This window comes from Zea mays, chromosome 3 (genome assembly GCF_902167145.1).
Source record: "Zea mays cultivar B73 chromosome 3, Zm-B73-REFERENCE-NAM-5.0, whole genome shotgun sequence".
Taxonomy (NCBI): domain Eukaryota; kingdom Viridiplantae; phylum Streptophyta; class Magnoliopsida; order Poales; family Poaceae; genus Zea; species Zea mays.
In genome coordinates this window covers 170,709,274-170,781,075 of record NC_050098.1, presented here as the reverse complement: position 1 = coordinate 170,781,075, position 71,802 = coordinate 170,709,274, and the positions used below count along the sequence as shown (strand labels likewise).

Here is a 71,802-nt window from a genome sequence, read left to right as displayed (position 1 = left end):
TGGAATGCTGCAGCGTGCGGGATGACGGGTCCGCGCTGAGGAATGAACAGGTCTCCGACTGGCACGCGCTGTTGGAGGGGCGGGTCGTGCTGTAGATCATGTTGGCCTTTGCGCTGCATGAGCGCAATCTCTTGCTCGAGTTCCTGAGCCCTCTGCTCCTCGTCTCGTATCATCTGGTGCACCTTGGCCTGCACGGAGACACGTTGGCGCTTGGCCTCGAGGATCTCCTTCTGCTTCTGGAGGTTACGGTTCTTGATGCGCAAGGCCCGCAGCTGTAGTTGTTCTTCTGCTGAAACGCCGATGACTTCGCCATCCTCTATGGCGCCCTCGCCCTCTAGTGGAGCAAAGCCTGGGGGTGCTTGTGGTTGTCCTCCAGAGCTGTAGGTGCAGAGGGTGCCTTCGGGAGTTGGTTGATCATTGCGCTGTCTCTTGCTGAGTGTGTCGTCTTCGCAGGCTTCTTGGTGGGTGGTGTCCGCAGGGGCCTTGCCCTTTTTCTCGGCCAGTAGCGCTGCCTTCGCTGCTTCGTCAACGGATGGGGCTGCCTTCGAGCTAGCTCTCTTGGGTGCCATCGCGGGTGGTTTGTTCGTAGCACGAACGGTGGGCGCCAAATGTTGGAACTTGCTCTCCTGGGCAAGATGATCCAACGGGGGAGTGAGAGGAATGCAAACGCGGTTCTGACTCAGGAATGGCGATTGCTCTGTTAATCCAGCCTCTCGAGGGCACTGTACGGGGTTATTTATAGGTGCCTGAGTGCCCAACGTCTTGACGTAAGGACGCATGTGCCCTCAGGCACCTGGACTATCCCCGGAATATTCCCATAAGGGAGGGTTACAGACTGTCATTACAGAAAAGCCATTACAAATCGGGCCCGTAATACACTTCTCCATGCAGGGCCTGTTACAATGGGCTGAATCCTACGTGGGCGTCCAGGTTGGGTGAGGGCGTGGGACGGGGCGACCTCGTCATAGGCCTTCGTCTTGCAGTGTAGAGGCCGAAGGGTGGACTCCACCGGTCGTTCTACCTCCGTTGGTGCAGCGAGATCGACGAAGGCTTGGAGCGAAGGGTAGCGTCTTCGCCTTCGCCCCAACATGTGGCTTATGAAGTTTGTACTCAGTTTACAAGTGGTATAAATTATAACTAAACCATTGAAATTGTACTCGATAAGAAACTAGTAGTATTTTATTTCTATAACAACATGTCAAGTGTGTTAAAGATATATATTAGGGGTATACTCCAATCATCCAATAAAGAAGTCTATGTTAGATGGGTCCATGGGCATGACAAGTGGCCTATGGAATCACCCCACATGACAACAAGATGTCTTCAACAATATGGAAATGTCAACACAATAAAGATGGCAAGATCCTAACAAATTAGGATATAAAATCAATATCTTATAAATATGACAAATCCTATATCGATAAGGATAGGGTCCCTGGTGATTTGGGATAGGCTCGATCTAGGTTGGTTTATGTCTATATCTCATAACCAACCTGGATTCATATCATGTAACCGACTCAAACATGTAACTTCCTCTTCCTTGGACTATAAAAGGAGGGTCCAGGCGCCCCAAGAGGATAGATCATTAGATCATATTGCATAGGCAATAGCCAACACCACATATTACGTAGGGTAACATCTCATGTCGATAATTCAAACTTGTCTAAATCTCTATATCTCTTTGTACCTTTACTTTCCGTTCTTAATATCGTGGTGCACCCCATATATTTATTATAAAAAAAATCCTCAACGGTTTGCGTGTTAGGTAGAGGAAGGTTTCACTGTCCTTGGAGATCTGATTGTAACCATGAGTTTCACACTAGGAGATATGTCTGCCTTTAGCGCTCAGGGTTCTACTACTGACTTACCTAGAGACCCTCAATTAGTTCTGGATCCTCTAGCGCCTATGGCACCTTACGATTAAGGTTTGAAAATCCAATCTCTATTTTGATGAAACCAGACCAAACAGATTTGATGTCATTGGCTCTAAATCATACTGCATTTTGATCCTAGCTTGGACTTGACACTGAATACGACTCGGACCTAGACTTCAACACTAACCCAGGCTTGGATTTGAATTCTGACAACACGCCAAAAGCCCACTTCACCCCCACGATAGGTTTAAGATACAATAGGGCTAGCGTTGGGGTAGTGGTTCGGAATCCAAATGAGTTATGAGAAGATGGCAGAGTTGTCCTTAATTAGGCTAAAATTACCAACCCTCATGTATGACTAATTGAAATAACACCGGTGGTGGACAATGTGACAACGATAGAACTTAGCCAACACCAGGACCAAACCAAGTCCTCTGTAGTGCCAACTTGGGACTAGCTGTATGATCCATTGCTTGAGTTTGTAACCAAAATGGTAGGTTATCTTCACCCGAGCATGGATGTTGATTCAGACTCAGAGCATAATCGATTGATGTTTACGATCAACTCGGTTGATAAAGGTTAGGGCCAAGATTTCTCTGAAGAAGATGATATTAACAGAACATGGTGTTGTTGAAAGGAAAATAGGATATTTATCACTCTTGCTAGAACAATGATTGATGAATACAATACACTAGATATGTTTTGGGTCAAAGCAATTAACACATCAATCTATGCATCAAATTGGCTATTTCCTCATAGCTTGCTCGAGGAAAACCCCATGCGTTGCTCAATTGGAAGAAGTCAAATATCTCATTCGTTTAGGCGTTTAGGAGCAAAAGCTATATCTACAAGATGCATTAACACCAATGGAAGTTTCAAATAAGATGTGATATTGAATTATTACGTGGTTACTCATTGAAGTCTGAAGCATATAAAGTATTGAACCATGCCACTAGCTTGGTAGAAGAAACATATGAACTAGAATTCGATGAAACTATTGGCTACCAAAGAGAAAATGAGAATCTTGATGAAGTAGGTGATGTACCATTGAGGGAGGCAATGAAGAACGTGCAGGTTAGATCCATAAAGCCAAAATATTATGAAGATGATGTGCACATTGTAACACCTTAGGTGTTAGCAAGGAAGGTTAACCAAACCTATACCACTTGACCTATTATCACATGTGGATCACTTAGGGCAAAATTTACCATACTTAAGAAACAAGGCTCTAATTAGGTACTAACCATCCTACAGGGTTTAACCATTCCATGGTGATCAAAGGGAGGGAAGTAACCAAAACCCCTAAATTCACCCTCTTAAACCTAGAGCACCGAAAACAAAGCATCAAGATAAAACTAACCAAAACACCTATTCATAAGTGGACCCTTAACAAAATTTATAGCTAAGTAAGTGCCTAAGAAAACTTAGTAAGGGTTAAGCACCACAATAGCTATGTGGGAGAAGAGAGGAAAAATCAGAATTTCTATTAACCCAAAATCAGCCCTATAACAAAGACCCCACATGTTCACTAAGCTACAAACCCCAAACCCATGGACTCTAATTATCAAAGTTGTGCCTAATTACCTAATCTAACACATGTCAACGGGTGGCCTCGATCCCAGACGTTTTGACATGACTTGACACTAGTTTAGTCTCAAATTTGACACAACGGACAATCCCCACTTACCTCGCCCATATCTTCTGAATCATGAACCAAAATCTTTCGACCCCCATACAAAACCTCTAGCTTATGGTCTATGTAACAATATTTATACAAAGATCTTACGTGATCGGGTCTGATAAAGTGACAAAACGATAAGGTAAACGGGGAGACGCAAATAACCACGTGTTCGACACCCTCTGCGCGCTCACCGCGCACTGGCCGCACCACGCGCGCCCGCGCACCTAGTCGACCACCTTTGTGCCCATGTTGCGCCTATAAAAGCCAAGCCACGGCCTCGACTAAACGTTACCCAAGCGCCCACACTTGACCATCGTCACCCTCGCTGGGATTCTCACCAGAATTGGTCACGCCACCGCCCACAACTCTCCCCGACACACGGCCACCATGGCCCAAGGAAACCACACTACCACAGCCTCATACAGTCATGTTCCCTAAGCTCTAGTGAACGCCTTAGCAATCTTCCTAGCTTGCTACCACGCCAGAGCCATTGCCACCGCTCACCGGAGTTGGTCGCTCCGCCGATGAACGTGCGCCGACCTCCACATCCCACCTCCGTTTGATTCCTCTAAAAAATCGCACTGTCACCAGCCCACCATCCAATGAATATCCCCTACCAGTTGAATCGAGTTCTTCCACTGACGTTCAACCGGAGCACACGTCGTCGTTGAGCTCCGTCGCCTGCATGGTCTGAGTGACTCCGACCACCTCCGACCGTGACCCGACCATTAACATGACCCTCGTGACATCCCCGACCTCGCAAGCCACTCTCTAGGAACCTTACCTCTGCCAGTAAGCCACACAGCCCTAATCTCGCCGCCGACCACTGTTCCAAGGGGAAGAAAGATAGCGGGTTAGAATCAATGGGAGTCCAGGGGGTTATGCAGGAAGTAATAGATTCAAATGAATAGTGCCTCGAGGGTATATTTGAAATAGAAAAATGGATTTTTAGCCGGGGGCCTGAGCGCAAGATGGTTTTTCTTTTCCATTTAGATTAAATACTTTATTTTAAATCTATAGAGAACTTTGGGAATGCATAACTAAATAAATATGAGTCCAAAAATAGTGGAACCAATTTTGTAATACTCTAGAAAAATTTAACTATAGACAAAAAATATGAAACTAGGTAGTCCTTATACATTTTAGGTCTTTTGATTTAAGTTAGTAAAATGCAAATTGGAAAAAATAGAGGTAAAAGTAGGTATACTATTGAACTAGGATTGGGAAATTTGAGTAGAGGTAATGCATGACTTGCCACCAAATGAAATTTTATAGCACCCTGGCCTAAGTCATTAGTAGAGTTTAATCCAACAAAATCTAAATAAGGCCTTTGTTAAAAAAGTAAAATAAATTTTAAGTCATTAGTAGGTGCTTTTGTAGCCAAAAACGTCTCTAATATCTCACCTAGATACTAAAAAAATACCAAAAAAAGAGTAACCACTATTACCTGATGTAGTGTTAATTACCCTCTTTGCACTAAAATTTGTATTTTTGTCCGGAGAATACCTTAACTAGTTTTGGCCCCAAATTCATAGGAATACCTTTAATAACTAGTAGGAAGATACTGTAATTGTTATAAAATTATTAGAATGATCTAAATATTGGTTGTAGTTCAACTCACCCTCTAAGCCTTAATTAAAAAGAGACGGAGAGAGTAAGTGTCACCTAAAAGTTGAGTAAGTGAAAGAGAAATGTGCCCTTGGGCCATTTCTAGTATATTTTGGTGATTAAGTGTCCAACACATATTAAGTGGGTTATTATATGCCAAATGATGAATGAAGTACAAATCAACAAAGAAGGTATGTTTCTAGACTTAGTACATTTGTTTTGGATACTAATGAAGTTACCTAAGTGCTAGAAACAGGAAAAGAAAAGGATTGGAAGAGAGTGCCTGTGTGCAGCCAAGACTCAGCACAGTCTGGCACACCGGATTGTCCGGTGGTGCATCGAACAGTGTTCGGTGCGCCAGGCTGGTCTCCGGCGAACTGGCCACTCTCGGGAAAACTGTGGCGGCGTACGGCTATAATTCACCGGACTGTCCGGTGGTGCACCGGACTGTCCGGTGAGCCAACGGTCGCCAGTGCAACGGTCGGCCGCGCAATCCGCGGGCGACGCGTGGCCCGCGCCAACGGTTGGATGGGGGAACCGGACTATCCGGTGTGCACCGGACAATGTCCGGTGCGCCAACCAGCCCGAAGCTGCAATGGTCGGCTGCACTAGGAATGGAAGGAAATCGCGCACCAGACATGAACAGTGGCTGTCCGGTGGCACACCGGACTGTCCAGTGCGCCACCCGACAGAAGGCAAGATTAGCCTTCCAAGAATGCCTCCATCGGCTCCTAGCTGCCTTGGGGCTATAAAAGGGACCCCTAGGCACATGGAGGAGTCACCCAAGCATACTTTGAGCATTCTAAGTCTTCCACACTCCGTCTCCGCGCACTTGATTGACTTTGTTAGTGATTTGAGCTATGTTCTAGTAGTGAACTAGTTGTGCTTCATTCGAGCTCAAGTCTTGGCTTATTTGTGTGTGTATTGCTGCGGATTTGTGTGTGTTGCTTCACACCCTTACTCTTGTGCTTTCACTTTGATATTTGTTGTAAGAGCGAGAGACTCCAACTTGTGGAGATTCCTCGCAAACGGGAAAAGAGATAAGCAAAGAAGAACACTGTGAGGCACCGGACAGTCTGCGCAGAGAGGCCGTAGACAGGCGCTCTCTAGCTGTAGCACCGGACTGTCCGGTGTGCACCGGACTGTCCAGTGTGCCAACGGGCAGACGGCAACAGTCGGATCCAACGGTCGACTGCTACAGGCGCCAACGGTCGGCTGACGTGGCGTGCACCGGACATCTACTGTGCAGTGTCCGGTGGTGCACCGGACTGTCCGGTGCACCCGACGACAGAAAGCTGCTGCTTTCTGTCCAACGGCTAGTTGGGGGTGTGGAGGCTATAAATACCACCCCAACCGGCCATTCTCAAGTGTGAGAGCCCAAGCAACATACCAAGACACATAGTGCATATTTCCAAGAGCTCAAACACCCAAGTGCTTAATAGAATCACTCCGTGATTAGCGTAGGTGCTTTACGAAGTGCTTAGGTTAGTTAGACCGCTTTAGCGCTTGCTCTAGGTGAATCCTAGTTAGTTGAGTGAGTTTTGTAAAACCACACAACCCCTCGGCTCTTGCGTGAGTCGTTGTAATTGTACCGAGTGGGGCGAGAGTCTTGCGAGACCGTGACAACCGCGTTTGTGTCACGGCCGCCACCGTGTACCGGAGGGAACGAGGCCCGCGGCGTTTCGGCCGGAAGCTCGATAGTGGAGACGGCGGGGAGCGTCCGAGAGGAGCCGGAAGCGGAGCACCACTTGCGCGTGGAGAAGGCCCGCGGCTCTCTACGGAGTTACTCGACCGAGGTGCTTGGCCCTCGCGTGGGCTTCCCTTTGCGTAGGGCACCAACGAGGATTAGTCGGAACCTTGCGTGGTTCCGGATACCTCGGTAAAAATACCGGCGTCATCCACGAGAGTTTGCTTCTCTACTTAGCTCTTTACATTCCGCATTTACATTAAGCATTTAAGTTTCAATCTTGCAGTCATACTTATTTAGTGTAGATTGAAACTTAGTCTTTGCGGTAGAGATAGCAACACTTAGACAAAACCTAGTTTGCACAGTCTAGTTTGATTTCTTGCATAGGTTTTGCTCTAGGGATTTAATTGTGGCCTAGTTTAGTAAAAGTTTTAGAAGTCCTAATTCACCCCCCCCCTCTTAGGCGTCACCCGTTTCCTACAAGTGGTATCAGAGCCCGGTTTGGCTCATTTGAAACGCCTTAGCTTCACCGCTAAAAAGAGCCGACGCTTTTTAGAGGAAGGGATGGATACCCATAGGCCACCACACTTCGACGGCACTAACTTCCCATATTATAGTGCTAGAATGGCTTGTTACCTAGAGGCCGTTGATCTAGGTGTTTGGAGAGTCACTCGTGACGGGATGAAACCTCTCAAGAATCCCGAGAAACCCACCACGAGTGAGGAAAAAGAAATTCATTTAAATGCTAGAGCCAAAAATTGCTTGTATGAATCTCTTAGCATGGATATTTTTAATCAAGTATTTACCTTGAGAACTGCTAATGAGATTTGGCTAAAATTGCATGAGCTTCATGATGGCACATCCAATGTCCGTGAGCAAAAACATTGCCTAGTCTTAAATGAGTATAATTCTTTTGCTATGAAAGATGATGATCTTGTTAGAGACATGTATTCTCGTTTGAATCTAATTATCAATGAGCTCAATTCTATTGGCATTAATAAGCTAGGTGATGCGGACATTGTGAGGAAGATTATCTCCCTGCTACCACAACAAAGATATGGGAGCATCATCACCATCCTTCACAACATGGAGGATTTGAGCAACATGACCCCGACCATTGTGATTGGGAAAATCGCGGCCTTTGAGATGTCGCGAAAAATGAGTCGGGGAGAGGAGCCAACTTCCTCAAGGCCATATGCTTTTGCATGTGATGAAAGGAAGGGCAAAAAGAAGGCTCCCACTCCAAGTTCCTCAAGTGAAGAAGAGGAAGAAGAAGGAAGTGATGATGATGAAGATAATCAATCATGCACATCATCCTCCGAGGACGAAGAAACAATCCGACGCGTCGGAAAGGTAATGAGGATGATCCGCAAGATTAATCTAATGGGTGTGCCCCTGCAGGTCGAGGATCTTCTCTTTAACATTGACAGGAAAAAGCAAAGGAAGAGAGGATGCTTCGCATGCGGGGAGAAGGGCCACTTCAGGGACAACTGTCCAAATATGGCCAAGCCCAAAAAGGAGAGGAGCAAAGGCAAGGCGCTAACAAGTGTTAGAACTTGGGATGATTCTTCAAGTGAAGATGAACCTCCAAGGACGCGCAGCCACCGGTCCTCGTCACGATCATCACGGTCATCACACAAATGCCTTATGGCAAGAGGTAACAAAAGCATTCCATCCTCTAGTGATGAAAGTAGTAATGATGATGAAGGTGAGGGAAAGCCCTCTCTAGATGAGCTTGCGGAAGCCGTAGAATTTTTCCAGGATGTTTGCACTAAGCAAAAAGCTCAACTTAAAACTTTGAAAAATAAGTTGGTTAGCTCTCAAAATGATTACAAAGGTTTGCTAGAAAAATTTGAAACTTTTGCAAACTTAAATAGTGAGCTATCAACTAAAATTGAGCTATTAGAATCTAGTGCTCCATCCACTGCTACCGATGATAGCCTTATTAAAAAGAATGAAAAACTTAAGGCTAAGTTAGCTAGCTCCCAAGAAGCTATTGAAAATTTGCTAGAGAAAATGGAAATTCTTAGCATACACAACAATGAGCTAACTACTAAGCTAGAAAACATTGGTAGCACCCCAGCAGCATCTTTAGTTGAAATACCTGAAATAATTAAGAAAGATGCTTCTACTTCCTGCTTTGATTTAATTAATGATTCTAACCCCTGCAACCAAGTCGTTGTTGAGAATATTGTTGTAGAGACATGTACGGATGAGGTTGCAAAGGAAAATGAACAATTAAAGCAAGAAGTGGCTCGCCTTGGCAAGGCTTTGTATGACAAGAAAGGCAAAGCCAAACAAATCCAACCTCCATAGGATAACACCACTGCGGGAGTGAACAAGCCTATGGAGGGAGAAACTGTGATTTGTAGGCTATGCCACAAGGAAGGCCACAAGTCTTTCCAATGCAAGGCGATGACCGGGGATAAACAAAGACAAAAGCTCAAGCAAAAGCCATCAAGCGAAATCTCAAACACCTACATCAAAAAGGTGCACAAAAAGGATGCTACACCATATTTGATCAAGAAGAAAAAGAACGGAAAGGTGATAGCAATCAAGGCCAACAAGCAAGCCAACAAAGGAAAGGGGGCCAAACGCATCTGGGTGCCAAAGGAGATAATTTCAACCATGAAAAGCACCAAGAAGGTTTGGATCCCGAAAGGGAAGTGAGTGGACCGAAGGTCTTCGGGAAATTTGGAGACTTGGCAAAATTGGGATGTATATCATGGGATACATCATATTGGATCAAGTTTATTGCCAAGTGGATTAGTAAAAATTGTGGACCCAAATTTCCCACCCATGTCTAAGGTAACTAGCTTTATTGTATTCTTCGTTTTTAGATATGCGTATCTATTTATCTTTTATCTAGTTTACCTTCCTTGCCTAGTATTACATTTGTTATGTACTTTTGTTTAAAATCATGCATACTAGGTAAATCATATGGTAGGAGTGCTTGTTCTTAATTCATATACTTAAGCAAACCTACATGGCTTAAAATGTTTATTTAAGCACGGTACATAGCTTTTATATAACTCCATAGTAAATGATGCATCAATTGAAAATTTTGATCTCTACAAAGTGTATCATTTAACTTATATGTGCCAAAGTAAGGATTATGGATAATTTGCCCCTCTTGATATCAAATCAAAGTGCATGTCTCCTACAAGTATTCAAAACTTGTATGCACACCTTTAGGGGGAGGTTACTATATAATCTAATACTTTGAGACTAACACCTTTTCAAGTCTATTTCATGTGATAGTCTCATTGTAAGGAAAATAAGGTCCCCGGAGAAAGACAACAATCTTCCACTGCAAAATCTCCAAGAACTCTCATGTCTCTCAAGCTCACCATTGACTTTCAAATGGTATCTTTTGAGACTACATTCAGTATCATTTACATGTCTTCTCCAATATTTGATTAGACTATATTTCATATCATATGCTTCCATGTTGCTAAAAATGCATAAGTAGTTAACTCATATTCTGTTACCTATGCATAAGGGAAGTTAGTCTTTTCAAATCATGTCTTGCACCTCTAATTTTCACATGCTTTTTCTTAAGTAGAGGATCTCTGTCAAGGGGAGTATTTCTTCATCTCTAAAGGGGGAGAAAAACTCTTTCTAAAGGAGACAACTCATTTAGGGGGAGTAATCTTTTGAGGACTCCTTCAAATGGTATTCTTCACATAGTTTAATTTAATATCCTTCTAGTGATATCATTTGATACAATTCTTGATGAGGGCAAGCTTTTATTTACTTCCTACATGCTTTTAATGTCTTCCTTTTCGGTGGTTGATGCCAAAGGGGGAGAAGTTTAGGGTCCAAAGCAATGAAAACATATCAAACACCAAACACCACTAATTTAAAATTTTATATCTCCAAATGACTTTTTCAAGTGGTTTTGGTTATTTGGTCCAAAAATAGGAAGTAAGTAAATTATGGAGTTAGGGGGAGGCTTAAGTCCATAATATCACATTGTGGGGACAATCATGCATCTTAGCAAGTTGATTGCATATTTTCACTCAAATACTTGTATTATTTGCTTGCTTTGGTTGTGTTGTCATCAATCACCAAAAAGGGGGAGATTGTAAGGAAAATGGACCCCGGGCCTTTTGGCTAATTGAGTTTTGGTGTTTGATGAACAACACAATCCGTGAACTAATAAGTTTTCTAGTGTTTGTGTTTGTAGTTCACAGGATGCAAAGAGAATTGGACCAAGGCAATGAGGATGCAACACCTCAAAAGAAGACATAAAAAGATGCATAGGAGTCCAATACTCAAGAACAAAGAAGCCCGAAGAAATCAGCGAAGAAATCCCATATAAGGGCTGTCAGCCAGCGCCTGGTGGCGCACCGGACATTGGTGTCCGGTGTGCACCGGACTGTCTGCGCAGAGAGGCCGCAGACAGGCGCTCTCTAGCTGTAGCACCGGACTGTCCGGTGTGCACCGGACTGTCCGGTGTGCCAACGGGCAGACGGCAACGGTCGGATCCAACGGTCGACTGCTACAGGCGCCAACGGTCGGCTGACGTGGCGTGCACCGGACATCTACTGTGCAGTGTCCGGTGGTGCACCGGACTGTCCGGTGCACCCGACGACAGAAAGCTGCTGCTTTCTGTCCAACGGCTAGTTGGGGGTGTGGAGGCTATAAATACCACCCCAACCGGCCATTCTCAAGTGTGAGAGCCCAAGCAACATACCAAGACACATAGTGCATATTTCCAAGAGCTCAAACACCCAAGTGCTTAATAGAATCACTCCGTGACTAGCGTAGGTGCTTTGCGAAGTGCTTAGGTTAGTTAGACCGCTTTAGCGCTTGCTCTAGGTGAATCCTAGTTAGTTGAGTGAGTTTTGTAAAACCACACAACCCCTCGGCTCTTGCGTGAGTCGTTGTAATTGTACCGAGTGGGGCGAGAGTCTTGCGAGACCGTGACAACCGCGTTTGTGTCACGGCCGCCACCGTGTACCGGAGGGAACGAGGCCCGCGGCGTTTCGGCCGGAAGCTCGATAGTGGAGACGGCGGGGAGCGTCCGAGAGGAGCCGGAAGCGGAGCACCACTTGCGCGTGGAGAAGGCCCGCGGCTCTCTACGGAGTTACTCGACCGAGGTGCTTGGCCCTCGCGTGGGCTTCCCTTTGCGTAGGGGCACCAACGAGGATTAGTCGGAACCTTGCGTGGTTCCGGATACCTCGGTAAAAATACCGGCGTCATCCACGAGAGTTTGCTTCTCTACTTAGCTCTTTACATTCCGCATTTACATTAAGCATTTAAGTTTCAATCTTGCAGTCATACTTATTTAGTGTAGATTGAAACTTAGTCTTTGCGGTAGAGATAGCAACACTTAGACAAAACCTAGTTTGCACAGTCTAGTTTGATTTCTTGCATAGGTTTTGCTCTAGGGATTTAATTGTGGCCTAGTTTAGTAAAAGTTTTAGAAGTCCTAATTCACCCCCCCTCTTAGGCGTCACCCGTTTCCTACAAACCACATGACGGGGGAGAAGAAGATGTTCACCTCCTACGTCAAGAACAAGGACTCCCAAGACACGATTATCTTTGGAGATGGGAACCAAGGCAAGGTCAAAGGCTTGGGCAAGATTGCCATCACAAATGAGCACTCTATTTCTAATGTATTTTTAGTAGAGTCACTAGGCTATAATCTCCTGTCTGTTAGTCAATTGTGCCACATGGGCTACAATTGTTTGTTTACAAATGTTGATGTATCTGTCTTTAGAAGGAGTGATGGTTCATTAGCGTTTAAGGGTGTACTAGATGGCAAACTCTACTTAGTTGATTTTTTGAAAGAGGAGGCCGATCTAGATGCATGCTTAATCGCTAAGACTAGTATGGGCTGGCTGTGGCATCGCCGTCTAGCACATGTTGGGATGAAGAACCTCCATAAACTTCTAAAGGGAGAGCATGTGTTAGGACTAACAAATGTATGTTTCGAAAAAGATAGATCTTGTGCAGCTTGTCAAGCAGGTAAACAGGTGGGAAGTACTCATCACAGCAAGAATGTGATGACCACATCAAGACCTCTGGAGCTACTTCATATGGACCTCTTCGGACCCGTCGCCTACCTCAGCATCAGGGGAAGTAAGTATGGTCTTGTTATTGTTGATGAGTTTTCCCGCTTCACTTGGGTATTCTTTTTGCAGGATAAAACAGAAACCCAAGGGACCCTAAAGCGATTTCTAAGGAGAGCTCAAAAATGAATTTGAGCTCAAGGTGAAAAGATAAGAAGCGACAACGGGTCCGAGTTAAAGAACTTACAAGTGGAGGAGTACCTTGAGGAGGAAGGAATCAAGCACGAGTTCTCCGCTCCCTACACACCACAACAAAATGGTGTGGTAGAGAGGAAGAACAGGACGCTCATAGACATGGCGAGGATGATGCTTGGAGAATTCAAGACGCCCGAGCGGTTTTGGTCGGAAGCTGTGAACACAGCTTGTCACGCCATAAACCGGCTCTACCTTCATCGCCTCCTCAAGAAGACCTTGTATGAACTTCTGACTGGTAACAAACCCAGCGTCTCATACTTTCGTGTATTTGGGAGAAAATGTTACATTTTGGTGAAGAAAGGTAGAAATTCCAAATTTGCTCCCAAAGCTGTAGAAGGGTTTTTACTAGGTTATGACTCAAATACAAAGACGTATAGAGTCTTCAACAAATCATCGAGTTTGGTTGAAGTCTCTAGCGACGTTGTATTTGATGAGACTAATGGCTTTCCAAGAGAGCAAGTTGATCTTGATGACGTAGATGAAGATGATGTTCCAACGGATGCAATTCGCACCATGGCAATTGGAGATGTGCGACCACAGGAACACCAAGTGCAGGATCAACCTTCTTCCTCAACAATGGTGCACCTCCCAACTCAAGATGATGAACAGGTTCTTCAAGAGGAGGCGTGTGATCAAGGGGGAGCACAAGAAGATCAAGTTATGGAGGAAGAAGCACCACGGGCCCCTCCAACTCAAGTCTGAGCGACGATTCAAAGGAATCATCCCGTCGACCAGATTCTGGGGGATATAAGCAAGGGAGTAACTACTCGCTCAAGACTAGATAACTTTTGTGATCATTACTCGTTTGTCTCTTCTATTGAGCCTTTTAGGGTAGAAGAGGCCTTGTAAGATCCGGACTGGGTGTTGGCCATGCAGGAAGAGCTCAACAACTTCAAGAGGAATGAAGTTTGGAGCCTGGTGCCACGTCCCAAGCAAAACGTTGTGGGAACCAAATGAGTGTTCCGCAACAAGCAAGACGAGCACAGGGTGGTGACAAGGAACAAGGCTCGACTTGTGGCAAAAGGCTATGCCCAAGTCGCAGGTTTGGATTTTGAGGAGACTTTTGCTCCTGTGGCTAGGCTAGAGTCTATTCGCATTTTGTTAGCCTATGCCGCTCATTACATTTTTCAGGTTGTTCCAAATGGATGTGAAGAGCACTTTCCTCAACGGGCCAATCAAGGAGGAGGTGTATGTGGAGCAACCCCCTGGCTTTGAGGATGAACGGTACCCCGACCATGTCTGTAAGCTCTCTAAGGCGCTCTATGGACTTAAGCAAGCCCCAAGAGCATGGTATGAATGCCTTAGAGATTTTCTAATTGCTAATGCTTTCAAGGTTGGGAAAGCCGATCCAACTCTTTTCACTAAGACTTGCCGGCCTGCGATAGCATGACGCTACTGTAGCCCAAACTTGAATTAAATCGGTGTTACATGATGTACAAACTAAAGGGAAGTATTCGAAGAGATACTCACCGACGATTGCGCCTCGTAGTGCCCTGACCACGGTGATATTCGGGTCCGCGGCGGAGCTTTAACTCCAGCGAGGGATTATAGGGCTTTCGGTGCTCTTTTCATCGCACCGGAGCCATGGCCACTATCGTTGTGCCCTGGCGAAGCGCCCTGGTAGTACATCGAGGCCCCAACTCGAACGCAACCCGGAATCGACGTCGGCGGCATCACTCAAATCTCTCTCTGCTCGGTAATGGCGGACGCGACGGAAGCGAAAGGGACGGTTCGGTTTTATACGGCTACGAGGTTCCGAGTCCAGGGGAGCCGGCCCGCAAGCGATTAGCACGGCAGGCGAGAGATCTGGTTAGTTGCAACAGAATCCGAGCATCGCGCGGGGGAAAAGGGAATTAGTTCAGCGGCGCTGTTCCTACCGGGTGACCGCGGGGAGGGGAAGCTACTGGCAATGGGGCCCCACGAACCAGTGGGATCATTTGGGCCCGTGCAGCTGCCATATTGGATCCACCTGGCGGCGGGTGTCCGCAGCGCGGTGTGAGCGCGAGTTGTTGCGATGCAGGTGCAAAGGAAATGCCGGCTGGGCCCCACTGGTCAGCGAACGGCCTCCCGAGCACGCGGAAGTAGCCGACAAAGCGGGCCCCACATGGAAGTGCCACAAAAGGAAAAGAAAAGGAAGGGGGACATAGTGGGCTGGCGCGGTGGGGAAAACGGTATTGGGCCGAGGAGTTTAAGTTTTAGGCCCAAGTGCGCAGGTAACCTCTTATTTTTCTTTTCTAATTCTTTTCTTTTTATTTCATTTCTATTCTCAAATTTCGAACCCTAAAGTAGATTTAGACAAGGTTTGAATTTCAAACTTAATTCAATGCTCAATCAAAGATCCAGAATGCCAGGCAGAGTTTATTTTATTTATTTATTGGTTAATTATTCACCTAAATAAATGTTTCTATATGCATAATTCATAAGAGAATAATTCACACATTACTTGTTTTGTTTAGGAGAAATTTAATATAAAATCTTCACCATGATTTGATTCAAATATTGTTAAGGAGTGCTTTCATTATAAAGTTATAATAAATAGATTGAAAGTGTTTCTTTTACTTATTGTTCCATAATTTCAACTTGAACTTTAGTTTTTTTAGATTCGAATCTCAGTTTTTTAAAACTACTAAGCTCTTGTTATTACTATTTATTTATTTTAGGGAGATATACTTTGACAAGAAAGGAATCTAATATTAAATGATCGTTTAACTCAATTATTTTTTAGAGAAAATTTTATGAATCCCAAAATAAAATTTTGAGTGTTACAACTCCTCATATCTGGTAAGTCTAGCTGAGTATTAGTGTACTCAGCCCTGCTTGTGGCACTAAATTTTTCATGTTTCCTACAAGACATGGTTGATGGGTTGACTTGACCTTCCATATGCCACCGAGTTGGACGGCTGAGTGGAGTGATGCTACCTCAGCGGGTGAGGACCAGGAGTAGTTGGCCCAGGCTTCGCCATACTCCCCAGTTATCTTTGTTAGTTTATTTTCCGCTACACTAAAAACAATGGTTTACTACTTTTGAACTCTTAAATTTGTGGTATTATGCATTATTATATTTCTTTGTGCCCAACCTTCAAGTGAGCAAGTGGTATTCGATCTGGTGTAAGTGGTTTTATCGGACTAGATCTGACGATCTGACAGTTTATTTCGATTTAAGTGTGTCATTGCCTCTAAGGCAGGACTTGGACACTTAAGCTAGAATAATCTGGGTGGTTCTGCCACACAAATGATCACATGCCTTCATCAAATATGTCAAAATATGATGACAAAGATGGGAGACAACCATATGAAGATACATATGCACCTTAAGATCAAAAGGTGGCATAATCACAAGATTTGATGATCCAAAACCTCCCCCACTGAATAAAATAAGAAACTCACCTCTGCTACAAGCTCATACACAACATCTCATCATAGGGAAACTGTCAAGGGGTGTAATTACTTGCTCTCAAAAAATCCAATTCATTAGTTGAACGCAAGTCCATTGTTTATTGCATTGAGCCTACTTGCATAGACAAAGCTCCCAAGGATCCGGATTAGGTCAATGCCATACATGAAGAATTAAATAATTTCACTCGTAATGAGGTTAAAATACTTAAGAGCAATCACAAGATGCAATAGTCATTAGAATAAAGTGGATGTTCTAGAACAAGATGATCAAGGTGTCATTGTGTTGAATAAGACAAGGCTAGTTGCAAAGTGGTTCTCTCAAGTTGAAGGTTTGGATTTTGGGGAGAACTTTGCACCGGTTGCAAGACTTGAAGTCATTGGTATCTTCTTGCATATGCATCCAATCATAACATCAAACTATTTCTAATGGATGTGAAAAGTTAATTTTTAAATGTCTTCATAAATGAACTAGTATATGTTGATCAACCTCCCAACATTGAAGACCCTAGATACCTAATCATGTTTATAGGTTGTCCAAGACACTATATAGGCTAAAGCAAGCTCCAAGGGTTGGTATGAGTGCCTTTGGGTCTTCCTCGTTGATAAGAGCTTCAAGATTGAGGTGGTAAACACCACACTATTCACCAAGAATAAACATAGTGATATCTAAATTTGTCAAGTTTATGTTAATGGCATTATTTTTGGCTCGTAAATAAAAGACAATGCAAGGAGTTTGGTGAATTGATGTCAAAGGAGTTCAAGATATCAATGAGTGGTAAACTTGCATTTTTCGTTACCTTTTACACCAAATATTTGCTCAAAAGATTCAAGATGGATGGATGTAATACAATTAAGACTCTAACGACATCCAATGGACATATCTAACTACATACTAGAGATAAACTAGCTGATCAAGCTCTTTATTATTCAATGATTGGTAGTTTGTTGTATTTAATCGCATCTAGGATTTATATCATGTTTGGTGTGTGTATATGTGCTAGATTTCAAGCTAATCCTAAGGAGGCTCACTTAAGTGTTGTAAAGAGAATCCTTAGGTACCTAATGCATACACCAAGCATTAACATTTGGTATCCAAAAAAGAGGCTACTTTTCAACTTATTGGTTATTCCGGTTCAGATTATATGGGTTAAAAATTGATAGGAAAAGCACATCCGGAGGGTGCCACATGTTTAGTAGATCACACATTTCATGGTCACCTAAAAACAGTATAGAGTTTCCTTGCCAACTACCAAATAGGAATACATCGTTGTGGGTGCTTGTTGTACACAAATGTTATACATGAAATGAACTCTTACAAACTTAGTATCATTCTTAAAAAGGTACCACTTTTGTGTGACAACAAGAGTGCCATAAAACTTACAAATGATCTAGTTCAACACTCACGCACCAAGCATATTGACATCCATCATCAATTCATCATTTCCTTAAAGATCATATTGCAAAAGAAGATACATCATTAGGAGTAAGGACATATGTTGATTAGTGGATATCTTTAGAAAGCCATAAAACACACTTTTGAATGTTGTGAAATGAGCTTAACATTTTTTTATCTAAGTAATTTCATATGAACATAAGCTTGTGTTGTCGATTGCATTGTACTGTAAACAAGCTTAAATTTTTATTTGCATATAGGGCCTATCTAACCTAGTTAATATAACCACTCAAAAGCATATAAAGAAGCTTAACTTGGGCTCAAAATTGACAAGAAAAACATTCCAATTTGGGCTATTTAAATTCATACCCTTAGTTTTGTCACCTTCCTCATTTTTACCATTTGTTGTATTTTTTGCTCAGTTTTGCCCTTTTGCTCTATAGCACTGGAAGGTCAAAACTGAGCAAAAAACAAGACTAATGGTAAAAATAAGGACACCAACAAATCTAAGGGCAGCACCTTAAAAACCGTTTCAATTTCTATCACATTACGTATGCATCAATCTTATGTAATCATTTATTTTTATCAAGTTTGAGCAAGTTTGTGATCACCATCAATAGGGGAGTATTCTATGCTCAACAAGTTTAAAATCCTCTGTTTAAAATGACCACAAGGTGATCTATTGCCCTTTTGTTGAATATTTTCATAAAAACATATTTAACCAAAGGCAAATTATTTGAAAATGTGAAGTTTTCAGAGAGGGTGCTAATATCAATCCCAATTTGTTTTACTTGGATCTTATTTATGTTGGGATTCAATTTGGTGCAAAATCCATGGAAAATCTGAAAATGTTTTGCACTAAGTGCATCGGATAAAGCACCGGACACCTCATCAAACATGTCTGGTGAGTGGTGTGCACTATGCATCTTCCTCAATGATATAGTGGTGTCTGGTGTGCACTAGATATGTAACACCAAACATGAATGGTACAGTCACTAAACACATCTCATGTCTAGGGTTTCATTAATAGTCTTCACTATTTATGTATCTGGTGTTTTATCTGATGGGTCACCTGTGATATCCTGGTCCCGGGGGATAGTGATATCCTGATCCAAGGCTTAATAGAATTAATAGAGTACTCATGTCAACAAGGTGCATCTTCTTTTTCAGAAGCCTATCTCGAAAGAACCTCCAAGTTAAGTGTGCTTAGCTTGGAGCAATTTGGGATGGGTGACCGACCGAGAAGTTTTCTCGGGTGCGCATGGTGAGGACAAAGTGCGCACAAAAGACCCGTGTTGGTCTGTGGGGACACTATATGATACTAGAGAGCTGCCAGGAGTAAGTACTGTCGGTCCAGGAGTGGACGAGGTGTTGCAAGTGGTATTAGAGCCGACCCTCGCGGTTTCACGGGCGTGTGTGGGTTAGGGGTTCGGGTATATGGTGCATGGCGCATGTGGGCCCAGAGTGGTCACATGGCATGGCATATGACGACACTAGACACACAGACGTGGCTAAGTGGGAAGGTTCTTGGATTGGGGTTGACCGACGAGGACGTCAGTCTTCTAAGGGGGGTGGGGTGGATTGTGATATCCTGGCCTCGGGAGATGGTGATATCCTGGCCCAAGACTTAATAGAATTAATAGAGTACTCATATCAACAAGGTGCATCTTCTTTTTTGGAAGCCTATCTCGAAAGAACCTCCAAGGTAAGCTTGCTTAGCTTGGAGCAATTTGGGATGGGTGACCGACCGGGAAGTTTTCTCGGGTGCGCATAAGTGAGGACAAAGTGCGCACAAAAGACCTGTGTTGGTCTATGGGGACAATATATGATACTAAAGAGCTGCTAGAAGTAAGTATCGCCGACCCGGAAGTGGACGGTGTGTTACATCACTGGACATGTCTGGTGCCTTAGAGGGGAGCACAATAAACATGTCTATGACATGGATCATGGGCTTATTTCTTTCAATTCACGACAATATGTGTATCTTTCTCCTCAACCACCTCACCCGTTGAGCTAGCTCCTTCATTGCATGTTCATCGCTTTGTTCTCTCCATGTTGTGCGCCCCTCATAATCGCTCAACCATGCCAACACACCAACATACCATGCCCCTGCTCCATGTTGCCACACGCTCCTCATCACACTATCAAGCACCACCACACCCACACATAGGCTGCTTTCAATACATCATGTGCATGTGATCTTCCATCTGCTTCCTCATAGCTAAGTTCTTTGCCATCCATAACCCATCGCTCTATGTGCGCTCCCTATGCCCAAGCCCCAGCACCTACATCCATGTCGTCCACTATATAACCCTACTTCCTCCCTTTAGTGCTATGCTTCAAGCCCTAAACTTCAAAATTTCCACACCTCCTAGGGTTTCCAAACTCATAGCTCCTTGCTACTCATCATTTTTGTGCCATCTAGAACCATACTAGTACTTGTGTTGTAGTTTGATATCCCCTTTCACCAAAATGACTCATTCAGAGTTGGCTCTCAGAGAGTACCCATTGTTCCTCCCATTGAGGTTTGTGCTCAATCGACGTTCAACAAATTGACTCCTAATCACACTTGCTCACTCTCATCTGTCATATACCTTCATTTTATGCTTTCGACCTCGTGACTCTTCTATTTTACTCCTGACAAATCTTTTATCAATTCATAGATAGCAAAGCTCGTTTAGTTCAGTCCTTATCCACCTGCTTTGTTTCTTACCTACCACCAATGATATGTTGCTTACATGCTCTTTCAATTCTATCGTGAAATATGTTAGTGTTAGTTGACCTTAGGGCCAAGCCTATGAGTATGAACCGAGGTCAAGCCTTGATAGGTTCTATGAGTTAGGGGAGTCTGGTTAGTTGATTAGTTCTTTCAATATAGATTAGTTTAAAGATGGCCAGGACCAAGATGTTAGGTATGCTCCCATTAGGTGGGGACAATAGGCAAGAGTTAAAGTTCCCTTTGCCCGGGAATAGGATCTGGACGTCGCCTAGAGGGGTGAATAGGTGGAAAAATTAACTCTAAACTTAGAACTTTTCTTACTCTACTTGTAGAGGTGGATGCAGCAAAATCCAAATTAGTAGAGTAGTCACATCGAAATGAAGTTCTTTGTCTCCCAAAAGGTCCTGCACTTCACAAACAACTTATACCAAAGATAAGAGTAGGAGAAGTGCAAGCAAGAATAAAGTACGAGACAAAGAACAAAAACAGAGACAAGAGCAGCACAACACAAAACCACATAGGACACAGGGATTTTTTTCCCCGTGGTTTGGGCAATCCTAAAATGATTGCCTAGTCCATGTTGGAGTTAGCCAACCTGGCTTGGAGTCTATTTCAACTCCTTCCTCATATCAAGGCTTCCACTATGTCGATGTTGGTTACAACGGCGCCACGACTGTTTACAATCTTCTTGACAGCACTCCGGCAGAATAACACCTTCGCTTGCTCAAGATCTTGCCCACTCTAACTTGCAACAGCACCTCTACTCTCTTTTGGCTTATAACTGCGCCAACACACAAACTAGAGAGGAATACACAAGAGAGGGAGATGGGAATGATTTGTAATGAGTTTACAAAGTATTGCTGCACTTGGGAGCCTTGGTACAATGAATATGGGCACCTCAAGGGTCCTTTTATAGCCCCAACAGTGCATATAGACATTGCCCCTACCTTTTGGAAACTGCTTGAAAACTGCTCTCTGTGGGAGGGGCACCGGACCGTCCGATGCGCCACCAGACGAGGTCCACGTGCCACTAGTCTAGGATTTGATTAGCGCCTTCCATCTACGCTGATGGGCACCAAATAGTCGGGTGCGCCACCGGACCATCCGGTGTACCAGCTAGCCGTTGGCATCGAGTAGCAGTTGGAGAGAGTTGTTGGAGGGGCTGTCCGGTGCACCGAACATGGTACTATTCATTGGGCTATTTGTACCGACAGGTTACTGTTCATTATCCTATGCATCCGATACGTTCCTATTCATTGGCATGTGCACCGGATATGTTACTGTTCATGGTCCGGTGCACCAATCAGCAACATACTAAGTGTTTTTTGCTCCATTCCTTCTCCATTTGACTTCAACTTTGGGGAGGAATTTCCTGAGACTTAGACAAACATATTTAGAGTATAATCCAATTGACTTAGTCCTAAAAAGTTACCTCTTTCCCATTATTCTCCTCTCTTTTCTGTTTTTCCTCAAACAGAGCCTGAAATGACACTTTCTCTACAGAAAGAGTTAGAGAGCAAACCAAAGTACCAAACATGTAGTAAAAGGTGTTTGCAGCATAGTTGAACACTCAAACCTTGCATACTTAACATTTTTCATCGTTTACCTATTTTGGCCAGTTTGGGGTCGATGTTGGACTCCAAACCATCAAATCAGCTTGGCTTGATCTAGATTGACATATATGAGCTCCAACACCCTGCAAAGGTCACATAGAACATATCCAAACATAGGAACAACCCAAACTAAAAGTCAAAATGAACTTAGCTCTCTTGGGTTGTTTCCAAGTTTTGGCTATGACACTACTCCTTCTAGTGACCTTGTTCACTTCTTGAGCTTGATTTTGAGCCTTATGACTTACACCACATAACCATAGGTATTACCCTATTAGTTGTAAGTCATGCCCTTAAGTTGTGATCCTCAATGCACCATAGCTCTTCTCAACTCGATCAACCTTGACTTTGAAAGTCTTCTTCTTCACCCATAGCTTTGGGTACCTCAGCCTCCTTGACCTTCCCCCCGTGCTCTCAGTACCTCGAAACTCTTCTTGCCTCCATACTTAGCTTAACCAGTTGTCCAAGTTACGCACACCGAGTATCACTTAAGCAATGTTCATCTTACTTGTGGTGTCCATTATCCATAGTCATCTCAGCCTTTGGACCATCACACTTGAACACTTATGTTGAACCCTGCAAGCTTTGCATTAAGTACCTGTTCAATACTTAACACACATGTTAGTCCTTTAATTGGGTTGTCATCCAAACTACCAAAACCCACAAGGGATATTTCAAGGAGCCATCTCATTCACCTAGGCTAGATAAGGGCAATGAGGTGGTGATTGAGTGTAGTGCAAGATGTGAAAATGCCTTGATCTGGATCAAAAGGAGGCGATAGTTATTCTGAGATAAGAGAGCCAGGAATGGTGGTTCCATCCAGATTGGTTTGGATGCACCTCCCACACAGGCACAATAGATTGAGGCTACATCACTTAGGCGATCGACATGACCATGAGCCCCATATAGCCTATAGAAGGTCAACATTAGGGAAATCATAGAGCAACGACACCACCACATCAATAGGTGTGTGAGCATGATGGTTATAGGTGGATCGGGTACAGGAGGACCTGAGGTTGTTGGACCTTTATAGAGCCATAACCAACAGAGTTCATCACTCCTACCATGTGTTAGTTGAGCGTACACCATGTAGGCTTGGTAACAGCTAACAGGCCGATATTTTTGGTCTACAAATCTGATGTGCTACATCCAGAAGGATTGGTCTGATTTTGGTCTATGTGGGCTAAAAATGTAGGAGGGCTCAGTTAGATTATGGAAGGGCCTGTGGACAAGTCAACTTCAGATACAATCCCTAAACATATACTAAAATCCAAATAACACATTGTTATAAAGGAATGAGCAACATCGTTGAGTCAAATAACAAGCACCCAAAGTAAATGAATTGTGAACTGATGTACTGTGAATATAAGAATCGAAGGCTTGAGCTGTTGGCTAATTCCGTTTCATACTTTCATCACAGAATGTCCGTATATCATGTTCTTTGATAGCCCCTATCCCTACTTCACCAAAACAGTCTCCTGAGAAAACTTCTCTTTTGCTTTCTTGATTTTGAAGCTGCATCAACATGACAGAAGCTGAAATTAGTCCATCTCTCCATCAGAATGCACAGTACAAGAAACCATGCAGATTAAAATACATTTACCGCTTTGTCTTCCTGCTTTCAACAATGCATCCTCAGCGATTGATCTCCAATGCTTAGCGCACGAGAATGTAAGGCCCATCCCTACAGTCAGCCCTCGCAAAAGCTGGATTGTTCGAAGCACTGAAAATAGCTCTTCTGGGAAACTCTTAAAATAGGAAAGGGATTGAATAAGTCAGTTTAGGAAGCAGTTTAGGAAGTCAAACTGCACATTAATACATAGATCGCTTATATGTGTAAATAATGCAAATAAATGGATGGACATGAATATGGGATTGATTAAGAAAAACATCTAGGATATGTGTTTGCCTGTTTACATCTTGAAGGTGTGATCATAGTATCATACCTCCACTCCAATTTTAGTAAGCGAAGAATCATCAGCAAAAGGTGACATAACAGTTACACCTGGTGGTAATCTTGTATCAAACATTCGCAGGGATAACTGAAACAATTCTTCTAACTTGTTGTCAGATATGGCCCATGTTCGAATACCAAGCTCCCTGAAATATTTTATAGCCATGAGCAAAACAGGTAATATATCAAGAACTATTAAACAACAATCACACCCATCTTTTTGTTTTGAACAGGAACCAATATGACATCTTCATTAGTTTGCTAGTTCAGACTGTTTGTTACAGAAACAACATAAGGTATTTTTGTTTACTGATTTGCAAAAACTCCAAGTGTGTACACATTAGAACATAACGCTGCACCAATGTTTTCCTTAACGCTAAAAACTAAACAATCGGTCACCTACCGTTTAGCCATAATTCAGCCAAAACAGCCATATAAATGGGATAAATGGATGATTAAACAGAAATTGTGTGCCACAGTCTAGTTTAAACGGGCTAAACAATCAACAATGCATTGTGTGCGATTGAGCATACCTGAAACTTTCCTCAGCCCTCAAGAAATCATCATCAGCCATTGCAACTACAAGATTTGCATAAGCAAGCCGTAAATCTTCTGGCATTTCTTTCACTTGTCCATAATCAAGTAAAGCCACCTAAGAAAAATCACAAAGAAGAACATTTAATTGGAAGCTGCCATTGCCCTGTAAAAGGAGATTGAAGGGTTTAAAAGGTCGCTTGCCTCTGTATCCTTACAGATAAGGATGTTTCCTGGGTGTGGATCTGCATGGAAAAAGCCATCCTTCAAGATCATTTGACCATATGCAAGAGTAAGATCTGACAAAATCTTCCTGCAACAGAAAAGGGGACTTTTGAGATAACCTAAGCATTAGAATTTAAAACAATTGAAGAAACGGCTACACAAGAAAAACTGAATTTACAAAAAGGATTGTTTCTAATTATTCAGATCCTCTGCTAGCGACATTGGTTTAACACTGGATATCTTACAGCTTTTTAGTGAGGCATCAGGTCTGGAAACAAATGTTCACAAGAGCAATGTGCTACCTATCCATTGCATCAAGGAGGACATCACACAGATACAGGACCCCATGTCGTGTAGTTACTCTTTTCCAAATTATAAGACGTTATGACTTTTTCTGATACAATCCCTGTTCGGCTGCAGCAGCAGCTTATTTCTGTGCATCTAGACATATTATATCTAAGTGCGTAGCAACAGTTATGTATCTGGAAAAGTCAAAATATCTTATAATTTGAAATGAAGGAAGTACTAGATTTTCCATTAAATACCTTGAAATTCCTGTCTCTCTAGAGAAAAAATGATCTAAAGCTCAAATCTAGCCCATTATTGACAAGATAGCAGATGGGCTTCCAGGATGGAAGGGGCCTGTTACCATATGCTGGTCAACGTATCTTTGTCCAATTTGTCCTCACCTCAATGCTAGTCTACTTGGCAATGGCCATTGAACTTCCACCATGGGCCCTTAAAGCCATTGATAAGATCAGGTGGTGCTTTCTTTGGAGAGGACGTAAAAACACAAAAGTGGGCATTGTCTGGTACTCTGGTCTCTGGTGACTTAGACTAAAGTATGTTGCTGCCCCTGAGCTGGGCAGCTTGGGCATTTCCAACCAACAAAACCTTGGATGGGTACTCAGGATTTTAGGTAGTTATGGTTGCAAAAAACAGAACCTCATCGTCATTGGTTGCCTCTGTTCAAATTCATGGCTGTGCCCGGGCTTTCCTCTCCATGGCAGAGGTCTCAGAAGTTGGTAATGGTGCCTCCACGTTGTTTTGGACTGACAGGTGCATCCACGGACAATGTAGTGCTGACCTTGCACCTCAATTGTTCTCTTTAGTGACAAAATGGTCTAATAAGCAGACTGTTCGGGAGGATCTCACAACTGGATTTCTGGCATTACTGGAGCGCTAACTGTTGAATTCAGGTCAGTACTCTGACAAATCTGCATACAGTGGAACAAATCTGGATACAGTGGAACGTTTCATGGTGCTGTCATCTTTACTCCCTGGAATAGGATTTGAAAATCATGTATTAAGTTGAATGCATCAACTAGTTCAATCTAAAAGCTTAATCTGATAGAGAAATGTGGACAATTCACTTGTATTCTAACACTCCCCCTCAAGTTGAAGCTCTCTCAGACCTCAGACGTGGAATAGAAGCGAGCAATAATTTTAGGCTGATGGAGAGAGGTGAGCAATTCACTTGTATTCTAACATCCTGGAGTCCACAAAAATGCAAGTTTTTTATGCAGCTGCTGGCTCATAATAGGCGCTGGACAGCTGATCGTCTCTTGAGGGGGTCTCCCACATCCTTCCCATTGCCCACTTTGTGATCAAGCTAATGAAACAATCAATCACCTGCTTCAGTTAATCGCACGAGAATTCTGGTTTCCTCCTGCTGTAAAGACTCAGTTTATAAGGTCCCTCCCCACAAAATGAAGATGTTTGCTCTGATGACTCGTGGGCAATGGCTGAAGCAAGGGTGGATGGTCCCATCCCATCAGAAAAGATCTCAATTCTATCATCCTTGGGGCTTGGATAATTTGGAAACACTACAATCGGTGTGTGTATGATGGAGCTTAGCTGAACATGTCTGGAGCACTTTTGCTCAGTAAGGAGGATCTGTTCAATTGGAGTCTGGCAGGGCTAGGGGTATTTCCCACCTCCTTCCTCTTGTGCCGGATGGAGAATATTTGTCAACGGCGAGTTATAACATTTTTTGGAGGTGGGGGTGGGGGAGGGCTCTTACCCCTTCTTTTTTTATTCTTAATATAATGATATACAACTCTCCAACGTGTTCGATAAAATAATTAATTACTCTCAAGGTCTGCCAATTGTGACTAAACTGAGTGGCATGAAATTTTATTATACTCATCCAATAACATTGACCCATCAGTCCATCATATAGTTAGAATCTTAGAACAAGTACAAGGTTCTGTAAACTAAGCAAATGAGAATCATACTCTTTTGAGATGAAGGGGCTTACTGCTTTGCCATGGCTGCAATCTTACCGCTAGGATCTATGCCCCTTCTAGCCATTTCATTGCCAAGATTCATTATTGGGGTCCCTTTGATGAATTCCATTACCAAAACCTCTCTAACAAAACATATAGACAAAAAATGAACATTAAATTCATACTACAACAGAATAAAATCGTATAATGGTTGGTCTAAAAACAGTCACGTGTTGCTTAGCAAAGAAACACAAGAGATAGTAGGCTCGGTAAAAATTAAGCCACTACATCGGATCAAGTTAAGTGCTTGTTCTATCTAACAGCATACAGTATAAAAATCAAGTTTCCAACATCTGGAAAACAAGAACAAAGAAGAGTATGATTTAAAATCAGCAGCAGACTTCCTGATATCTGTAAGAGAATGTGAAGTGCTTGATTGATTGCAAAGGAGATGGGGTACATATATATAGACTCAGAACCCTAACACTAATAGGTCGGCAGCCCAACAGTGGTGCCGGACCCCACACACACACAGAGTACACACCGTCTAACATCCCCCGCAGTCGCAACAGGGCACCACACATGATGGGACTGGAGTAGAAGCCGAAGGTAGGAGCCGACGGGTTGAAATCCTCCCGCAGTCGCAACGTCGTGAGGGTGCGAATGTTGCGGCTAGAGTAGAGACCGGTGTGCACTCCAAGAAGACAATAGCCCCAGGATGCCAAGGTAGCCGAAGCCGAGGCAGCCGTAGTCGGGAGACACGCAGCAGTAGCCTGTTCTTCAGGAGGGGTCGACGTTCGAGCGTCAACGACCGGCGGGACGACGCAAAACGAACAATAGCAGCCTTAGGGCCTTCGTGCTTTTTTCCGTGTCCGGTCGTCGAGGAGCCCCGCCATGGAGGCCGACGGCAGCGCACACGTCTGTGCCGATCAGGGTGGCCACGCCCGCGGCAGAGTAGAAGGGACAACGACGGATCCGGCTGCGAAGGCCACGGCAACGACGGATCTAGCCACGAAGATGATCCGGTCAAAGGGATGGCGGATCCAGCCGGGAAGGTCGCACAGCGGTGGATCCGACCGGGAAAGTCGTAGCAGCGACGGATCCAGCTGTGGCGGCGACGAAAAAAGGGGTGGGACGACGAGGCGGGTCCAGCTGAGCAGGGGCCTGCGCCAGATTCAACCAGACAGGGGCGTTGACGCCGACGACGGGAGAAGCTTGAAAGTAGGAGGCACTGCTGGGTGTCTCGGGCGAGCCGGCAGGGACCGCTGCTCGACTCCTGTGGAAGGCCAGGGCGCGAGAGCAGGTCAGCCGGCACTGGCCCGCGAGGTGAGACGCTAGCAAGATGCCGAGAGAGCCGAGCAACGGGAGGCGTGAACCACAGGACAGGGGGTGTGTTGGGGGCGTCGCTAGGCCTAGATCTGGTCGGACAGAGGAGAGGGGCGGCGGGGAAGGCCGGCGGCCAGAGGAGGGAGGGAGGTCGGGCAGGGGGGCGAGGGCCTGCAGACTGAGCAAAAGGCCGGCGACAGTCATGCGGCCGGCGTCGGCGAGGGGGGGGGGGCGGGCTCGCGCCTGTGGAGGACGCGGCGGCATGGGCCATGCCCGCACCGGGAAGGGGAGCCGCGCCTGCGGCGACGGCAGCGCGGTGGTGGTCGTGCGACCTACACCCGTGAGGGGGGCCGAGCTCGCGCCTGTGGAGGAAGTGGCGCAAGACAGGGGAGCGGCGCCCTGGCCGGTGGCGGCTGCGGCGGTGGCCCCTGCAGTGGAGGAGGGAAGCTCCATGGGGGGAAGGGAGGGGAGGGAAGTCCGGTCGGCAGGGGGGAGATCGACGGTTGGAGGTGACCAGCGGTGGGCAGAGGAAGGCTGGCGGCTGCAGGAGGGAGGCCGCCCCCGGGAGGGAAGGTTGAGCCTCTCGGGGGGGGGGGGGGGGGCAGCGACAGCTGGGTGGGAGAGGACGGCTGGAGGCAGCCGTGGGGTGGAAGGGAAAAACCCTAACCTAGCCCTTTGATACCACGAAAGATTGTGGGCCGTTTGATTGTATTGCATAGGAGAGGGATACATATATATATAGACTCATAACCCTAACCCTAATGGGCCGGCAGCCCAACAGTGGTGTTGACCCACACACACAGAGTACACATTGTCTAACAATATCGTAAAATGGAAGTGATAAATATTTCTTTGTTTATTAGGTCTAAAAATCCGGACAAGCCAGCACATGATAATGTTAATCCCTGGAAGCCCATATACAAAACCTAGAGGATCAGGAAGATCCAACAACACAAAGTCAATGCATGATGGAGGAAAACACACTAGAAAATGTAAATATTAAGTTTGCGTAAAGAAGCATCATGCAAAGGGAAAATCTAATGTGGCTGATAAATATTTCTTGTCCCATAGAAGTGGCTGATTTAATGAAACCATCAAACTAGACACAACCCTTACAGCTTTCCTGCGTGTTCGAGAAAAAAAACAACCCTTACATCCAACTGAACATATGGTAGAGAACTAGGATTCAATTAAATAACCTAAATAACATTTTGGTTAAGTGAGCCTCTATGATATAATACCTGGTAACCATCCCAGGAATCACACGGGGCACCATAACCGGAGGTTTCTTATTGGTGATACGTAGGAATTCTCGAATTCTTTCCATTGCACTTGCTTCGCGCACAAAGTCAAACTCATAGCATATCTTCAGAAAGCAAACATCAATAAAAAACGATATCAATACTTTAATACCACACAAGGCACACACTGGTGTGAGATATCGATGTTTATGAAGACCAATATATTTGAACAGCTAACCTCCTTTGGCTAATGTAAATAATTATATAACTGGTCAATAATGGTCCAGATGCAAATAGGAGATGCTTCTTGTTTATAACAGTATAACACTCAATGAGAACTCTAAATTTGTCATCGTTGTTCTTCGAGCTAATATATAGAAAGAATGACAGCTTATTCTTTTGTGCACATGCATAAATCTAATATTTGAAGATTCTATTAACCTTGCATTGCATTACTGCTTCACCAAAGATACATATTAGTTACCATGTACTATACAATGAACTTTCACATTTGTTCTAACATAAGGAGCTTAAAATTTTCATAGTGATGATTGAAGAAAAAAACAGATAAGAAAAAGGTTGAAACCCTATTTTACTAAATTTGGAAGTTACTGAATAATCAGATATAAGATAGTAGATACCAGAAATCTATGATGTGTATAGCTCTATAAAATGATTTGCGTATAGTAAGAATTTGTGCAGTTTAACAGGGTTCAATAGTAACTTGAAACACGGCAGACGACTTATTTTTATCTCAACACAATTATAAATGCAGAAAGAGGCTCAACATTTTTTGTTGGTGTTTTACGAAAGGGTAGAAAAGTACACTAGATTACTGGGACAAGCAACAAAAAGAAAGATATGGGGATGCGGGAGAAACCTGCTTTTCCATCTCTTTCGTGGCAGAGAATAGATCGAAGTTTATGTCATACTTCTGCAGAAACAAGGCCATTGCTTGCATATTCCGAATATCAACCATCATCAGATGTTCGGCTCCTGGATGTTGAACCTGGTCAATTCCTAATTCATTATGACATCTGAAAAAATCTGAGGTATCAAATTACTGTTTGCAAAACACATAAGCATATTACTAACCTTGACAGCAACATCAGTATTTGACAATTTAAGCCTTGCTCGATGCACCTATCAAATATGAATCAAAATATATCTTGGAAACCATCTTTAGTGAGAAAATAAATGATATGTTCCCAGTATGTATGTGATGTTATGTACTTATATGTTACAAAACAAGGAAACAACATTTGCAAAGGCCTAACATTGGCAGGAATGGTAGAAAGTTCACTCCCCAGATTTCACAGATGAAGAGAAATACCTAAGCACGAACCTGTGCAATAGAAGCAGACCCAACAGGCTCAACATCGAAGAATTCGAATATGTCATCGAAATTCTTCATGAACTGTTTCTCCACAACATCTCTAACCACATCAAATGGCGTGGCTGGGGCCTTGTCACACAGCGTAACAAGTCTCTTCACCCAAGCCATAGGTGCCAGGTCAGGTTTCCCCAGAATTTGAGCAGCCTGTTCAAAATTCACCGATTTAGGGTCACAAATCATAATATGATCATATAAAAGCACCATGTTGGCACGCTAAAATGTTCCGCATGGAAATTGTGCAACATAGGCTAGAGTCAATCCTTAGTGGAAGGGTCAGTAAATGGGCATACATTTTAATTGAGCATAATTTGACTTTTGAGCCGTTGAAACATTGAAAGGTCAAATCATCACTAATTTCATTATTGAGTATGGTATTGATTTAGGAGATGAGATCAATTATCTGACTTCTACTTCTACCCATGGAAACTTTATTTCGTTGGACTTCTACCCATGGAAGGTTTACTTCATTGGATTGGCTTGTAAAAAAGGCCAGGGTGTTGGCATAGTCATTATATCTTCTAATAGTGTTAAATTTGAGAGGTTAAGCCGATTGAATTACTATTGCACCAAGAATCAAGCTGAATATGAAGCCCTGTTATTTGGTTTGAAAATATTGCAATCCATGCAGGTAAAACATGTTTTTTTCTTGAACCACGCAGGAGAGCTACGTGTCATTTCGTTAAGAAAAAGGGAACCCCCCTGATGGATTAGCCACCCCCAGGGAGTTAAAACATGTTGAGGCCTTTGATGATTTCTTGTTGGTACTGCATAAAGTTGCTGGTGAATTTCAATGTTTAGAAGGATCACTTAATGTCTATCTTGTATGTGTCTTCGTATCATTGTTTCTTTACCGAATTTCGAATTTGGCATATTCCAAGATATGAGAATTATAAGGCTAGCATGTTGGCTCACCAAGCATCTAGCTTTGACACCAGTGGACATAACTTTTCTATCAAAGAAGAGGTTGATGCAAATGTTTTCATTTGAATCTGATCAGTAAGAATCGACCAAGTTGGAATTGGGAATCGACAAGGCCAACTTTGCTCTCTTTTGTGCAGGTATGCCCAACCCGGCTAGGTCAGCCCCTAATGGCCGCCAGGCTAGCTTTCCAGACCCAGCTAGGCCAACTCACGAAGTCGGCCAGGCCACTTTCTCAGCGAAGACCCGAATCGGCTTGTTTTGAATTCTAATGACATTTGAAGCTCAGTTGAATGGTTGGAGAGTTCCCATAGTAAAGCATTTACGTGATCCAAGTGCTAAAGTTGAAAAGAGTGTTCGGTGAAGTGTGTTCAAGTTTGTGTTGCACAATGATAAGTTATATAGAAGGAATGCGGAAGACTTGTTATTAAAGTGTTTAGGATTTGATCAAGCAAGAATAGCTATGAGAGAAGTTCATAAAGATGTTTGTGGTAAGCATCAATCGGCTCCAAAATGAAGTGGTTATTGCATAGAGTTAGTTTTTATTGGCCTACTATGATGGTCGATTGTTTTTGTTACTACTAAGGTTGTGAAGAGTGTCAACAATCTAGAAATATTCAGCTCATGTCGTTGATATGCTTCATTCTGTTATCAAATCATGGCCTTTTCGTGATTGGGGGGTTAAACTTCATTAGCTAAATTCATCCCCTATTATTAAAGGAACATCACTTTATCTTGGTTGGTACAAATTACTTCAATAAATGTACTAAAGTTGTTCCCTCGAAAAATATTGTGGGAAACCCTAACCCTAACAAGGGGTTGGGTGATATATTAATAGACTGAGTTAGTTGGGCCTAGCCCATTACACAGGGGTGAGAAGGTAAATACACGAGGTAAACCCCAAACCCTAAACGGGTACTCTTTTTTTTTGAGAACGCGCAGGAGAACTGCGCATCTTATATATTAAAGAGGAAAGGAAACATTACAAAAGAGTAGATGTTGCAGAGCAAATCTCCCAAAGACCCACATTATCCCGAAGGGAATTACAAAGTAGTACTGAAACTAGACCCGACCTCGCCTAGGGCAGCAACTAAGCCCATACTACCGATCTCCTTAGCTCCTGCTAAAACCCAGCAAACACACTCATCTGAGAAACACCTAAAAATCCTGGGCAAGGAAGGAGACTCCCCATGAAACACTGCTCTGTTTCTCTGGAGCCATAGGCACCAAGCCCCCAGGATGATCAGAGAGTTAAGTCCTTTTTCTAGTCTTGATAACTCTAAGGCTCACCTTTCCCCACCAGTCTGTAAAGTTCTCCTCATCAGCAGTCGGAGTGAGATGCCCCAAGCCAATAGCAGCAAGAATTGTATGCCAAAATTGTCGGGCAAAAATGCACGCAGTAAGGAGGTGCTGAATTGTCTCTTGGGCTTGATCACACATTGGGCAAACATCTGGGTGTGGCAATCCCCTCAACTGTAATCTGTCAGTTGTCCAACATTTGTTCCTTATCGCCAACCAAAGGAAAAACTTGCATTTAGGAGGGGCCCAGGTCTTCCACAATCTCTTCCAAGGCTCAAAGACAGTAGAACATAATAAAAGGACTTTGTAGCAGGATTTAGAGGAGAACAACCCTGATGCCTCATGTCTCCAAACATGGCGATCTTCCTCCTGGGTAAGCTGCACATCTCCTAAAGTATCCCATAAGAAAAGAAATTGCTGAATTCCAATCAAGGAAAGGGGGGGTTGATATGTGCAATCCATTGCCTGTTTTCAAGAGCCTGATCCACTGTCATAGAGGTAAGAGCTCGCTTAGCCACCTTGGACACCACTTCTGATGCAAGATCTCTGATGGAGCATCCATTAAGCCACTTATCTGTCCAGAACAAGGTATTAGAGCCATTTCCCACATGAGAAATCAGAGATGCTGCAAAAAGGTCTTTAACATGCTGCTGAATGGGGATGGACAAGCCATGCCAAGGCCTATCCCGATCTATTTTTTGAAGCCAAAGCCATTTGGCTTGAAGGGCCCAACACATGTGCTGTAAATTAGGGATCCCAAGCCCACCATACTTCAAAGTTCTTGTGACTGAATCCCAGGCCACAAGGCAGCTGCCTCCATTCACCTCTTTTCTCCCTCTCCACACAAATCCTTTTCTGATTTTATCAATTTTGTGAATCACCCACTTAGGGACATTCATTGCAAGGAATAGATAAACTGGGATGGCAGAGAGAACAAAGCGCACAAGGGCTGTCCTACCAGCAAGGTTGAGGAGCCTAGCTTTCCAATTTGGTAGCCTATCCGCAATCTTGTCAAACCAAGTCATCAAAATATTCCTGCTAAGTTTCTTATCTGAGATAGGCAGCCCCAAATAAGTGCAAGGGAAGGAAGAAGGGGTGCACTGCAGAATGTTACACCCTTCCTGCAGCAAATCATCCTCACATCTTATTGGGATGGCACAACTCTTGTGCAAATTAGTTACTAGGCCAGAAGCTTCTCCAAAACAGTCAAGAATGAGTTTGACACAATTTAGCTCTTCCACCCTGGGCTTGACAAACAAGACTACATCATCTGCATATAGAGATAATCTGGACTTCACAATGGCACCTTCCAGACTAGACAACAATTGTTTTTCTTCTGCCACTCTGAAAAGGCTGCTGAGCACATCCATCACCAGGACAAAGAGCATTGGGGAGAGGGGATCCCCTTGCCTCAAACCTCTGCGATGTCTAATCAGCTCCCCAGGAAATCCATTTAATAATATTTGAGTCGAGGAAGTAGCCAGCAAATTGGAAATAAGATTCCTCCACCTATTACCAAAACCAAGGTAGGATAAAACCTCAAGGAATGCCCAGGAAACAGAATCAAATGCCTTTGTTAAGTCCAGTTTCAGAAAAAGGCTGGCCACTTTTCTCCTGTGCAAGGACTTAATTGAGTGCTGGACCAACATATAATTGTCATGAATAGATCTGCCCCTTATAAAAGCACTCTGATTAGCCTCAACCAACTTGTTGAGGAGAGGAGCAAGCCTATTGGCAAGGACCTTTGTGGACAGCTTAGCAAAGCTGTGAATGAGGCTGATGGGCCTGTAATCATCAGCAGAAATGGGGTCTGCCTTCTTGGGGATCAAAGTAATATATGCTGTGTTTAGAGGCCCAAACTTTTGTGAATTACCAAGGTGAAGGGCAGCAAGGGCAGCCATCAAATCTGCCTTAATTATAGACCAGCAAGTTTTGTAGAATCTCCCTGTGTAGCCATCTGGCCCAGGCGCTTTATCTGAAGGAAGACTGGCAATAGCATCCCACACTTCCTCCTCTGTAAAAGGCAGCTCAAGAGCAGACAAATCAATAGGAGCTCTGTGACATTCTTCTAGCTTCAGAGTTAGCCTTCTCTGGGGGGTACACCCCAACAGATTAGAGTAAAAATCATGCAGCACCTCCTGTTTTTGCTCATGAGATGTGACCACTCTCTCCCCATCCAGTAAGCTACATATATGATTTCTTTTCCTGCGGCAGCAGGCCTGCATATGGAAGAAGGAAGTGTTGGCATCTCCATCCTTCAGATACTGAACTCGAGATCTGAGTCTTGCAACAGTTCTCTCCAGGGAAGCAAGGACCAGGCACTGTTGCTTGAGTTTTCTTAACAGCCATAACTCATCTAGGGATAACACCCTGCTGTCTTGAGCCATTTCCAGCCTGTGTAAAATCTCTCTTGCTAAACCCAGTTGAATTTTAATGTTGCCCACTGTTTTGTGCCCCCAAGACTGCAGGGCTCTGATTAGCCTCTTGAGCTTCAGAGAGATCCTCTCCAGATGACCACAGATTTGAAGTGGCTGGTTCCAGGAATCTGCCACCAACTCACGAAAGTCTGGCAATTTGGTCCACTCTCGAAATGAAATCTCCTTTTCCCCGTACCTTCTTCTTCACGCAGCTTTAAAATCAAAGGGCAATGATCAGAATCTTCTGAGGCCTTGCTGAATAAAGTAGAAGCTGGGAACAACCCTTCCCAGCTCGAAGTGCAGAAGACATGATCTAATTTAACAAGAGTGGGGGCCTGTCTCTGGTTAGACCAGGTGTATCTTCTTCCTATCAAAGGAATTTCTTTCAGCTCCAATTCATCTATCCATCTTCTGAATCTTCTCAACAGGGCCCTGTTGATACAGGAGTTGTTCTTGTCCTCAGACCTGGAAATCTGATTAAAATCACCTGCCAAGATCCAAGGCCCATCACATCCTGCCCAGACCTCACTTAACTCTTGTAGAAAAGCCTGTTTAAGATTATCTTGATGTGGCCCGTAAACCCCTGTGAACCACCATAGTGGGCCTGAAGCCTCCTGCAGTTGAATAGAGACCGAGAACTCCCTGATCACATGAATGCTGTGGGTGAAAACTCCATCTCTCCAAGCCACTAAAATGCCCCCTCTTGTCCCCTGTGCTGGACTGAAAACAAAATTACTGTAACCAGCACCAAGAATGGAAAGGATATCAAAATCCGAAATGTTGCTCATTTTGGTTTCTTGCAAACAGATAAGTGAAGGCTTGATGTCCAGGACTAAGGTCTTGACATTATCTTTCCTAGCCCTACTATTCAATCCTCTCACATTCCAAATTAGAAAGCTGCACTGGTCCATTGAGAACAAGGAAACACGACCATACCAAACGATCCAAGCTTACGCGAGCTCAGATGCATCCCATCCAAACAGAGCTGCCAATGCAGCGATGTGCTCTCTGGAGAGGGGTGAATTGTATAGAGCAGCATATCTGCTAGCATCTTCCAGAGAGATATTGCCATGATCATCACAGAATCCCAACTTCTTGCAAACAGAGGCTGCTGCTTCGGAGCCTAGCTCAGGCGGAAACTTGGCCACCCTTCTGGATCTCCTAGGCTTGAAATTTCTTGGAAGGGTCTTCTTTCTGCGTTTAGGGACTGGCGGTGGGCTCAACAGACCATTAATGGCCTTGGAAATGTGCTGACTAAATTCCTGCAAGGGGGTCGAGGCTGCCGAGGACACTGCCTGGGAGTGAACCGGTGTGGCATCTCTTCTTCTAGAGTACACCTTCAAACAAGGTGGCTTTACTTGCAGACTATACTTGATAATTTCCCAGGGGTCCCTGACCTGTGCAGCATTGGCGATTGGGACCCTCGGGTCTTGCATGCTTGGCACAGAGGCCCGATCTGAATGAACAAAACAGAGACAATCTGAGTTCTGTCCAATCCTGTGACACCCGCCCAACTCCTCCATAATCGTCGTTTGAAATGTGGCGCCGTGGGGAGGAACAATCAATGAGGCGGGCCCAGGAGGGATGGGCACTGGCTCTGGCACTGGAGAACCCGAAGGGATGAACGTCGGAATTGGAGAGCCCGAAGCGTCCACCCCTGTTCCCACGATCTCCTCAACTACCGAGGCGCCCGGAAACTCAACCGTCGCAGATGCCCTTCCAGACGCAGAGCCGCGCGCCAGAGGAAGGGATTCCGAAGCGACAGACTCTTCCCCCAAAGGGACCGGGAGCGCGACCGTCCCGCCAGGCGCAGAGTCGGGGCGGACACAAGGCCCGAGGCGCGCGGAGCCGGCGCGGGCAGTAGATCCGAGGTGCGCGGAGCCGGCACGGGCACTAGGCCCGAGGCGCGCGTGCACAGGCCTGCGAACAGTCGCCGTAGGACTTGAATGTGGATTCTTCCGACAATTCTTGTTCCATTGAGTTTGACCCCTCTGGTTTTTCTGTGAAGGATCTGGCCACTTGGACCCCTCTCGCCCGATGTGACAGCGTCAGGCCCCTCTACACGCTCCAGCCTTCCACCACCGACGTGTCTCCACCTCCCGTCCTAGTCTCCACCACCTCCGCCATCACTTGGCATCGTCGTCTCGGCTACCCAGGACCTAACGTCATGAGCAAACTTACCAATAGCTTAGATCCTTCATGTAGTAGGGGACATTTTGAGGGCCTCTGTCATGCTTGTCAGTTAAGCCGACATACTCGTCTCCCATTTACTACTTCTTCTCGGGCTGAGCAGGCTTTTGATCTGGTTCATTGTGATCTCTGGACCTCCCCTGTACTCAGTCTTTCTGGTTACAGATACTACTTGGTGATTTTGGATGATTTTTCCCATTTTCTTTGGACTTTTCCTCTTCGGTTGAAGTCCGACATGTTCACCACCCTCACACACTTCTTCGCCTAGGTATCCACCCAGTTCCATCAGTCGGTCCGTGCCCTGCAGTGTGACAATGGTCGCAAGTTCAACAATCACGCCTCCTGTTCTTTCTTTCTCACCAACAGCGTCCAGTTGTGTCTCTCGTACCCCTACACCTTTGCCCAGAACGGCCGGGCCGAACGCATGATTCGCACCACCACCAATATGATTCGTTGCCTTCTCTTCCAGGCGTCTCTCCCTGCCAGCTACTGGGTAGAGGCCCTGCACACCGCCACACACCTCCTCATCAGTCTTCCCTCGAAGGCGGTGAGCCACCCTACTCCCCACTTCGCCCTGTACGACACAGTCCCCTCCTACGACCACCTTCGCGTGTTCGGTTGTGCCTGCTATCCTAACACTTTTGCCACTGCTCCTCATAAGCTATCTCCTCGCTCCACTCGCTGCCTCTTCCTTGGCTACTCCCCAGACCACAAGGGGTATCGTTGCCTTGACCTCACCTCACACCACATCATCATCTCTCGTCACGTTGTCTTCGACGAAGATGTATTTCCCCTTGCTGGCTCCTCCCCACCCGCCGATCTCGACTCCCTTCTTGACTCTGATCCAGTTACCCCTCCACCCCAGGCGCCCCGCCTTACGCCGTTGCCTGCACCACGCACGGCCTCGACGCCTCCGCTCACGCTTCTTCCCGCGCCACACGCAGCCCCGTCGACCCTACCTGCGCCACGTGCGGCCCCATCGACCCTGCCTGCGCCACGCATAGCCCCGTCGACTCCTCTCGCGCCATGTGCGGCCCCGTCGACGAGCGTGGCTCGCTTCGCCGACCCCACTTGGTCCACGAGGGGTCGGTGCGGGCAGGGAAGCCTGGCGGGGAGCGATGAGGGTGCTGCGCAGTGAGTGCAGCGAGGAGAACGCTTGGGAGGGGTTCAAGGCCGACGATGAAAGGGGGCTCGTCGCTGGTGAGGTCGCTGTGGTGGGAGAGGACGCCCGCAGCGGGAAGGAGGCCAGCAGCGGTGGCGGGGAGGAGGTCGGCCGCATCGCTGCTGGGGAGAAGACCAGCGGTGGTGGGGCTACTTGCGCTAGCCCCAAAGCCAGGTGCATGCGCGCACCGGTGCTGGTCGTGGGGCGGCGCGGTGCATGGCCAGGCGCGCATCTGCACCGGCGTTAGCGTGGACAGTCGCGTCCGCGGCAAGGACGGTCGCACATGCGCCTATGTGGGCGTCGGCGTCCTGCAGGGCGGTGCGAATGGGGTCCATGGCCATCGCCGGCGTGGGGACAAGGACCGACGGCGAGAGGGCGGCGGGATCCGACGGCGCAAGCGCACGCAAGGGGTGGCAGGATCCAGCGGCGCAAGGGGCGCAGTGGGGATGGCAACGCTAGGGGTGGCGCGGTCCGGTGTTGGTCGGAGAGAGGAGGGAGGGAGGGAGGTGGCTGGCTCGGTCCGGTGGTGGCCGGAGGGAGGAGGGAGGCGGCCGGCTCGGTCCGGTGGTGGCCGGAGGGAGGAGGGAGGGGGGAGGTGGCCGGCTGGACAGAGGAGTCGGCGGCTGTGAAGGGAGGGAGGGAGGGAGAAGAGAGAGAAACTGAAAACCTAGCTCTATACCATGTGGGAAACCCTAAGAAGGGGCTTGGTGATGTATTAATAGACTGAGTTAGTTGGGCCTAGCCCATTACACAGGGGTGAGAAGGTAAATACACGGGGTAAACCCCAAACCCTAAACGGGTACTCTAACAAATATGAGACACAAAAAGGTAATGAGTTCATTATTGAGCATATAATACATAAATTCGGCATCCCTCAAACATTAACTATGGATCAAAGGGCAACATTTTTGTCAAAAGAAGTAAGGGATTTCGCTGAACTATATAAAATCAAATTACTCAATTTATTTCCATACTATGCTCAAGCTAATAGCTAAGTTGAATCTAGTAATAAGATTTTGATCGAGCTTATCGAAAAGAAGATTGAGGATAATCCAAGGAGGTGGCATGAGGTTTCGTCTAAAGCTCTACGGACACATCATGTGTCTAGACATGGTGGTACTAAAATTACTCCTTTTGAATGAGTATATGGGCAAGAAGCTATGTTACCTATCGAAGTAAGTTTGGGTGTATATAGGCTTGTTAAACAAAATGAATTAGTTTTTGTTATGTATCATGGTTTTATGATAGACAATATTGATGAGGTGACACAAAAGGGATTGAAGCCACTCAAAGATATGGAGAAAGACAAGGCTCGACTTGCTCGAGCATATAATAAGAAAGCCAAAACCAAGTTGTTCTAAGTTAGAGATCTAGTGCGAAAAACCATACTACCAATTAGATCTCCAAGTAGATCAAAGAGCAACAACTTTGGCAAGTGGTCACCAAATTGAGAGGATCCTTATAAAGTGATCAAAGCAATATTTGAAAATTCATATATGCTAGATACGATGTAAGGTAATAGTCTCCCCAAAGCAATCAACAGAAGGTACTTCAAAAAGTATTTTTCAAGTATTTTGCAAGAAGACTAAAGTGATTTCCAAACAATGGTTGAGTATTTATATCAACCTTAATGTAAATTTGGGTTAGCCAATGAGTTAGACATCATCGCTATTTAGTGCTTTTGTGTTTTCTGGTTCGAGTACTATTCACCTAAAACAGAGAGGCATACATTAACACGCTAAAATGTTCAGCATGGAAATTGTGCAACATAGGCTAGAGTCGGCTAGGCCGGCAGCCGGCTGCTGAACGCCTGAACCTAGCCAGGCCAGGTTTCTAAAGTCGGCCAGGTCGGGTCTCCAAAGTCAGTCTGGCCGCCCCAAACCTAGCTTGGTCGGCTTCCTATTGCTAGGCTAGCTATAGTAGTCAACCCCTGTAAAACCAGCCTAGCGGATTTTCATCCGAACCGATTAATTTTCGTTCTTTAACATGGAAAACTTGAATAACACGTTATGGAGTTGTTTCCTATTGTGATGAACCATCCCTTCTATATATATGAGAGTATCACGAATAATTGAGTTAACCAACATCCAATTGATTCAAAATACGTGTATTATCCCTTTTATCCATTTTCCCTCTATATATTGTTGTTCGTCACGTCTCTCGCGGAGATTTGGCAGTGTTCTAGGTGTCATTGCCGATCCTAAGATAACCTCCACGTGCTTCTTCCCGGAAGGTGTTCTGGAGTCTATCAAAGAATAGAATCAGCATCGGCTTAATTAGTCTCTAGACCGGTTTCTTCAGTCTGTAACGTTCCTCGTGCGTTCAAGTTCGTGTGTCGCCCACGGGCATGGGCGGACCCACAGGGGGGTCCGGGTGGGCCCTGGCACACCCTAAGCCAGGCCCACCGGAGACCCCACCCGGCCATCCGGCGTCGGCAGTTCCAACTTCCCAACTTCTACGGAGATCTGATCGCTTCTGGCGGCAACAACTCAACAATACAGCTTCCTGTTCTTGCCTCTGCCTGGCGGCTATTCCTGGTGGGCAGCGAGCCGGCGACTTCCTGCAGGCTGCAGCCTGCGCCGCTGTTCCTAGCGCCCGGCACGGGCGGCTGGCTGCTTCCTGCTTCTGCCCGTCTCCGAACTCCGGTGGCCGGCTGGCGGTGTACCGTGTACGACAGGTAATTTGCAATCCAATTTTTTGTATAGATATAGATGTTTATGTGTCAGTCGAAACATCAGATCATGTATTGCCTTTGTATTTTTATGTTACATTCGGTTTGGATTGCGAAAAATCAGACCATTACCGTGAAGAACAATCTGAATGTTTCGGCATCAGCAGATATATGGGGCGCCATGTAATCTCTGAATGCATATTTTCACTACTGGTCGGCGATCGTTTTAGCCACAGCTGTTGTGACTTTTTTTATTTTAGTCTGCGGTGCTTTATAGTAGTCAGACTCTACCCGCAGCCGCTGCTGTGACTTTGTCTTATTGATTGTTGATTCACTACCATTATTTTTGTAGTGACTAAAATATGAAGAAGCAGGGAGATATTGCCTCTCTTTTTCGCAATCATGCTGCCAAAAAACAGAAGTTTATTTCTACTTCATTATCTCCGGATGTTACTCAAGCGTCGACACCTCAAGAACAAGAGGAAGAGAGGATAAATGAAGAAATTGTGAATCCAATACCATCTGCACCGCCATCGCCAACACTTTATGATGTCAGTCATCTTCCACATGATCCAGGTGAAAGACAACCTATTGCAAGTTACCATGCTAATGATCACGATGCAATTCGAAGAGCATATATTCTTAGAGGTCCATTTCAACCATATGCACATGAATTCCCAAATAGGAAAATTGGAGATAGAGATCGTCATTTTAATTTTGTGTGGTTTCAAAATTTTCCTTTGATTGAATATAGTGTCAAGAAAGATGCTGCATTTTGCTTTATGTGCTACTTATTCAAAAGTAAAGCAAATAAGGGCAAAGGGACTTCTGCATTTACTTCAGATGGTTGGAATAATTGGAATAAAGGGTCTGAAGCACTTCTAAAACATGTGGGTTCTATGTCACATAAGACAGACGAAGAGAAATATCTTGGCTTTATAAATCCTAATGCAGCAATTGATAATAAAATTGAGAAGTGGAGTGATGATGATCGCAATCTTTATAAGATAAGATTGACATATTCACTTCGATGTTTGAAGTTTCTTTTGCATCAAGGATTGTCATTCTGTGGACATGATGAAAGTGAAGAGTCTAGCAACAGAGGAAACTTTATTGAAATCTTGAAATTTCTTGCTGTAAATAGTGAGGAGGTCAACAAGTATGTTCTTAACAACGCTCTAGGTAATTGCACTTTGACTAGCCCAAAGATACAAAAGCAGATTATTCAATGTTGCGCTATAGAAACTAGAAAGAAAATAATTGAAGAGCTTGGGGAAGAGCCATTTGCAATTTTAGCGGATGAGTCTAGTGACATATCACACAAAGAACAACTTGCTCTTTGCTTGCGTTATGTTGATGCATTGGGAAGGCCATGTGAGCACTTCATTGGAGTTGTTAATGTAGATGATACTAGCTCTTTATCACTTAAGGATGCAATTGAAGCTTTACTTGTTAGTCATGGCTTGACTTTGACACGAATTCGTGGACAAGGTTATGACGGGGCTAGCAACATGAGAGGTGATATTAAAGGATTGAAAACATTAATCATGCAAGAGTCACCTTCTGCTTATTATATCCATTGTTTTGCACATCAACTCCAACTAGTACTTGTTGTTGTTGCCAAGGGAAATAATGATTGTGTGTGGTTTTTTGATCAAGTAACTCTCTTATTGAATATCGTTGGAGTTTCTTGTAAGCGTCACGGTATGCTTCGAGATGCTAGACTTGAGAATCTCATGAAATCACTTGAATGTGGTGAACTTGAAACTGGGAGAGGATTGAATCAAGAGATGGGGTTGCCTAGGTCTGGTGAGACTCGATGGGGCTCTTATTACAAAACTATATGCAACATAATTACTATGTATCCTGTAATCCGAGATGTTCTCATGATTCTTGGAGAGGATACTACAATTAGAAGTGATTGGACAAGGATACATTCTATGCTTGGAGCATTTGAGTCATTTGACTTTGTTTTTGATGCACACTTAATGTTTGTTATTCTTGGATATACAAATGATTTATCAGTGCGTTTGCAAAGAAGGGAGCAAGATATTATTAATGCAATTTCACTTGTTAATGTGGTAAAGAGAAGAATGCAACAGTTAAGGCTTGATGGTTGGGATCAATTCCTTCAAAGAATCACTTCATTTTGCAACAAATATGATATCCAAGTTCCTGCTATGGATGGAAATTATAAGCCTTATGGAAGATCATCACGATTTGTTCATAACCAAACTAATGACGACCACTTCAGAAGAGAAGTATATATTGGGGTCATTAATCAAATTAGCCTAGAGTTTGATAGTTGGTTTAGTGAGGCTAATATGGAGTTGCTTTCTTGTATGTCAGCCTTGGATCCTTCCAACTCTTTTGCTTCTTTTGATGCACACAAGGTACGAAAGCTAGCTGATTTCTATCCTAATGACATGTCAAGCACTGACTTGTTAAAACTTGACTTGCAACTTGACAATTATATTAATGGCATAAGAGAAGATGATAGATTCAAAGACATAACTAATCTTGTGGACCTCTCAGTTAAGCTTGTTGAAACAAAGAGACATAAGGTGTTTGATATGGTTTATTTGCTTCTCAAATTGGTATTGCTTTTGCCTGTGGCGACAACAAGTGTTGAAAGGGCATTTTCTGCAATGAGTTTGGTGAAGACTAAATTGAGAAACAAGATGTGTGATAGTCTTTTTGATGATTGTCTTGTTACATACATCGAGAGGGATATTTTCTTCGAAATGAATGAAGAAGATATAATTGAAACTTTTATGGCCTTGAGGAAGCGCAGGCCAGATAAGTAGTATTATTGCAATCTTTATGTTTAATGTATGCAATTTTCATGCTTATTTGTTGAGTGTCAAACTTTATATCCATATATCAAATTATTTACCAAATTTACTATGAAATTATATGTAAATTAGATAGAATTCTATATGAAAATTTTGTTGCGGCACACCTTATGTAAAAATACTAGGTCCGCCACTGCCCACGGGTGTGTTGGCCCTTGTGTGATCCGGATCTTTTCAGTGTCAAATACACCACAAAAGCAATCACAGTTGACAGCACAATCGGCTGTCACGCATAATTTTCCTTTTGTTGGATAGGGTTGGGGCAATTTGAAAATCGGAGAGGGCCAGAGAAAAAAAAAACAGGACGAACCGATGCACCCTGCACACCAACCTTGAGGAAAAGACCGCCGAGCTCGGAGCAGAGGGAATACATCTTCTGGGCGCCGAGCTCGTGCTGCTGCTCCCACATGGCCTCCCGCTCGTCCTCATCCTTCACAAACCCAGCCCGCAGCTGGCACACCTGGACCGACCAAAGCGATTCGCAATAAAAAAACGAACTTAAGAGGCATATAGACGAGCAGGTGGGTCACCTTGTAGCTGGTGTAGATGTCCGCGGCGCGGACCCAGAACTGCGCGGAGCGGCTCCATGGGCGGAGGCGGTCGGAGATGCGGTCCCGCAGGTCCTGCAACTGCGCGAGCGCCAGCGGCATTGCTAGCAGACGGAACGAGTCCGAGGACGGGTGCGGCCGTGCGAGAGAAGATGGATGATTGGATATACGTGTCCGCCAGTCGCTGGTGCGGGAACCTACAGCCGCCGCCGCCGCCGCCGCCGCCGCGGCTGCGCCGTTCCGTTCCTTTTCTGCCTGGTGGCCCGGCGGGGGTCGGAGGGCGCTGCCGCTGCCGCTGCCGTGTCCACGTGTTGTCTGGCTGGTTGGCTATCGGCCTACGGTGAGGAGCGAGGCCTGACGGGTTTCCCCTTTTTCGAGTGGGGGCCAGGGTACACGGTGCCCGAACGCCATTTGTGCGCTAGCATGGCAGCCCGCACACCTGCACGCCACATGCCGTGCCGAGAAGAGATGGCGCGCCCGAGGTAGGCTGACGGCGACGGTTCGCCTACTCGCGATCGCGAGTCGCCACTAGAATTGGAATTTACTCCTACTAGTACTTGGTAGTCTATAGCCCTGTTTGGCACAGCTGCTCCTTATTGAAAAAACAGCTTATCTGATAAGCTGTTGAAAACAGCTTCTGCTTGTTGACTGCTTTTAGTGTATTCTGAGAAGCAGCTAAACTAATAAGCTGCTGCAGAAGCTAGCTGTTTGGCAGAACTTCTGTTTAAATTTGTGAAGAAGCTGAAAATAAGCTGTGGTTATGCGTCATTTTTTATAAATAACCCCTCATAACTATTTTAAATTAATCCATCGCACGTTTATAGATGGCCAAACGATGGTCCAGCACGGGCCAGACGCACGCGGACCACAACTATGGTCCATACACATCATGCCGGTCTGCTGACTGTGTCGGGCCAACCCATTAGCCCGTCGGTCCATTTGATTAAATTAGCGTAAAATGTTAAACTTGTCGGTCCATTTGTTTAAATTAGCGTAAAATGTTAAAAAATTGTGCAAGAGGTGGGGTTTGAACCCATGCTCTAATGGAAGAAGGGTGAGATACACTGGGTGAAGCTGTCTAAACAATAGAACATCATTCACATATATTTTTTTATATTGAATATAAATTGTATATATGTATATACTTTTTTGTAAAATAAAAAATATAATCGTGTCGGGTCGGGCCACCAATATGGGCCGAGGCTACAGCCAAGCACGGCACGACATTCTTGGCTCTTGCAAGCATTATGTCGTTTCTGAAACCATATTGGCACAATGGACTACATGGTGTTTGAGGTTGCTGAATTGGATGGAGCAACAATGATTTGTCACACTAACAGTAAAATGAAAAGGTTATTTGTTGGTTTCAAACGTTAGTAATTGCTACGAAGTAGCATAATTTATATGGAGCGCATCCAGTTTTTATTTATGCCTGACTTTAGCAATCACTCCACATTTTGATCTATCTTTTTATCAGTTTGACTTCATGTGACTTATTTTAGAAACTTGAGCTCACAAACTTTTTCTTATTTGGTCTCTGTATGGTGGAATTATATCGTTTTATAATCTCTGTTCGTTCAGTCGGTCGTTGTAAACTCTTTTCTAATCGCTCACTTTATTGATCGTGTTGTACCAAGACATATTGCATGGAGTAAACAATAACATCAGTTAGCTAAATCAAAAAAATATTATACAGAGAGCGAAGACAATCAATAAAAAATTTTGAGATCTTTTTGTTGAATAGTTTACGTGGGTACTGTTATAGGCCGTCGCAACGCACGGGCAACCGACTAGTGTTTTTTAATTCTATAACCGAGGTAGTATAATTCTATTTTTAATATTCTTACTATTTCGTTGATTGTTTCGCAAAGGGAGTTACAAGAGAAAAAAGATTGAGGAGTGAATTTATATTGTTCATTCATTAGTTCGACGCCGGTGTTTAGCTGTGGAAAATTGTACACATATTGAGAAACATGGGCATTCACATGTTTATAGTATTTTTGTATGAACACCTTGTCGCGGTGAAGGCCTAATCCTGGCCTCGACCACGCGTCGCACTAACTCTGTTTTTTTATAGCACTACATCGTTGTGGCATAGGTAGGCGCAAGGGGTGGAGCCCGCCACAGAAGGGCGAGAGCTCTCTTCGCTCGATAAGGGCGCCCTCAGTCTTGGTAGTCACCAATGGACAATGGAGGTTCAACATCTCCTAGCGAAGACAGATCGGACTAATGAATGAACAATTATGTGTTTGCTCCCTCTATATTCATCAATCATTAAGTAGCAAGAGAAAGAGAATGTAGGGTATTACGCATATTGCAACCTAAACCTCTCTAACTGATTGTGTGGTTGCTCCCTCTCATGGCTAGATTCAACATAATCACCGACATGTGTTATGCTCCCTCTTAGTTCTCTCTTTCTAATACTCTGATGATGTTATTATATAACGACACTTACAGATATGAACAATCCAAATCTAATGATACGAGGGTGCAGTGTAGGATACGGAATCGATAAAATCCAATATACATGCATTGTCTGTAAATTCTATACGAATTATCTACTATTTAAAATAGGATATTTGATATTTCTCTTTATAAATATAAACTAGCTAAATTTCATGACTTAGGAAAGCTTGTTAGTCGAATTTCTTTATTTTATGATGTGTTTGTTTTCATATTATTTTTTATTGGCAACGAGGGAGAAGATCCCCACCTAGAATCCTAAATTATATTATATCATCAGAGCCTTATTTAGACAAAGTATCGCATAATTACAAGAGACGAAGGCGAGGAGGACAGCGCTGCCGTGGACGGAGACTTTCAGGACGACGCTTGGGCCACCGTCGCCAATGTTTTCATATCCTAGATCTGGATATTGTAAAATGCTATAATATATTATCTAAGGACTTATGAATTATATTAAAGCACCAGTTTTTGTGGTTCCACACTGTCGTTATGCTCCCCTATATTAGAATAGTAAAAATATTAAAATTATGCTCAGATGGTATTTGAACCATAGTAGTTGGCTCTAAACCCACAATCACACCCACATAGCTATCAGAGTCTTTGTATTTTATATTCTATAGCATAAATAGAAATCGTTACAACGTACTATCACTCTGCTAGTATTATTTATAAATGTGAATACCTGGTAATGCAAAATTATTATATATTATTTGTTATTATTCCTTAATGAAATATAAATAATCATATGCATATGTTATATGACTAATTAAATCTTCTCCGAATGAGTTGTGGGACAATAAGTATAGAGTCAGGATTTTTATTTTTACTTTGGTTGTACTATAAAGAGGGGTTGTGGATAAATAGTTTGACCAATATATGTCTAGTGTAGTGTCGGTATTTGCACACACTCAAAACTTGTGCTAGGTATCACTCAATATCTCACACAAGAATTGGAGTCGAAAACTGAAAGTCGCCTAGAGGGGGGTGAATAGGGCGAAACTAAAATTTACAAAGTTAATCACAACTACAAGCCGGGTTAGCGTTAGAAATATAATCAAGTCCGCGAGAGATGGTGCAAAACAAATTGCAAGCGAATAAAGAAGTGAGACACAAGGATTTGTTTTACCGAGGTTCGGTTCTTGCAAACCTACTCCTCGTTGAGGAGGCCACAAAGGCCGGGTCTTTTTCAACCCCTTCCCTCTCTCAAACGGTCCCTCGGACCGAGTGAGCTTTCTCTTCTCAAATCAACCGGGAACAAAACTTCCCCGCAAGGACCACCACACAATTGGTGTCTCTTGCCTTGGTTACAATTGAGTATTGATCACAAGAAAGAATGAGAAAGAAGAAAGTGATTCAAGCGCAAGAGCTCAAAGGAACACAACAAATCACTCTCACTTAACACTAAAGCTTTTGTGGAATTGGGAGAGGATTTGATCACTTTGGTGTGTCTTGTATTGAATGTCTAGCTCTTGTAAGTGGTTGGAAGGTTGAAAACTTGGATGACTTGAATGTGGGGTGGTTAGGGTTATTATAACCCCAACCACCAAACTAGCTGTTTGGTGGAGGCTGCTGTCGCATGACGCACCGAACAGTCCGGTGCGCCACCAGACACTGTCCGGTGCACCAGCCACGTCACCAGGTCGTTGGGTTCCGACCGTTGGAGCTCTGTCTTGTGGGCCCGCCTGGCTGTTCGGTGGTGCATCGGACAAGTCCTGTAGACTGTCCGGTGTGCCACCTGCGCGTACTCTGCTCCTCTGCGCGCGCTGGCGCGCATTTAATGTGTTGCAAACGACCGTTGGCGCGAAGTAGTCGTTGCTCCGCTGGCTCACCGGACAGTCCGGTGTGCACCGGACATGTCCGGTGATTTATAGCGGAGCGGATTCCCGAAGCTGGCGAGTTCAGAGCCGCTGTCCTCTGGAACACCGGACACTGTCCGGTGTGCACCGGACATGTCCGGTGAATTATAGCGAAGCGCCTCTGAAAATTCCCGAAGGTGCGAAGTTTGGCTTGGAGTCCCCTGGTGCACCGGACACTGTCCGGTGGTTCACCGGACACTGTCCGATGGCACACCGGACAGTCCGGTGCGCCAGACCAGGGCTGCCTTCGGTTATCCCTTGCTCTTTTTGTTGAATCCATTTCTTGGTCTTTTTATTGGCTAAGTGTGAACCTTTGGCACCTGTATAACTTAAGGACTAGAGCAAACTATTTAGTCCAATTATTTGTGTTGGGCAATTCAACCACCAAAATTAATTAGGAAAATAGGTGTAAGCCTAATTCCCTTTCAATCTTCCCCTTTGAAAGGGAATTAGGCTTACACCCAGTTCCTAAATAATTTTGGTAGTTGAATTGCCCAACACAAATAATTGGACTAACTAGTTTGCTCTAGTGTATAAGTTATACAGGTGTCAAAGGTTCACAACAAGCCAATTAAAAAGACCAAAGTTGGGTTCAAAAATAGAGAGCTAAAGGCATCCCGAAAGGCTCCCTGGTCTGGCGCACCGGACTGTCCGGTGGCGCACCGGACAGTGTCCGGTGCACCAGGGGACTTCGCATCAAAACTCCTCAGCCTCGGGAATTTTCAGAGCCGGCGCGCTATAATTCACCGGACTATCCGGTGTACACCGGACAGTGTCCGATGCTCCAAGAGGACGCGGCTCTGGAACTTGGCAGCCTCGGGAATTCACAACGGCGGCTCCGCTATAATTCACCGGACATGTCCGGTGTACACCAGACTGTCCGGTGTAACTGCGGGCCAACGGCTACTTCGCGCCAACGGTCGCCTGCAACTGCAATTAGTGCGCGCCAGAGCGCGCAGACGTCAGGCACGCCCATACTGGCGCACCGGACACTCTACAGTACATGTCCGGTGCGCCACCGGACATCCAGGCGGGCCCAGAAGTCAGAACTCCAACGGTCGGAATCCAACGGCTTTGGTGACATGGCTGGCGCATCGGACATGTCCGGTGTGCACCGGACTGTCCGGTGCACCATACGACAGACAGCCTCCACCAACGGTCATGTTTGGTGGTTGGGGCTATAAATACCCCAACCACCCCACCATTCATTGCATCCAAGTTTTCCACTTCTCAACCACTTACAAGAGCTAGGCATTCAATTCTAGACACACCAAAGAGATCAAATCCTCTCCAATTCCACACAAGGCTTTAGTGACTAGCGAGAGAGATTTGTCGTGTTCTTTTGAGCTCTTGCGCTTGGATTGCTTCTTTTCTTTCTCACTTGTTCTTGTGATCAAAACTCCATTGTAATCAAGGCAAGAGGCACCAATTGTGTGGTGACCCTTGCGGGGAAGTTTTGTTCCCGGCTTTGATTTGAGAAGAGAAGCTCACTCGGTCCGAGGGACCGTTTGAGAGAGGGAAAGGGTTGAAAGAGACCCGGTCTTTGTGACCACCTCAACGGGGAGTAGGTTTGCGAGAACCGAACCTCGGTAAAACAAATCCTTGTGTCTCACTCCTTATTTGCTTGAGATTTGTTTTGCACCCTCTCTCTCGCGGACTCGTTTTATTTCTAACGCTAACCCGGCTTGTAGTTGTGTTTATATTTGTAAATTTCAGTTTCGCCCTATTCACCCCCCCTCTAGCCGACTATCAATTGGTATCGGAGCCCGGTGCTTCATTAGAGCCTAACCGCTCGAAGTGATGTCGGGAGATCACGCCAAGAAGGAGATGGAGACCGGCGAAAAGCCCACTACAAGCCACGGGAGCACTTCACCGGAAGAGTCCCGCACCAAGAGGAAGGAGAAGAAGAAGGACTCCTCCAAAGGGAAGGAGAAGAAATCTTCTTCACACCACAAAGAGAAGAAGGAGAAATCCTCTTACCACAAGCCGCATTGGAGTGGGGACAAGAAAAAGAGGATGAGGAAGGTGGTCTACTACGAGACCGACTCTTCATCGACATCCACCTCCGGCTCCGACGCGGCGTCCGTCACTTCTAAGCGCCAAGAGCGTAAGAAGTATAGTAAGATTCCCCTATGCTACCCTCGCATTTCTAAACATACACCTTTACTTTCCGCCCCATTAGGCAAACCACCAACATTTGATGGTGAAGATTATGCTAGGTGGAGTGATTTAATGCGATTTCATCTAACCTCACTCCACAAAAGTATATGGGATGTTGTTGAGTTTGGTGCACAGGTACCATCCGTAGGGGATGAAAACTATGATGAGGATGAAGTAGCCCAAATCGAGCACTTCAACTCCCAAGCCACAACCATACTCCTCGCCTCTCTAAGTAGAGAGGAATATAACAAGGTGCAAGGGTTGAAGAATGCGAAAGAGATTTGGGATCTACTCAAGACCGCGCACGAGGGTGATGAACTCACCAAGATCACCAAGCGGGAAACGATCGAAGGGGAGCTCGGTCGCTTTCGTCTTCGCCAAGGGGAGGAGCCACAAGATATGTACAACCGGCTCAAAACCTTGGTGAACCAAGTGCGCAACCTCGGGAGCAAGAAATGGGATGACCACAAGGTGGTTAAGGTTATTCTTAGATCACTCATATTCCTTAACCCCACTCAAGTTCAATTAATTCGTGGTAATCCTAGATACACACTAATGACTCCCGAGGAAGTTATCGGGAATTTTGTGAGCTTTGAATGTATGATCAAGGGCTCAAAGAAGATCAACGAGCTTGATGATCCCTCCACGTCCGAAGCACAACCGGTGGCTTTCAAGGCGACGAAGGAGAAGAAGGAGGAGTCTACACCAAGTAGACAACCAATCGACGCTTCAAAGCTCGACAACGAGGAGATGGCTTTGATCATCAAAAGCTTTCGCCAAATCCTCAAGCAACGGAAGGGGAAGGATTACAAATCCCGTTCCAAGAAGGTTTGCTACAAGTGTGGTAAGCCCGGTCACTTTATTGCTAAATGTCCATTATCAAGTGACAGTGACAAGGATAACGACAAGAAGGGCAAGAGGAGAGAAAAGAAGAGGTACCACAAGAAGAGGGGCGGCGATGCCCACGTATGCCGCAAGTGGGACTCCGACGAGAGCTCCACCGACTCCTCCGACAACAAGGACGCCGCCAACATCGTCGTCACCAAGGGACTCCTCTTCCCCAACGTCGGCCACAAGTGCCTCATGGCAAAGGACGGCAAAAAGAAGAAGGTTAAATCTAAATCCTCCACTAGATATGAGTCCTCTAGTGATGATAATGCTAGTGATGAGGAAGATAATTTGCATACCTTTTTTGACAACCTTAACATGGAACAAAAGGAAAAATTAAATGAATTAATTAGTGCTATTCATGAAAAGGATGACCTTTTGGATTCTCAAGAGGACTTCCTAATTAAGGAAAATAAGAAACATGTTAAGGTTAAAAATGCTTATGCTCTAGAAATTGAGAAATGTGAAAAATTATCTAGCGAGCTAAGCACTTGCCATGAGACAATAGACAACCTTAGAAATGAAAATGCTAATTTGTTAGCTAAGGTTGATTCTCATGTTTGTAATGTTTTAATTACCAATTTTAGAAATAATGATGATGATTTACTTGCTAGATAGGATTGAAGAATTGAACATTTCTCTTGCTAGCCTTAGGATTGAAAATGAAAAATTGCTTGCTAAGGCTAAAGATTTTGATGTTTGCAATGCTACTATTTTCGACCTTAGAACTAAGAATGACATGTTACATGCTAAGGTTGTAGAATTAAAATCTTGCAAACCCTCTACATCTATAATTGAGCATGTATCTATTTGTGCTAGATGTAGAGATATTGATATTAATGCTATTCATGATCACATGTCTTTAATTAAACAGCAAAATGATCATATAGCAAAATTAGATGCTAAAATTGCAGAGCATAACTTAGAAAATGAAAAATTTAAATTTGCTAGAAGTATGCTCTATAATGGGAGACGCCCTGGCATCAAGGATGGCATTGGCTTCCAAAGGGGAGACAATGTCAAACTTAGTGCCCCTCCTAAAAGATTATCTAATTTTGTTAAGGGCAAGGCTCCCATGCCTCAGGATAACGAGGGATACATTTTGTACCCTGCCGGTTATCCTGAGAGCAAGATTAGGAGAATTCATTCTAGGAAGTCTCACTCTGGCCCAAATCATGCTTTTATGTATAAGGGTGAGACATCTAGTTCTAGGCAACCAACCCGTGCTAAGTTGCCTAAGAAGAGAACTCCTAATGCATCAAATGATCATGACATGTCATTCAAAACTTTTGATGCATCATATGTTTTAACTAACAAATCCGGCAAGGTAGTTGCCAAGTTTGTTGGGGGCGAACACAAGGGCTCCAAGACTTGTGTTTGGGTACCCAAAGTTCTTGTTTCTAATGCCAAAGGACCCAAAACCGTTTGGGTACCTAAAGTCAAGAACTAAAATTGTTTTGTAGGTTTATGCATCCGGGGGCTCAAGTTGGATACTCGACAGCAGATGCACAAACCATATGACAGGGGAGAAGAAGATGTTCTCCTCCTACGAGAAAAACCAAGATCCCCAACGAGCTATCACATTCGGGGATGGAAATCAAGGGTTGGTCAAAGGTTTGGGTAAAATAGCTATATCCCCTGACCATTCCATTTCCAATGTCTTTCTTGTTGACTCATTAGATTACAATTTGCTTTCCGTATCACAATTATGCAAAATGGGCTACAACTGTCTCTTTACTGATGTAGGTGTCACTATCTTTAGAAGAAGTGATGATTCAATAGCATTTAAGGGTGTGCTAGAGGGTCAGCTATACTTAGTAGATTTTGATAGAGCTCAACTCGACACATGCTTAATTGCTAAGACTAACATGGGTTGGCTCTGGCACCGCCGACTAGCCCATGTTGGGATGAAGAATCTTCATAAGCTTCTAAAGGGAGAACACATTTTAGGACTAACAAATGTTCATTTTGAGAAAGACAGGGTTTGTAGCGCATGCCAAGCAGGAAAGCAAGTTGGTGCCCATCATCCACACAAGAACATCATGACGACCGACAGGCCGCTTGAGCTACTCCACATGGATCTATTCGGCCCGATTGCTTACATAAGCATCGGCGGGAGTAAGTATTGTCTTGTAATAGTGGATGATTATTCTCGCTTCACTTGGGTGTTTTTTTGCAGGAAAAATCTCAAACCCAAGAAACCTTAAAGGGATTCTTGAGACGAGCTCAAAACGAGTTCGGCTTAAGGATCAAGAAAATTAGAAGCGACAACGGGACGGAGTTCAAGAACTCTCAAATCGAAGGCTTCCTTGAGGAGGAGGGCATCAAGCATGAGTTCTCTTCTCCCTACACGCCACAACAAAATGGTGTAGTGGAGAGGAAGAATAGAACTCTATTGGACATGGCAAGAACCATGCTTGATGAGTACAAGACTTCGGATCGGTTTTGGGCTGAGGCGGTCAACATCGCTTGCTACGCCATCAACCGGTTATATCTACATCGAATCCTCAAGAAGACATCTTATGAACTCCTAACCGGTAAAAAGCCCAATATTTCATATTTTAGAGTCTTTGGTAGCAAATGTTTTATTCTTGTTAAAAGAGGTAGAAAATCTAAATTTGCTCCTAAGACTGTAGAAGGCTTTTTACTAGGATATGATTCAAACACAAGGGCATACAGAATCTTTAACAAGTCCACTGGACAAGTTGAAGTTTCTTGTGACGTTGTGTTTGATGAGACTAACGGCTCTCAAGTAGAGCAAGTTGATCTTGATGAGATAGGTAATGAAGAGGCTCCATGCATCGCGCTAAGGAACATGTCCATTGGGGATGTGTGTCCTAAGGAATCCGAAGAGCCTCCAACTACACAAGATCAACCATCCTCCTCCACGCAAGCATCTCCAACTCAAAATGAGGATGAAGCTCAAGTTTATGAAGTATAAGATCAAGCAAAAGAGCCACCTCAAGATGATGGCAATGATCAAGGGGGAGATACAAATGATCAAGACAAGGAGGATGAAGAGCAAAGACCGCCACACCCAAGAGTCCACCAAGCAATCCAACGAGATCACCCCGTCAACACCATCCTCGGCGACATTCATAAGGGGGTAACTACTAGATCTCGTGTTGCACATTTTTGTGAGCATTACTCTTTTGTTTCCTCTATTGAGCCACACAGGGTAGAGGAAGCACTCCAAGATTCGGATTGGGTCGTGGCGATGCAAGAGGAGCTCAACAACTTCACTAGGAATGAGGTATGTCATTTAGTTCCACGTCCCAACCAAAATGTTGTAGGAACCAAATGAGTCTTCCGCAACAAGCAAGATGAGCATGGTGTGGTGACAAGGAACAAAGCTCGACTTGTGGCCAAGGGATACTCCCAAGTCGAAGGTTTGGATTTCAGTGAAACCTATGCACCCGTAGCTAGGCTTGAGTGAATTCGCATATTATTGGCCTATGCTACTTACCATGGCTTTAAGCTTTATCAAATGGACGTGAAAAGTGCCTTCCTCAATGGACCAATCAAGGAAGAGGTCTATGTTGAGCAACCTCCCGGCTTTGAAGATAGTGAGTACCCTAACCATGTTTACAAACTCTCTAAGGCACTTTATGGGCTCAAGCAAGCCCCAAGAGCATGGTATGAATGCCTTAGAGATTTCCTTATCGCTAATGGCTTCAAAGTCGGAAAGGCTGATCCTACTCTATTCACTAAAACTCTTGAAAATGACTTGTTTGTATGCCAAATTTATGTTGATGATATTATATTTGGGTCTACTAACGAGTCTACATGTGAAGAGTTTAGTAGGATCATGACACAAAAGTTTGAGATGTCTATGATGGGGGAGTTGAAGTACTTCTTGGGATTTCAAGTGAAGCAACTCCAAGAAGGCACCTTCATTAGCCAAACAAAGTATACTCAAGACATTCTAAACAAGTTTGGGATGAAGGATGTTGTCGGCGTTTCGAGACCGGGGGGTCCCTGAGCCGACGAGTGAATGTCGCCGTGTGCCCCAGCCCAGATGGGTCGAGCGCGAGGGCGAGCGTGAAGGGGGGAAAGTGAGGCGGCCGGAGACCGGCGTGAGAGAGGTGGGAATCCCACGGCCTTCGTGTTCGTCCCGCGCCCAGGTCGGGTGCGCTTGCAGTAGGGGGTTACAAGCGTCCACGCGGGAGAGGGAGCGAGCGGCCTCAAGCGAGCGCCTGTCTCGTCCTCGTCCCCGCGCGGCCAACCTTCTCTAAGAGGGCCCTGGTCCTTCCTTTTATAGGCGTAAGGAGAGGATCCAGGTGTACAATGGGGGGTATAGCAGAGTGCTACGTGTCTAGCGGAGGAGAGCTAACGCCCTAAGTACATGCCGTCGTGGCAGCCGGAGAGATTTTGGCACCCAGCTGGTGTGATGTCGTGGCCGTCGGAGGAGCGATGGAGCCTGGCGGAGGGACAGCTGTCGGGCGATTGAGTCCTTGCTGACGTCCTCTTGCTTCCGTAAGGGGGCTGAGAGCCGCCGTCGTCACAGAGTATGCGGGGCGCCATCATTGCCTATCTGGCGGAGCGAGCCAGATGGGACGCCAGTCTTGTTCCCTGCGGCCTGAGTCAGCTCGGGGTAGGGTGATGATGGCGCCTCCTGTTGACGTGGCTGGTCTGTGCCCTAGGTTGGGCGATGTGGAAGCTCCTCCGAAGCCGAGGTCGAGTCTGTCTTCCGTGGCCGAGGTCGAGTCCGAGCCCCTGGGTCGGGCGAGGCGGAGGCCGTCGGCTGAGGCCAGGGCGGAGTCCGAGCCCTAGGGTCGGGCGAAGCGGAGTTCGTCGTCTTCTGGGGCTGAGCCCGAGTCCGAGCCCTGGGTCGGGCGGAGCGGAGTTCGTCGTCTTCCGGGACTTAGCCCGAGTCCGAGCCCTGGGTCGGGCGGAGCGGAGTTTGCCGTCTTCCGGGACTTAGCCCGAGTCCGAGCCCTGGGTCGGGCGGAGCGGAGTTCGCAGTCTTCCGGGACTTAGCCCGAGTCCGAGCCCTGGGTCGGGCGGAGCGGAGTTCGCCGTCTTCCGGGACTTAGCCCGAGTCCGAGCCCTGGGACGGGCGGAGCGGAGTTCGCCGTCTTCCGGGACTTAGCCCGAGTCCGAGCCCTGGGTCGGGCGAAGCGGAGCTTCCTATGGTGCCTTCGGCCGGGCCTGACTGCCTGTCAGTCTCACTCTGTCAAGTGGCACCGCAGTCGGAGTGGCGCAGGCGGCGTTGTCCTTCTGTCAGGCCGGTCAGTGGAGCGGCAAAGTGACGGCGGTCACTTCGGCTCTGCCGGCTGGGGGGCGCGCGTCAGGATAAAGGTGTCAGGCCACCTTTGCATTAGATGTTCCTGTGATTTGGTCGGTCGGTGCGGCGATTTGGTCAGGGTTGCTTCTTGGCGAAGACAGGGCCTCGGGCGAGCCGAAAATATATTCGCCGCTGGAGGGGGGCCTCGGTCGAGACGGAAATCCTCCGGGGTCGGCTGCCCTTGTCCGAGGCTAGGCTCGGGCGAGGCGTGATCGAGTCCCTCGAATGGGCTGATCCCTGACTTAATCGCACCCATCAGGCCTTTGCAGCTTTATGCTGATGGGGGTTACCAGCTGAGAATTAGGAGCCTTGAGGGTACCCCTAATTATGGTCCCCGACAGTAGCCCCCGAGCCTCGAAGGGAGTGTTAGCACTCGCTTGGAGGCTTTCGTCGCACTTTTTTGCAAGGGGACCAGCCTTTCTCGGTTGCGTTTTGTTCCGGTGGGTGCGCGCGAGCGCACCCGCCTGGTGTAGCCCCCGAGGCCTCGGAGGAGTGGTTTCACTCCTTCGAGGTCTTAATGCCTCGCGTAATGCTTCGGCTGGTCTGGTCGTTCCCTCATGCGAGCTGGCCGTAGCCCGGATGTACGGTCGGGTCTCAAGTTCTCGGGCTGGTATGTTGACGCTGTCAACGGTTCGGCCGGAGCCGGGTTTGCGAGAGCAGCCCCCGAGCCTCTGCACAGGTCGAGAGGGCGATCAGGGACAGACTCGACTTTTTTATATACGCCCCTGTGTCGCCTTTCCGCAAGAGGAGGGGGGGGAAAGCGCCATGTTGCCCTCGATGGGCGCCGAACATGGTGTCTCCGGTGAGCTGCAGGCGGGTAATCCGAGTGGACGTCCGTGCCCCATTCGTTAGGGGTCGGCTAGGGGCCCAGAGGCACGCCCAAAAGTACCTGCGGGTGATCTGCCGGACCCGGTCCCCTGGCGACGGGGTCCGAGGGCTCGATGCCTCCCTCTGATGGGATTCCGTTACAAGATCGTTCCCGCTGGTCTCGGAAATGTCCTAGGGTACCTCGGGAGCGCAGCCCGAGCCTTGGTTATGTATCGAACGTACCCATGGTCATCCCTCGCTCTATGTCTGAGGCGGCTGTGAACCCTTCGGGGGCCAGCCTTCGAACCCATGATCAGTAGTGGGCGCGGAGCCCGAGTAGCCTGAGGCGGCCATTGAACCCTTCCAAGGGGCCGGCCTTCGAACCTCTGACCAGTAGTGGGTGTAGGGCCCACGCGACCTGAGGCGGTTGTCAAACCTTTCCGAGGGGCCAGCCTTCGAACCTCTGATCAGTAGGGAGGCTCGGAGCCTGGTTCCTTCACGGGGAAGGATCCTTTTCGGGGTATCCCCCTTTCCCGGTCCCTGCTGCAAGAGAGAGAAAGAGGAAAAGGAAAAGGATACGAAATCGAACGACGCAGCGTACCTTTTTTGACGCGGTCATTATGGCGAAGGCGAAGCGTCGCCCGCTTCTCCTGCCCGAGGCGCCGCCTGTCCCGCCGCGGAGTTAATGCGACGGGGCGAGTGGTTCGCAGGGCGGCGTTGCGCGTGCGCGAGCCGTTCGAGGAACGGAACACGAGCGTGTTGTCTTCACGCCGTGAGAGAGGGTTCTCTCACTGCCCCCGGATGGGACGTGAGCTTGGCTGACGACGTGACCGCTGCTCCTGCCCGCCTGCCACCGTCATTACAGCCAGCCCATTTTTGGCCGCACTGACCGCTGCGCCAGGCTGGCGCAGCTGGGTCGTGCGCTGGGTCGTCTCGAGTCGCGGTATTGGTTCCGCAGTCGAGGAGGCGTGGTGGTGGCGCAAGTGGCGGTGCAGTTGCATGCACGAAGCATTCGGCGCGCTGGTTGCATGACGCGTGGGCCTGGGCCTCCATGCTGGGCGTGTTGGGAGTCGGAGAAGCGCACCCACTTAGCGCGGTTGCATGCCGCCTGCATGGCTGCCCGCCCCTTTCGCCCGTTGGTCTGGGCAAAAGTGGAGGGTCACTTGTAACCACTGGGCGGTTGTGCGCACCGCGCACGACGGTTTGGCTTCTTCTGCTCTGAGCCGGCTTGCATGACGTGTGGGACCTAGCCCCCGCGCCGCAGGGGAGGACCTTGGAGCGTGTTGGAGAAGACTCAGCCCGCGACGGCTGGGGACGCAAGTAGGGAGAGTCGCCTTTAAAGGGAGGGTGACCCCCTTGGAAGGCGACCATGTCTTCGTGCTCCCTTATGCATCGTGTCTTTCCACCTTCCAAGCCCCCGGATGGGGGATACCCGCCGTCTTTCTGCCTTGTCGTCGGGGGGACGCAACTCCGCGGGAGTTGGTACCTTTCGGCCATCATTCGGCTTCAAGGATTTTCATCATGCAGCCCGGCTGCACCCCTCCGCCGGCGGTCACCCAAGACGGTGACCTCCAGTTTGATGGTGGGGGAAAGCGAGCCGGGTTGTGGCCTCTGCCCCTCCCTCAGCCTCAAGGATTTTCGTCATCAGGGCTGGGGAGGGGAGTGTGCCGAGTTGGGGCCGGCCCCTGCGTGGGCGGCGGCCCGCTCCTTCCCTCAGTGATCGGGGGGGAGGGCGGTTGTTGTCCGTGGCACCGGCAGCTGCCGCGTGCCTGGCTCTCGGACGCGAGTGGCTCCGGAGCCGCTCCCGGCGCCGGCGTCTGCCACGGTAGCTGGAAGAGGTTCTTCCGCCGACGAGATAGCCATGGCCGCCCACGGACCGACCTCCAACTCTACGGCCTTCTGCCCATCCTTGCCTCACGAGTTTGGGCATGGGCGGGGGCCTCCTGGCAGCAGCATCCGCCCTGAGGTCATCGCTGCCGCTGTTCGGCCCCCCGGAGCAGAAGTCGTTGTCGTCGCCGCTGCTGGAGCGGGCGACGGCGCGCCGTTCGTCGGTCTTCTGTTGCTCCGCAGGCCCCCCCCATCGAGTGGGGTTGTTCGTACCTGCGGAGGTGGAACCGGAGTTCCGTTTGTAATGGCACTTTGAATGCCAGTGTTTTTGTTCATTGTGGCTGTCGAGGCCTGAACATGTATGTAATTTTGGCAAGGAGCCGTGTTTTTTTTCTCATTTTCGAGCACTAAGACTCGCCTGTTGGTTGTCTGAACCGCTTCACCAAGCGTGAGTCGCCCCGTGCAAAGGTAACGAGTGAGGTATCCGTATCCCGGAGGCGTAGGAGTCCCTCGGCTCGGTTGGCCTTGTTGTCCGAGGCTTCTCTAGCTCAGTTAAAGGAACCCCTCGGCCGCTCTCCGATGAGCTGAGGCCAGGGGTAGCGGTGTCAGCATGAACAGAGGCAGAGTTGGCTCGAAAAGAAAACCTGGTTGGCCGGAGCCTGGCCGGGTCGTCCGTTAGCGGGATCGACGCCGGAATTGACCAACCGAGGCCTCGGGTCGGGCTGACATCCTTGGAGGACAGCTGGCCGAGGCCCCGGGGTGACCGGCCGAGCCGCCTGCTCGGGCCGGATTCCCGGAGAAGACCCTGGCAGCGATGGCCCGGGCGTGGCGATGACGTCGTCCTTCGGAGTGGAGATCTTCGGACCGCGTCGCCGTCCGAGGCTAGGTCGGGCCTCGCCGAAAGTTTTGTCGATGCCAAGGGTGCTGCTGCTCCCTTCCAGCGTCAAGACCCGAGCCTGCAGGATCGGATTGTCTTGTAGCGCGTGTTTCCTGCGGCCGCCGAGGCCAAAACACACCCTCGCCGTGTTGTAAAGCTGCGTCTCTTTTCCTCTTGTTTCGAGTATCTGGACTTTTTTGTCGGTAACAGAAATGTTTGTGCGAGCGAGAGTTGCTTCTCGCGGAAGGCGATGAGTGAGGTATCCGTATCCCAGAGGCGTAGGAGTCCCTCGGCTCGGTCGGCCTTGTCGCTTACGCGCACTCTTACTCGTCCATAGGGTTCTGTCACCGACGCAGACGAGAAGGCTCGAAGGATCGCTTCGGCAGAAGAGCTTCCGAACGTGAGGACTTGTTCGGTCTGCGGAATCACTTATCCGAACGTGAGTTACTTATCGCAGAAGGTGATGAGTGAGGTATCCGTATCCCGGAGGCGTAGGAGTCCCTCGGCTCGGTCAGCCTTGGCTGCTTACGTGTACTCCGTCTATTTCAGGATCCACTTTCGAAGTAGTCAAAAAGCACGAAAGACATTCCGACAGAAAAGATCTTTTTTCGAGGAAAATTTCGACGCAGAGGGGGTTCCCCCCTTTTAGCCCCTGAGGGAGGGTCGGGCTTTGCTGAGGCGAGGCCGACCCTTCCTTGATGACTAAACTTTGCGTGGGTGCGAGGTATATGAACAACTTGAAAACATCTTAAGGGTAGAAGCGACGTAGCTATTGGATGTTCCAAGCGTTGCCGTAGACCTCGCCTTGACTGTTGGCCAGCTTGTATGTTCCGGGCTTCAGAACTTTGGCGATGACGAACGGCCCCTCCCAGGGGGGCGTGAGCTTGTGCCGCCCTCGGGCGTCTTGTCGCAGCCGAAGCACCAGGTCGCCCACTTGGAGGTCTCGGGACTGGACCCCTCGGGCGTGGTAGCGTCGCAGGGACTGCTGGTACCGCGCCGAGTGTAGTAAGGCCCTATCCCGAGCCTCCTCCAGCTGGTCCAGCGAGTCTTCTCGGCTAGCTTGGTTGCTTTGGTCAGTGTAGGCCCTCGTCCTCAGGGAGCCGTATTCCAGGTCTGTGGGCAAGACGGCCTCGGCCCCGTAGACTAGGAAGAACGGCGTGAAGCCCGTGGCTCGGCTCGGCGTTGTCCTCAGACTCCAGACCACCGAGGGGAGTTCCTTCATCCATCGTTTGCCGAACTTGTTGAGGTCGTTGTAGATCCGAGGCTTGAGCCCTTGTAGAATCATGCCGTTGGCACGCTCTACTTGCCCATTTGTCATGGGGTGAGCTACGGCGGCCCAGTCCACCCGGATGTGGTGATCCTCGCAGAAGTCCAGGAACTTTCTGCCGGTGAATTGGGTGCCGTTGTCGGTGATGATGGAGTTCGGGACCCCGAAACGATGGATGATGTTGGTGAAGAACGCCACCGCCTGCTCGGACCTGATGCTGTTCAGGGGTCGGACCTCGATCCACTTGGAGAATTTGTCGATGGCGACCAGCAGGTGCGTGTAGCCCCCGGGTGCCTTCTGCAAGGGGCCGACGAGGTCCAGACCCCACACAGCAAAAGGCCAAGTGATGGGTATCGTCTGCAGAGCCTGAGCGGGCAGGTGGGTCTGCCTTGTGTAGAATTGACACCCTTCGCAGGTGCGGACATATCTGGTAGCGTCGGCCACCGCCGTGGGCCAGTAGAAGCCTTGTCGGAAAGCATTCCCGACAAGGGCTCGAGGCGCTGCGTGATGGCCGCAAGCCCCCGAGTGTATCTCTCGCAGGAGTTCCTGACCTTCGGTGATGGAGATGCATCGCTGGAGGATGCCAGAGGGGCTGCGGTGGTAGAGCTCCTTCTCATCACCCAGCAAGACGAACGACTTGGCGCGCCGCGCCACCCGCCGAGCCTCGGCTCGGTCGAGGGGTAGCTCTCCTCGGTGGAGATGTTGCAGGTACGGGGTCTGCCAGTTTTGGTTAGGCGTGACCCCGCTTTGCTCCCCCTCGACGTGCAGCGTCTCGCCCTCGGGGGCCGAGGGTACCTCGGGCTGAACCGAGGGCGCCTCGGGCCGGGCCGAGGGTACCTCGGGCTGGGCCGAGGGTGCCTTAGGCTCGGGCGTGTCGTCGATCTTGACGGAGGGTTGATGCAGATCCCGGGAGAAGACGTCCGGGGGAACCGTTGTTCGCCCCGAGGCTATTTTAGCCAGCTCGTCCGCAGTCTCGTTGTAGCGCCGAGCGATGTGGTTGAGCTCGAGCCTGTAGAACTTGTCTTCCAGGCGCCGAACCTCATCGCAGTAGGCCTCCATCTTCGGATCGCGGCAGTGGGAGTTCTTCATGACTTGTTCGATGACGAGCTGCGAGTCACCGCGAGCGTCGAGGCGTCGGACCCCTAGCTCGATGGCGATCCGCAATCCGTTGACCAGAGCTTCGTACTCAGCCACATTGTTGGATGCCGGGAAATGGAGGCGTAGCACATAGCGTATGTGCTTCCCGAGGGGCGAGATGAAGAGTAGGCCTGCGCCGGCTCCCGTCTTCATCAACGACCCGTCGAAAAATATGGTCCAGAGCTCCGGTTGGATCGGAGCCGTCGGTAGCTGGGTGTCGACCCATTCGGCCACGAAGTCCGCCAAGACCTGGGACTTGATGGCCTTCCGAGGGGCGAACGAGATTGTCTCGCCCATGATTTCCACCGCCCACTTTGCAATCCTACCCGAGGCCTCTCGGCACTGGATGATCTCCCCCAGGGGGAAGGATGACACCACAGTTACCGGATGAGACTCGAAGTAGTGTCGCAACTTCCGCCGTGTCAGGATCACCGCATACAGCAGCTTCTGAACTTGTGGGTAGCGGATCTTGGTTTCGGACAGTACCTCGCTGACGAAGTAAACTGGCCTCTGAACAGGCAATGCATGCCCCTCTTCTTGCCTCTCGACCACAATCGCGGCGCTAACCACCTGAGTGGTCGCGGCGACGTAGACCAAGAGGGCTTCTCCGGCAGCTGGGGGCACCAAGATAGGCGCCTTCGTGAGGAGCGCCTTCAGGTTCCCGAGGGCTTCCTCGGCCTTAGGGGTCCAAGTGAAGCACTCGGCCTTCCTCAAGAGGCGGTACAGAGGTAGACCTCTTTCGTCGAGGCGTGAGATGAAGCGGCTCAGAGCCGCGAGACATCCCATGACCCTCTGTACGCCATTCAAGTCCTTGATGGGCCCCATGCTGGTGATGGCTGCGATCTTCTCCGGGTTGGCTTCGATGCCCCGCTTGGAGACGATGAACCCCAAGAGCATGCCTCGGGGCACCCCGAAGACACACTTCTCGGGATTGAGTTTGACGCCTTTCGCCTTGAGACATCGGAATGTCACTTCAAGGTCGGAAAGGAGGTCAGAGGCTTTCCTCGTCTTGACTACGATGTCATCGACATAGGCCTCAACCGTGCGGCCGATGTGTTCGCCGAAAACATGGTTCATGCACCGCTGGTACGTCGCACCCGCATTCCTCAAACCGAACGGCATGGTGACATAGCAGTACATGCCGAAGGGTGTGATGAAAGAAGTCGCGAGCTGGTCGGACTCTTTCATCCTGATTTGGTGATACCCTGAGTAGGCATCGAGGAAAGACAGGGTTTCGCACCCAGCAGTGGAATCCACGATTTGATCGATGCGAGGCAGAGGGTAGGGAACCTTCGGACATGCTTTGTTTAGACCAGTGTAGTCTACACACATCCGCCATTTCCCCCTTTCTTTCTCACAAGCATAGGGTTGGCAAGCCATTCGGGATGGAATACCTCTTTGATGAACCCTACCGCCATTAGCTTGTGGATCTCCTCGCCTATGGCTCTGCGCTTCTCCTCGTCGAATCGGCGCAGAGGCTGCTTGACGGGTTGGGCTCTGGCTCGGATGTCTAGCGAGTGCTCGGCGACATCCCTCGGTATGTCGGGCATGTCCAAGGGACTCCACGCGAAGACGTCGGCGTTCGCGCGGAGAAAGTCGACGAGCACTGCTTCCTATTTGGGTTCGAGCCCGGAGCCAATCCGGATCTGCTTGGAGGCGTCGCCGCTGAGGTCGAGGGGGACGGACTTAACCGTCTCCGCTGGCTCAAAGTTGCCGGCATGTCGCTTCACGCTGGCGCCTCCTTAGAGAGGCTCTCTAGGTCGGCGATGAGGGCCTCGGACTCGGTGAGGGCCTCGGCGTACTCCACGCACTCCACGTCGCATTCGAACGCGTGTTTGTACGTGGGGCCGACGGTGATGACCCCGTTGGGGCCCGACATCTTGAGCTTCAGGTAAGTGTAGTTGGGGACGGCCATGAACTTCGCGTAGCATGGTCTTCCCAGTACCGCGTGGTAGGTTCCTCGGAACCCGACCACCTTGAACGTCAGAGTTTCCCTTCGGAAGTTGGAGGGTGTTCCGAAGTAGACGGGAAGGTCGAGTTGTCCGAGGGGCTGGACGCGCTTCCCGGGAATGATCCCATGGAAGGGTGCAGCGCCCGCCCGGACGGAGGACAGATCGACACGCAGGAGCCCGAGGGTCTCGGCGTAGATGATGTTGAGGTTGCTACCTCCGTCCATGAGGACTTTGGTGAGCCTGACGTCGCCGATGACGGGGTCGACGACGAGCGGGTATTTTCCCGGGCTCGGCACATGGTCGGGGTGGTCGGCTCGGTCGAAAGTGATGGGCTTGTCGGACCAGTCTAGATAGACTAGCGCCGCCACCTTCACCGAGCAGACCTCCCGGCGCTCTTGCTTGCGGTGCCGAGCCGAGGCATTCGCCGCTTGCCCACCGTAGATCATGAAGCAGTCGCGGACCTCAGGGAACTCTCCTGCTTGGTGATCTTCCTTCTTATCGGTGTCGTGGGCCCTGTCACCCTCCGCGGGTGGCCCGACCCTGTGGAAGTGGCGCCGAAGCATGACGCACTCCTCAAGGGTGTGCTTGACGGGCCCCTGGTGATAGGGGCACGGCTCCTTGAGCATTTTGTCGAAGAGGTTGGCACCTCCGGGGGGTATCCGAGGGTTTTTGTACTCGGCGGCGGCGACAAGGTCCGCGTCGGCGGCGTCGCGTTTCGCTTGCGACTTCTTCTTGCCCTTCTTCTTGGCGCCACGCTGAGTTGACGCCTCGGGGGCATCTTCCGATGGGCGGCCCTGGGGCTGCTTGTCCTTTCGGAAGATAGCCTCGACCGCTTCCTGGCCGGAGGCGAACTTGGTGGCGATGTCCATCAGCTTGCTCGCCCTGGTGGGGGTCTTGCGACCCAGCTTGCTCACCAGGTCGCGGCAGGTGGTGCCAGCGAGGAACGCGCCGATGACATCCGAGTCGGTGATGTTGGGCAGCTCGGTGCGCTGCTTCGAGAATCGCCGGATGTAGTCCCGGAGAGACTCTCTCGGCTGCTGTCGGCAGCTTTGGAGGTCCCAGGAATTCTCGGGGCACACGTACGTGCCCTGGAAATTGCCGGCGAAAGCTTGGACCAGGTCGTCCAGTTGGAGATCTGCCCCGGAGGCAGATGCTCCAACCAGGCGCGAGCGGTGTCGGAGAGGAACAGGGGGAGGTTGCGGATGATGAGGTTGTCATCGTCCGTTCCACCCAGTTGGCAGGCCAGACGGTAGTCCGCGAGCCATAGTTCCGGTCTCGTCTCCCCCGAGTACTTTGTGATAGTAGTCGGGGGTCGGAACCGGGTCGGGAACGGCGCCCGTCGGATGGCCCGGCTGAAGGCCTACGGACCGGGTGGTTCGGGCGAGGGACTCCGATCCTCCCCGCTGTCGTAGCGTCCCCCACGCCTGGGGTGGTAGCCTCGGCGCACCCTCTCGTCGAGGTGGGCCCGACGGTCGCGGTGATGGAGCTCGTTGCCAAGGCGACCCGGGGCCGTAGGCGCGGTGTAGCGCGTGCGCCCGGTGTAGACCGATGCTTCCCGCATGAATCGGGAAGTCGCGGCATGAGGTTCCGAGGGGTAACCCTGCCTTCGGGAGGCAGAGCTCTCGGCCCGTCGGACCACGACGCCTTCCAGGAGATTCTTGAGCTCTCCCTGGATTCGCCGCCCCTCGGTGGTTGATGGCTCCGGCATCGCGCGGAGGAGCATTGCTGCTGCAGCCAGGTTCTGGCCGACCCCACTAGATGCGGGTGGTGGCCTGACCCTGACGTCGTCGGCGATGCGGTGCTGGAAGCCCTGGGGTAGATGACGTATTTCTTCGGCCGAAGGCTGGCCCGCCCATGCCTGCCCGACGTCCCGGCGGATCGGCTCAAGCGCTCTTGCTCCCTCGTCGAGCCTGGCCTGCACCCCGCGGATTTGCTCGAGCTGTGGGTCATGGCCCCCCGCCTGAACGGGGACCACAGCTAGCTCCCGTGGGATGTCAACGCGAGGCACCGGCCTAGGGAGATCACCGTCCTCCGGCATGCCAAGATGGTTGCCTTCGGAGGGACCCCCCAGATCGACGTGGAAGCATTCGCGACTTGGGCCGCAGTCCTCGTCGCCGAGGCTACGGCTACCGTCGGAACAGTCGGAGAGGCAGTAGTCACATGCGGCCATGAAGTCCCGCACGGCACTGGGGTTGCCAAGTCCAGAGAAATCCCAACAGAAGCTGGGCTCGTCGTCTTCCTCGGACCCGGAGGGCCCGTAGGTCGAGACGTCCGTCATCCGGTCCCAAGGTGACCGCATACGAAACCCCAGAGGGTTTGGACTCGCCTCTACGAGAACGCCCGCCAAAGCGAAGTCGCTAGGCGGGTTGAGGCTAAATCCAAATGACGTGGGATGAGAATCGGTCGGTACCTCTTGGTCGACGGGCGGTGATGAAGTCACGTCGGGGACTGAATGCACCGTCGTCTCAGGTACGAGGGTGACGCCCAGCAAGCTTTTCGCGAGCGTGTTGGCGTTGTCCGCTTGCTCGGGATTGGCGTGTCGCGGGGAGACGGCGCTCGTCTTCGTCTCAAGCGCGAAGTCGACACCCGGTGCGCCCCCCCGTTGGGGTGCCGACGCTGTCGACTCGCTCGACAGCCGACGAGGCGCTGCCTCCTGCTTGGCCTTGGTTGCCCCGCCTTCCCCTCCGTCGGCGGGGAAGAGGGCGGGATGAGCTCGAAGGTTGTTCTTCCACCACGCGGGGAAGACGTCGTCGATTCCGCCGCCGGCGGGCGGACTGTCGGCCGCCATTGCCGCTGTCGCCCGGCGGTGGAATGAGTATCATGTCGTAGCTGCCGTCGAGGGACATGAACTCAAGACTCCCGAAACGGAGCACCGTCCCGGGTTGGAGAGGTTGCTGGAGGCTGCCCATCTGGAGCTTGACGGGAAGCTGTTCGTCAACACGCAGCAGGCCCCTACCTGGCGCACCAACTGTCGGCGTTTCGAGACCGGGGGGTCCCTGAGCCGACGAGTGAATGTCGCCGCGTGCCCCAGCCCAGATGGGTCGAGCAAGAGGGCGAGCGCGAAGGGGGGAAAGTGAGGCGGCCGGAGACCGGCGTGAGAGAGGTGGGAATCCCGCGGCCTTCGTGTTCTTCCCGCGCCCAGGTCGGGTGCGCTTGCAGTAGGGGGTTACAAGCGTCCACGCGGGAGAGGGAGCGAGCGGCCTCAAGCGAGCGCCTGTCTCGTCCTCGTCCCCGCGCGGCCAACCTTCTCTAAGAGGGCCCTGGTCCTTCCTTTTATAGGCGTAAGGAGAGGATCCAGGTGTACAATGGGGGGTATAGCAGAGTGCTACGTGTCTAGCGGAGGAGAGCTAGCACCCTAAGTACATGCCGTCGTGGCAGCCGGAGAGATTTTGGCACCCAGCTGGTGTGATGTCGTGGCCGTCGGAGGAGCGATGGAGCCTAGCGCAGGGATAGTTGTCGGGGCGATTGAGTCCTTGCTGACGTCCTCTTGCTTCCGTAAGGGGGCTGAGAGCCACCGTCGTCACAGAGTATGCGGGGCGCCATCATTGCCTATCTGGCAGAGCGAGCTAGATGGGACGCCGGTCTTGTTCCCTGCGGCCTGAGTCAGCTCGGGGTAGGGTGATGATGGCGCCTCCTGTTGACGTGGCTGGTCTGCGCCCTAGGTGGGCGATGTGGAAGCTCCTCCGAAGCCGAGGTCGAGTCTGTCTTCCGTGGCCGAGGTCGAGTCCGAGCCCCTGGGTCGGGCGAGGCGGAGGCCGTCGGCTGTGGCCAGGGCGGAGTCCGAGCCCTGGGGTCGGGCGAAGCGGAGTTCATCGTCTTCTAGGGCTGAGCCCGAGTCCGAGCCCTGGGTCGGGCGGAGTGGAGTTCGTCGTCTTCCGGGACTTAGCCCGAGTCCGAGCCCTGGGTCGGGCGGAGCGGAGTTCGCCGTCTTCCGGGACTTAGCCTGAGTCCGAGCCCTGGGTTGGGCGGAGCGGAGTTCGCCATCTTCTGGGACTTAGCCCGAGTCCGAGCCCTGGGTCGGGCGGAGCGGAGTTCGCCGTCTTCCGGTACTTAGCCCGAGTCCGAGCCCTGGGTCAGGCGGAGCGGAGTTCGCCGTCTTCCGGGACTTAGCCCGAGTCCGAGCCCTGGGTCGGGCGGAGCGGAGTTCGCCGTCTTCCGGGACTTAGCCCGAGTCCGAGCCCTGGGTCGGGCGAAGCGGAGCTTCCTATGGTGCCTTCGGCCGGGCCTAACTGCCTGTCAGTCTCACTCTATCAAGTGGCACCGCAGTCGGAGTGGCGCAGGCGGCGCTGTCCTTCTGTCAGGCCGGTCAGTGGAGCGGCGAAGTGATGGCGGTCACTTCGGCTCTGCCGGCTGGGGGGCGCGCGTCAGGATAAAGGTGTCAGGCCACCTTTGCATTAAATGTTCCTGCGATTTGGTCGGTCGGTGCGGCGATTTGGTCAGGGTTGCTTCTTGACGAAGACAGGGCCTCGGGCGAGCCGGAAATATATTCGCCGCTGGAGGGGGGCCTCGGGCGAGACGGAAATCCTCCGGGGTCGGCTGCCCTTGTCCGAGGCTAGGCTCGGGCGAGGCGTGATCGAGTCCCTCGAATGGGCTGATCCCTGACTTAATCGCACCCATCAGGCCTTTGCAGCTTTATGCTGATGGGGGTTACCAGCTGAGAATTAGGAGCCTTGAGGGTACCCCTAATTATGGTCCCCGACAGATGCCAAGCCCATCAAGACACCCATGGGAACTAATGGGCATCTCGACCTCGACACGGGAGGTAAGTCCATGGATCAAAAGGTATACCGGTCGATGATAGGTTCTTTACTCTATTTATGTGCATCTCGACCGGATATTATGCTTTCTGTATGCATGTGTGCAAGATTCCAAGCCGACCCTAAGGAAGCTCACCTTACGGCCGTAAAACGAATCTTGAGATATTTGGCTTATACTCCTAAGTTTGGGCTTTGGTATCCTGGGGATCCACTTTTGATTTGATTGGTTATTCGGATGCCGATTGGGTGGGGTGTAAAATCAATAGGAAGAGCACATCGGGGACTTGCCAGTTCTTGGGAAGATCCTTGGTGTCTTGGGCTTCAAAGAAGCAAAATTCCGTCGCTCTTTCCACCGCCGAAGCCGAGTACATTGCCGTAGGCCATTGTTGCGCGCAATTGCTCTGGATGAGGCAAACCCTGCGGGACTACGGTTACAAATTAACCAAAGTCCCTCTGCTATGTGATAATGAGAGTGCAATCAAGATGGCGGATAATCCCGTCGAGCATAGCCGCACTAAACACATAGCCATTCGGTATCATTTTCTTAGGGATCACCAACAAAAGGGAGATATCGAAATTTCTTACATTAATACTAAAGATCAATTAGCCGATATCTTTACCAAGCCTCTTGATGAACAAACTTTTAACAAACTTAGGCATGAGCTCAATATTCTTGATTCGCGCAATTTCTTTTGCTAACTTGCACACATAGCTCATTTATATACCTTTGATCATGTCTCTCTCATATGCTATGACTAATGTGTTTTTCAAGTCTATTTCAAACCAAGTCATAGGCATATTGAAAGGGAATTGGAGTCTTCGGCAAAGACAAAGGCTTCCACTCCGTAACTCATCCTTCGCCGCCACTCCAAGCAACTCTCCATTTTTGGGGGAGAAAGCATGAGCACCAAGCAAAAGGACTCCATCTTTGGTATAATCTTCACTCTTTTATTTATGACCTATGACTGGCGGACAGTCCGGTGAATTATAGCACGCCGGCTCTGAAAATTCCCGAGGCTGAGGAGTTTTGATGCGAAGTCCCCTGGTGCACCGGACACTGTCCGGTGCGCCACCGGACAGTCCGGTGCGCCAGACCAGGGAGCCTTTCGGGATGCCTTTAGCTCTCTATTTTTGAACCCAACTTTGGTCTTTTTAATTGGCTTGTTGTGAACCTTTGACACCTGTATAACTTATACACTAGAGCAAACATTAGAGCCCTTTGGATTACTCCTTTTGCTTTGGGCTAATATTTTCTCCCCCTTTGGCATGAATCGCCAAAAATGGAGTCATTAGAGCCCTCGAACTACTTTCTCC

General features: G+C 48.1%; 1 protein-coding gene across 2 annotated transcripts; it reads right to left on the bottom strand.

The window, feature by feature from the left end:
- Positions 1–23,462: 23,462 nt before the first annotated feature.
- On the bottom strand, positions 23,463–45,681 carry LOC100272650 (uncharacterized). 2 transcript variants are annotated; one of them, NM_001147108.1, is made up of 12 exons: positions 45,190–45,518; positions 44,991–45,119; positions 31,097–31,291; positions 30,847–30,894; positions 30,632–30,760; positions 29,752–29,876; positions 27,217–27,327; positions 24,936–25,044; positions 24,731–24,849; positions 24,190–24,343; positions 23,847–23,991; positions 23,509–23,758 (listed from the first exon to the last, which is right to left on the bottom strand). In NM_001147108.1, the coding sequence occupies exons 1-12, from the start codon at positions 45,307–45,309 to the stop codon at positions 23,706–23,708; spliced, it is 1,437 nt and encodes a 478-aa protein (NP_001140580.1). In that variant the 5' UTR covers positions 45,310–45,518; the 3' UTR covers positions 23,509–23,705. The 2 variants fall into 2 exon arrangements, with proteins under 2 accessions (XP_008672358.1, NP_001140580.1); XM_008674136.3 differs by lacking the exon at positions 27,217–27,327 and having other exon boundaries at positions 23,463–23,758; positions 45,190–45,681.
- Positions 45,682–71,802: the final 26,121 nt, after the last annotated feature.

Bases quoted from the DNA above. Each gene is read 5' to 3' on its own strand.
- LOC100272650 (NM_001147108.1), bottom strand. From the start codon at position 45,309: ATGCCGCTGGCGCTCGCGCAGTTGCAGGACCTGCGGGACCGCATCTCC. The intron at 30,895-31,096 runs GTTCGTGCTTAG...CATATTTGATAG, and splicing joins GGTCTGCTTCTATTGCACAG to GTGCATCGAGCAAGGCTTAA. The intron at 23,992-24,189 runs GTATGATACTAT...TCCTATTTTAAG, and splicing joins TTACTAAAATTGGAGTGGAG to AGTTTCCCAGAAGAGCTATT.